General features: G+C 45.4%; 2 protein-coding genes across 3 annotated transcripts in view; one reads left to right on the top strand and one right to left on the bottom strand.

Annotated features, from left to right (window-relative positions):
- Positions 1-17,212: 17,212 nt before the first annotated feature.
- On the bottom strand, positions 17,213-36,590 carry ACTR5 (actin related protein 5). Of its 2 annotated transcripts, XR_012831630.1 has the most exons (10): positions 36,207-36,590; positions 35,100-35,329; positions 34,061-34,230; positions 33,002-33,219; positions 32,481-32,663; positions 29,760-29,882; positions 29,071-29,210; positions 27,994-28,126; positions 25,982-26,547; positions 17,213-17,225 (listed from the first exon to the last, which is right to left on the bottom strand). XR_012831630.1 is itself a non-coding variant. In XM_075721159.1 (9 exons), exons 1-9 carry the CDS (start codon positions 36,588-36,590, stop codon positions 26,290-26,292), a joined length of 1,839 nt encoding a protein of 612 aa, XP_075577274.1. In that variant the 3' UTR covers positions 25,910-26,289. The 2 variants fall into 2 exon arrangements, 1 of the variants encoding a protein (XP_075577274.1); XM_075721159.1 differs by lacking the exon at positions 17,213-17,225 and having other exon boundaries at positions 25,910-26,547.
- Positions 36,591-57,760: 21,170 nt separating this feature from the next.
- ARHGAP40 (Rho GTPase activating protein 40) overlaps positions 57,761-71,128 on the top strand; it is a 26,907-nt gene continuing 13,539 nt past the window's right edge. Inside the window, exons 1-2 of the mRNA XM_075721229.1 lie at positions 57,761-57,867; positions 67,176-67,378. Coding sequence (XP_075577344.1) covers positions 57,761-57,867; positions 67,176-67,378 — 310 coding nt within the window. The remainder of the gene's footprint in view (positions 57,868-67,175; positions 67,379-71,128) is intronic.

Raw genomic sequence — 71,128 nt, 5'->3', positions numbered from 1 at the left:
CAAAACGAAGACACGGTATCTCAGTGTTTCATCACATCCACCATAGATATCTGGAGTTCAATACTTCAAACCCTGTTTTTCTTATGAAATAGTCACTTATGTTTTCCAGTCAGAAGGAAAATAAGCACTTTTTTTTTTTAAAAAAACCTCATGAGAGTTCTCAGGACATGAAGCAAAACCCATAAAAATAATGTAGTAAGAGTATTTTCAATATCATCCACAGTTTTTGGTCCAACCCATAGTGTAGAGATTAAACAAGGAAGGGAAAAACATACATGAAAGTATTCTTCACATTGAGAATTCAATACATTACGTCTTTCACAATGAACACGATCTCCCGCCAGATTCAGTTCCAGCCAGAAAAAACCTTTCTGCTTTCTGCCATAACAGTGCTTGGCCCTTCCATCTGTGAAAAAGCACTTAAGGGTAATGGCAGGGCTCGGGACACCCGGGTCAGGGAAGGCTGGGTCAAGGTGAAAGCTAGGGCAGCCCAGGCAGCCGCTTCTCCCGAGGTTCCCTGAGCATTTGTTAGGGAACACAGGAGGGCTCAAATCGAGAGGTTCCTCCCCCTCCTCCCCAGTTCGTGAGCCCTGTGCTTTCCTTGACCATTTGCGAGAGGCCACTTTCTCTGCTACTCCACTGTAGCTTCAAGCATACTGCTCCTCCCTGAGCAGCTATTGCAGCGCAGCAAAGATGTGTTTCACAATAAGTAAGCAAAGATATAAACATGAACTTGTTGGGTTGTCAACCGAAAGCATCTCTCCCACCACTGACACCTCGGCCTCTGGAGCGGGAGAAGGGGCTGAAGTTCGCCCGGTCTGCCAGTATCTGAAGGAGACTCTCTCCGAGAAAGACCTTCATCTCACACGGAAACCAGCACCCGCAAGCCTGATGCCATTTCAGGAATTACGGTTGCTTGTATTTATGCTACCTCCAGCCTATTTCTCCCCCACCCGACTCATGCCAAAAGGGAGAGGATTTCTAAACGCAATAAGCAAAACCCATCCATGAGCAAACGCAAGAAATTCGCATCTTCGGCGCCTTGCGTTTTGCGTGATGACCCACGGTACAAACGTGTACTTAAACGCTAACGCAAACCGCTCACCGGAGTAAAAACTGCCTTAAAGGGGTAATTACGTCCTCATCAGTAGATGCGTCCCGGATAAGGCTAGCCAAATTTACTGCGGGGTCAGCCGGGCGCCCGATGCCGCCCGGGGAAGGCAGCGGACCGCGCTATTTCGGCGACTCCCGCCAGCCCGCTCTGGGACCGCACAGGGCTGGAGTTCCCGAAACTCCGCGGCGCGCCCGCAGCCGCCGCCCCGCCCGCGCCGGGGACCCCGCTCGGCGGCCCCGGCCGCGCCCCGCGGGGGGAGCGGGGGAGCGCGGGCAGCGCCCGCACCGCCCGCGGCGCACGGGGAGCGCGGAGCCCGGCGCGCAGCCCGCAGCATCGCGCCCGCAGCGTCGCGCCCGGCCGCTGCCCCGCCGGCCCGGCCCGGCCCCGCCGCCGCTCCCCGCGCCCCCGCACTCACCGCGGCAGCTCCGCACGGCGCAGCGGGCCCGGCCGCCGCGCTCCCGCCGCCCGGGCAGGCGAGCAGCGGGCAGGCAGCGGGCAGGCGGCGGGCAGGCGGCAAGCGGGCAGCGGACAAGGCAGCGGCGCCGCGCAGCCCCGGCCCCCGCCCGCCTCCGGCTCCGGCTGCGGCCGCAGCTCCGCCCCGAGGTGGAGCCGCGGAAGGGGCGCGGCCGCGGAGGGGGCGCGGAGCCGGCGCGCCGCAGCCCGCCCCTCCGCCCGCCCCGGCAGGTGGAAGGCGCGGAGCGGAGCGGAGCAGCATCCCCGGGGGTGTTGCGAGAGCGGCTGGTGCGGAGCGGCCTCCCGGCCGCGGTGCGGGGACGGCCTTTGCAAAACGAGGGCTTGGCCGCATTTGGGCGGGCGGGGCTGTTCGTGTCGCTGGGGGGGGGTAATTAAAATAGGTAAATAAATATTAGGGAAAAAGGTGTTCAAGTTTTGGTGGAAGGTCGCAGCCACGCCTCGGCCTTCCTGAGGCTGTCGAGCGCGGCTGTAGACAAGATTTGCCCGGGCTTCTGGCCGGGCGCAAGGTGCGGGCTGCTGCTGCCTGCGCTGGGCTTGGAAGGTCTCGGAGGATATCCGGGTTCCAAACCGTTTTGCCCTTTTTTCGGTGTAAATAGCCGAGCCCAGCAGCAGGTTCCTGTTTGCCACAGAGCGAGTCGATGCCAGGGACGGGATCCCAGAGCATTTTTTAGGAGAAACTAAAAGCCGCCCCCAGCGCAATGGAACATTCAGGCTTTTAAAGCACAGTGACTGATGCCGAAAACAAACGCCATTCCTGAAGTATGCCTCATGCCCATTTTATAGACAGACAAAGAGAGGCAGATAAGAGTCTTTGCCAGGAGTCAAAGCCAGTCACCAGAGCTGGGAGAGAAGCCAAGAAGCCTCCTGGGCCAGGGAGCAGCACCCGGGAGCCCGCACTCACCCTTCTACGGGCTGGGAGCGGAGCAGAGAGGATTCCTCACGCTGCTGTCAGATATTGTGTCTGGGAACGGTTGCCTTTTCCCCAGGTGAAACAGGTTTCGGAAGGTTTGGAGCATTAATCACCATCGGCCCTATTTCTCCTTGGGAAAGGGCCTCCGCCCAGACCTAACAGATCAACGGGGAGACAGCTCTGACCATCGGGCTGTGGGGTTTCATTAAAACGTTCTAGCTCAACAAACGCCTTTTGGTTTGAAATGCAACTCGCTCCTCTGAACAGGACGTGTGGGTAAGTGTTTATGGGCAATAAACCAGGATCTTTGCAATTGTGCATGAGTGTGAGAGAGCATCCAGAGTGTGAAAGTCCGATTAAGGTGAGAGTTTGATGAGTGTCTGGGAGCTCTGTCCAGAATTCATATATTGCTGCTGCAACATGGCAGAACCATGTTTTAAGAGTCACCAAGTGACACATGGAGACTTGCCTTAACTGTACAAACTTGTCTTATTGCTGCATTTGTGCATGCAAAAATCTGGAAAACAAAGCTGATGAGAAGAAAGTACAGCCAGCTCCTCCTCACTGGATCTGCAGAGGTGTGGGTGCAGGATGGGAAGAATGGGGAAAATTTTAGCCAAGTTAAAGGCTGGTTACGGATCTGGGACTAGACTTAGATCCTCACCAGCCAGAGACCTTGGCAGCCCTGGGCTGCACAGGGTGGAGGAAGCTTTCCAAAGCGCAAGTCTGGCAGCTGGAGCCTTAGCCCAGGGCGCTGGAGAGCCCAGCAACTTTGGACCAGTCTCTGACATCCATAATTCAGTTGTCTGTTTATTTAAAATGTGTTGTAAGCACAGCTGCTTTCTGAGGCACATATGGTAATGATGGGGGGAGTCACATAAATAAACTGGCTCCGTGCCAGACCAGTGAGTCAGCATAGAGCTGAAATGCATCTTAATAGTTAGAGGATTGGGGGAAGGAAAAAAAAAAAAAAAAAACCAAAACCACACAAAACAAAAACAAACAGATTTTCTGTTCAAATTTGGGTATGAGCATTGTGACTGGGAAGATAAGGATGGCTACCACATCAGCAGGCTCTTGCAGTGCCCAGAGCCCAGGAATGGAGAAGGTGGAGATCTTCAGGGCAGAGGGAGGGGTGAGCACATCAGAGAGAGCCTGCAGGCATCTGCATCATCCTCATTTTTGCTGGCAAATCAAAGCTCGTGCTTCAGTTGCCAATACAAACATTTGGAGCTAGAATAGAAATACAATTTGTTTGTTTTCTAATACAGTTAAAATTCACTGCATCAAACTTTCTTTTTTTTGGGGGGGGGTACAAATTAAAAATATTACAAAGATCTAGGTTAAGAAAAAAAGATATTTCAAAAGTAAAGTTTCATAAAAAGCACTACTAAAACATCCAGCATGGTCAAAGACCCAGATCCTAGCACCTCCTTCTTCATCCAGTTTCACAGGGTTTGGTCCCTCAAATTCCTTTCTTTAGCAAGTCCACTATTTCCAGGAAAGATTTCGCCCAGGTCTAAGAACAGGATTTTCCCTCTTGTGCTTTTATAATACATAAGTTACTCAACGGTCACACTAGATGCTGGCAACCAATTGAGTCTTCTGGATTAAAAAATATGTAGAAAGCTGCAGTGATTGAAGGACACCGAGCAGACCCCATAACTTGGATGCACAGAAGGAGCTGCCAGTCTTAGGCTGCACTGGGAGTTTGAAAATGTAGAAGTGAGGGGACAGTAAAAATCACATCCTTGTTCTGCAGGCGTACAGAGCACGTGTGCTTGTGATTGCTGCTTCATCGTACGCTCGCATGGTGACAGCTTGTCAAGACAGAAACCAGCCGAGCGTAGGTAGGCTGCAGCAGGAGCCAAGTGCCTTAGGAGGAGCTGTGCCAACAGCCCCACGCGCGAGCTGAAGGTGCTGCCCCATTTTTCCCCTCTCTTCTCTTCAATTTACACTTCCATCTCTGTAGTTTTAGTTCCCTGGAAAAGTTTTATTTTCATGATCTTTCAAGGTCTCCTGATGTATTTTATTCCAGCTAAGAGTTGCTGTCACTAAGAAGCAAGGCTGATGGCAAGCAAGTAGACCATGTCCATACTTAAACCTACTGCAAACCAGCACAAGCGTCTGCAAAGCAGAGGAGCAACCTGCTCTCCAGTGTCTGCATGGCAGACCACCGCTGGGCAATACTCATGGGCAACATCTGTCAGCACAGTAAGCTCTGGGGAGAAGGAACAAGCTGTGAGACAAGAAATGAAGGCAGAAGTTGGTCATGGTCAGTGAATATTGGCTGCTTCGAGCACTGGGGCCTGCCCAGTGCAGAAGGTAAAGCCAGCTGGGCAGGGCAGCCACAGAAAGCACTGGGAGAGTGTGGGAGATGAGAGTGGGAGAGACGGAGATGGGGAAACAGAAGGAAATTGGCAATCTTGCTGTCTTGGCGGTGAGGGCAAGAGGTTTTGAGCAGAGATAGCGGGAGGAAGTCAGTGGTACAGCACAAGGGGAATCGTGGGGTGATGGTAGGGGAGGAGCGATTCAGCTGTGGGGTGTGGGTTGTCTACAAGGAAGCAATGAGGCACAAGAACAGGAAACGATGCTCAAACCAGGGGGTTGCCAATGGTGAAACCCTATCTTAGAGAAAGGTAGACAAGCAAAAACACTGACATTAGTTATTCTCTGTAAAAAACGAACAACAAGCAACAGATTCAAGGGCTTGGAAACTGCTGAAGTCATGGGAAGGCTCTCAAATGTCTTACAGAAGGGCACATGGAATAACCAGGGGCTGACTGAAAAAAGAAAAAGAAAGGAAGTCAGCCAGCAAGAGAAGAGAGGACACGAGAGGACACCCAGGGAAGGCTGAAAGTGGCAGTAGAAATGTGGGACTAATAAAGAGATAGAGGGGCAGATCTGGGATATTCATGCTGATTTCAGTAAAAGGCCATGAGAGGAAATCAAAGATTAGATGAAGAATAAACCAGAAGGCAAAAAGAGAGGCTGCACAGATCTGGCTCTAAGGTGGTACAGCAGAAAGACCAAGTGCGGTATCAAGAGAAGTCAGAAGTAACTCATCTTTCATACTTGAGGATCAAATCAGTGAAAAAACAGCTTTGCAAAGGCTGGCAGGAGAGGCATCAAACTTGGGGACCATTACTCCATCCGCACTAGGAAAGCCTACACCAAACTGGACATAAGTCAGTAACCTGGCACAGTGACTTCCCAGCAGTCCGACAAGTTATCCAAGTGCATCCTCACTGCCACAGAAAAATTAAGACTTGGGATGGCACCAATGGCAGTTTGTACCTTGTAAATATACCAAAAGAAGAAAACACGTTAATTGATTAACTCCCAGTATTTGTACAACTCATCCTTATCAAAGGCTGGCACTCATTTCTCCTCTTTTCTGTAGGCACAAAGGCCAGCTCTCCACGAGCAAAGCGGTCAGTACCAGCTCCAGGAGCAGCACCGTCCCAAAGCAATGCTGCAGTTTTAGCATCCAGAACTTTCCCAGAAGGGTCATTTGCAAACACAAAAGCCAGGAGCAGGTTTGGAGAGTAAACCTCTCCAAACGCATAAAAAGCCAGGACCAGGTTGACCTATGGAAGATTTCATGCCTTGACAGGAAAGAAATATTACAGACTGGTGGGCAAAGATCCATGGCTTGCAAGGTTATGAGTTAAAATCCCTGCGGTTAGGAGCTGGCCGCCTGCCCAGTGCCAAGTGTGAAATTGTGTTCCCGTTATTAACAGCATGCTCCTCCTCATCCTCCGCCTTTGGCTGAAGGAATGGGCACCTCTCACCCCACCTTATCACTGATGCCCGTACTGAGAGCTTTCATTAGAGGCACTTCCAGTGCCCTCGCCCGTAGGGTCACCTGAATGCTTGGCATGAAATCCTATGGGAGCTTGCTTTGGCAGGGGGGAGTGTTAGAGGGAAGGGGAGGTTTGCTTTGGTGGTGGTTTCCTCCTCCCAACTCCGCACAGATGCTGCGGCGACAAGCCAGAATACACTACAGCGGAGCAGAGCCCACCAGAGCAGCAGCAGACCTTCAGTAACAGTGGCTTTAATCTCACAATTAATCCCTACATCTTTTCTAGTGCTTAAAGTCCCCTGCTGTGGCCTCCCTCCTGCTGCAGCAGAGCAGGGAAACGTGTGGGGTAGGTGCCATCTCCAGCAGTTTCTGGGGAAGACAACCTGGACAGCACAACATTTGTTTCTGCCTATGGTTTGGGTGCTAAAAACCTTTTACGTTATCATAGCTCTGCATCTTGTTTCTTTCCTCCAATCCTCAGACTGCAGTTAATGCCTGTTACTTACCTTCTTCACAGTAGGTTGGAAAGATTAATTAGAAAGATTGTCTTAAGGTGCATCTGGCTGGAAATTTGGAAGATCAGAAATAAGCTGGTTTAACCCAGTATCTCTGTGCCTGGGAGAAACTTTGAGGGGGAAAGATGTTTTAAGGGCTAGGTACAACTTACAGTCAAGACGTAAAAGCATGGCACACTCCTGGTACTGCACAAACTCCTTGGACTAACATATTAGCAATAGATGCTCTCTTAGGGAGTTTAAAAGTGACAGCTACTCATGAGGGGAACCTCAAAAAACACCCTCCAAAAGGACTTTGAATCAGAAGCAAGACCTTCTGGCTACCTGAAAACAGGCATTTCTGGGCAGCTCTAGGGCCTGTGCTAAAGGCTTTTAGAAGGAAGAGGTCACATGAGGCAAAGCAAGATGCTCCTAAGACATCTCAGCGATGGACTTTACTGAAGGATGGTTTAGATTTTAGATAATACAATGCTATTTTATTTGCAGCCATGTCCACTCCCTTCCCTTGAACGATATAAGCCATCACTCCTGATATTTCTCCTTGAATTTCTCAGTTTCTGGCCTTGAAGAAGTCATCCAGCCTATAATTAACTAGTGGAACAGGGGTGATCCTTCACCTATATTTTACAAAGCTGATAGAAATTTGGAAAATAATTGCAATGCTCCCATTCTCCAGCCTGCGGGCACACCTAGAGAAAGCAGAGCCTTGCACAGAAACGCAGTGCGGAGCCATGCTAGCAAGTCTGGTACACCAGCAAAATGGTGTCTACGCCTTCCTAAAAAACACCTGCAGCACTACACATTTCTCCGACCTCTGGCTTCTTTCATCCATTAAAAGTAGTAAACGCACAGACATAGTCCAGACCCGAAGATACAGATCACAGGAACATAACAACATTATTAAGTCTGGTGATAAATACAGAGAGCAACACTGATTTTGAAAGCAAACATCAATTTTGCAGAGGATTGTGGTGGTTAGAGGAAAGGTCAGAGCACTACCAGAGGAGAAACGTGACATTTTCTACCCAACTATCACATACTGGTCCCATTAAAGGGCCTTCCACCTTCTATTGGACACCTCTTGATTGGCAATTAACTCAAATATCTCCTGTGCACTGCACCTGAAACTCATCAGGGCTTTGTCATCATCTGTAAGCTTTCTCCCCAGTTTAGGCAAATATTGTACGATAACCTGATTTACACTAAGTACACAGAACATTTAGCCATAAAATCCTCTGTGGCATTCAGGTATTTGACAAGCTGAAGTGTTTAAGGGTGTGCCTAGCATTTTTGTTTAGATACACAACTGTTTAATGTATTTTTGAATCCAATCTCAAAGAGAAACTTGTCCTCAGAGCCCTTTGGAACAGAGATACTGCAGACAGGTTTCCCGAGTCATAACCAGGCACTCATACCATGTAACCCTTGAGATGAACCAGCCATGCTACGTCTTGAAGCCAGCTCAGTCCCCCAGTTCTGCTGCCTGAGGAGCTTCATCTTCTGCTTTCCAGAAGAGTTTGTTCATGGGGAGTTTCTCTCCATCCATTCCCATGGCTCTGGTGCTTTCACTCACGTCCTGCTCCTCTCCTGAGAGCAACCACACATTGTTGGTTTCCTGGACCAGCACCCCAAAGAGCAGCCCACGAATGGCCAGCATTACCCCCCTTGACTCCAAGCAAGTCCTTATGTCAGCATACCAGAGAGCTGTACCTGGCTGGTCTGACTGCAGAGATGCTCCAAGTTCACCAGGTCTTGACCATCTGTGAAGCGAAAGAGCACAAGGGGACTTTTAATGCTGGAGCTGCTGCTCAGAGCCCTGGGCAGCACACACGCCCGCCCCGTCAGGAAACAGAGATCCTGACAGCTCATGCATCTTTAATGATGCTGCTCAGCAGAGTACACATTTGATAGCTGAAGGCATAAAAGCCTCACCGGGAGCAGGAGTGTTAGAAGCCTTTGTCCATCTTTCAGGGCCAGATCTAGTTTCTACTAGATGAAAATCCCCCCTTTCATTTTAGCAGGGCTGGACTCAGGGCCTGAGCAGCTACATGCAAGGAAAGCTACAGCTTGGACATACAGCTGTGAGAGTCAGGGACTGGGTTATTGGCATTTAAACACAGACATTCCATGTTTAGGGTTTTCTCCTCCACAAGGAGGGTGGCTTTCCCGGTCAGGTGCCCTTATAGCAGTGCTGCTGTGCAGAGAGAAGAGATTGTTGTGGCAGCACTCAGATAACCATGGCTATGTTCTCGGCGGTATCAGAGCCCGGCCCGTCACACACGTCCAGTGTTTCCAAATGAGGATACAATGCCTTTGCTCTTTAAATCCATAAATGAACATTTAAATAATCAGCAATTAACAACAGTGAGAACTAAACAACACCGCCAGACACATCAGGAGGCGCCAGAAGTGTAGCCCTTTATCGAAGTAACTTGACATTAGAAATACAGACTCAAGGTCAAGGTATCTAGCCTTAATTGTGTATTCAGTATTACACAACTCACACAGCACTGGAAGTAACACCGGGATTTCTTTTTGCCCCCCCTGCCCCGAGGCTATTGAGACCTGGTTTAATAATGTATCAGGACAACCTCACAGAGCAGGAGAACAAACCCTGTGCATAAACAGTTATGGGAACACACAAGTCACTCCTGCCACGAACTTGGATTTTATTTTGCAGCATCCCTGACTTTTCCCACTTCTACTGAGCTTTTGGCAAAGCAGATGAATGTTTTCTCCTTTCTTAGTGCATTCAGCAGTCAGCCCAGGCATGGCTCTGCATCTATTGCAGGTCAAGATTTTTTCTAATTGCTTTCATATGTATTCCAGTTAACTAGCTTTGTTGGTGTTATAGATTAAATTTTCCACCAAGATCCTAATGAATAAACAAAAATCAAGATGACAGCTGTAACAAAAGTGCTGATGACAATGTACACTGTGCTACAGTATTTACAATGGGAAAAATTGTTTCTAATCAATATTAATTGGAAGTTCCCTGCTCTGAGAGCTCGAGTGCTTATTAAGTGTCTGGTTCCCAGTTGTACCAGCTAGTCTGAAAACAGACATTACTCTCCTACAGAGTTCATCTTTCTAATATGTTTTGACACAAGGATGAACTTACAGGAAAAATAAATACTAAGGAAAAAAAAAAGGAACAAAGAGCAAGATGATGGCTGTTTCACAGATGAGTTTTGATCACATACTCTGCCATTTCCTGAGAAATAAAACGGTTACTTCCTAGTTCCAATTAGAAGATTTGCTGTCTGATCAGGCAGACCAGAGGGCTTCGTTTCAAAGTTTTTACTGACATCCCATGTCCCCTCTTCCCTGCAGGGCACTCCTGCTGCTTGTTTAACAATAACAGTTTAACCGTGCAGTTATTCAGCTGCTATAAAGGTGACTGTATGGATGAAAACTCTTACCACTGGGGATGAAGTTATCAAAACTGAGCCTTTGCCACTTACATTACATAAACATCTGCAACCTGTTTCAGTCTTAAAGTGTTAGAGGTGTTGACTCATTAACAAGGACATAAAAACAGAGAGCTACCACACTGCTCGAGTTCCCAGGAAAACAGAAGTGTAGAAGGGAAGATGGCATTGTAGAAATATAAAAGGACATTGGGTAAAGTTATTACAAAGCACATGATACACTTCTAAATTTTGATAGCTGCTTAGCATTTAATTTCTCTGTTTTTAATTCCACCCACAGGTGAAGGAATTAAGCCCTGATTTTTTAAATAAGTCCTCTCTTAAATACTCAGTGCAGAATCCCAGCAGAGTTAATGGTGTAATGACTCGGTGCTGGTTACCAGAACTTGAATTGGGGACTTGCAAAATTTGTAATGCTTAATCTGAGTAGTCTTAATTTCTTAAGGAGTTACAATATTTTCATACTCACAAGAGAAATACAATGCTGCAGATTCTCTGCTTACAGGTTAGGAAGAATTTGGGACTGCTGTCTCCCTGGCTGGCTTACAGCAGCCTGGAGTGTGGACAAGGTGTTCCTCGGTTTGGCAAGCTGCTTTGGCACCTGTGTTAAGCTATTCCCAAGGGGCACTTGCAGTGGTTAAAGTGAGAGAATTCTGGTCTGCCTTGTGCAGACAGACCTCTACATCCAGGTTTGCCAGCTTGGGATGAAAGCTCTCAAAAAACAGCCACTGAAGCCTTCAGGTGTGGTGGATTAGACTACCCAGCTCTTCCTCAGAAGCCCCTACTCAGCATTTCAGGATGCTAAATAACATATAACAAAATGCTATAGCTAAGCTTCTTTGGTAAGGTCTTAAATTTTCTTGGTGGTGGTGTTTTAGAGGCATACAGAGGGGGAGGCATCAGTGAAGTCACCTGAAATACAGATTTGTACCCAGTAAGTCTCACAGCTGTGGTGAGTATTCTCAGTAAAAATTATTTTCTTGGCTGTGCTTTAAATCACACTCCAAGAAATAATTGTGGTACCTGGACTACAGCCATCTGATGTTAAAATATCGGTACCTTGTATCAAGGAGATATTCCTATCCCTGACCATGAAGCAGTAAAAAAAAAAACCTCAATCTGAAATAAAGTAGGAAGAATTAAGGCTTCCAAAAGCAATGAATATTGGTTTAAGTCTGCTCCCACAGATATCAACAGAAGCCTGTCTCGTTATCAGACTGAGCACTTACAAATCCCCTAGTAATGCCCAGTCCTGAAATGTCAACTCTGCTGAGGCAAGGGGCAAAATCTTGCCTTTTGCTCTATGTGGTATCTTTTAAGTCCTCAGCCAGGTGCATGTGTATATATATATTTATATATATATAAACATACATATACCTACAGAGTGTAACAGAAGTTTCAGGTTTGACTTTCTTTAAAAAAAAAAAAAAGTCACAGTTTTCAGCTCTCATGAATGCACAGATACTGAGACTCAGTGTGCAAGCCAGGCTTTGGCACACCTCCCGGCTTGGCAGCATCATGCCCCAGTACATGGACAAAGCCCTGGAAGCCACCTTACAGAGCCCAGCCCAAAGCTGGGGAGATGTTACGGTGCTCCCCTGGGAGTGCAGGAACTGCAGCGTTGAGGTGCGCTCTTGTCAGTTAAAAGTTTTAGGGAGGGATATAGAAAAATCCCCTCCTGCTTCTTTTCACTAATTCAAGCAGGCAGCTCTTGTTTCATTTCTTAAGACAAAAACTGGAGTTAATGGGCTGCTATAAATGCCTTATTACTGGTAAGCTGATGCTTTCACTGTCTCTGCTCAACATAGGCACGTAGCAGTATTGGAAGAGCAAAGTTAGCATGGTTTCCTTTGGCTCTCACACATCTACAGCAAGTAGCACTATGGCCTGGGGACACCCAATTTAGAGATAGCCAAGAGCTCTTCAAATAACGTTGGACAGGCATGAGACATGCCCCTGCCTGGAGGGGCTGCAGGAACACAGCAGTGGATCAGCAGAAAGCCCAGATGAAGGCACGCGAGCCATGTGTACCTGCTTGGCCCCAGCCTTGCTCTGGGTCACAGCCTTAATTGTCCCTGACCATCTCAGCTCGGTGCTACAGGAAACCTCTGTTTGCTGTGAATTTAAAAATACCCAAAAAGACTCCTATTCAAGGCTCTAAGTGCTCTAGCATTGCACACAACATAATGAAGCCTCAGCAGCATCAACCCCTCAAGAATTCAGCCAACGCCCTTCCACCTCTTCTCTGCTGAGCAAATCATCCACTTCCCCTCCTTAAAGTCCAACCAATACCTTCCACAATGTGCCAAGAAGGTCACCAAATCAGACTTGCGTCATCAAAAACACCCATGATCAGTGTAGATCAATCCAGCATCCGGAACACAGAGCATCACTAGTGGAAAAAAAATAACTGGAATAGTTCATTTGTGTCCTTTAGTGTCCCCCTTCACATGAATTCATGCAAGATGGCAGTCCCCTCTCTTCAGCAGCAGTGGCCAGCACAGGCACTGCCAGGCTGTGGCTCAGTGAGTCCCCAGCAAAACTGGCAGGACCATAAAGGAAAGTGCTCGGGCTGCTGGCACATCTGACTAAACTTGTTCAACCTGAATACTCCGTTTCAGCCCAAGCCTTAACATACCCACACCACCGCTAACAGACAGGTCCCTGACCTCTAGCACCGCTTGGCACCGAGCCCATGAGAAACAGGCACTGGTTTCACCAGTGGATTCAGCAGCACCTGCCCAAGCTGTTGCAATAGAGATATGAATTCCCTACAGGGCCACCAGGCTTTTGTCCACACTGTGACAGACATGTCAAAGCACAAGAGGAGAAAGCAAAGCTACAGAGACTCTCTGGCTTTTTTTCTTTCCATTTTATTACCCTTAGCCACCCCCAGCATTCAGCCTGGTCACACACAGCTATGGCAACAGCGTGGGAGGGTTTCTGGGGGCGAAGGTCAACAGCCTCAGGAGCAAGAAAAGCAAAGCATCACACAGGAGAGTCCATATTACACATTATTTTCAGATGGCCGAGAGCTAGGGAAATAGTCAGTTGTTCTGATGCTGGTGAGATGCTTCCCCTCCCTTCTCTCAGAAGCTCCTCTCTGAGGAGCTACAATAGGAAACACTGTCTGGGAGTCACCATTAAGCCTTTTCTTAATTCAAGAGTTACAAGAACATTGGTTTAGGTCTATCCTCAGCTTGCTTTCTTGTTTTCTGTCTGGAAACATGTATCTTCTATCTAGAGTGACTCTCCTTCATGCAAGCAGAGGGAGTCTGCCACCATTGCAGGGTTTCTGTAAGCAGCTCTGCTCAGCAGGGGACAGAGGCCAGAGATACCTGCCCAGCAAAAGCACCATTTGAATCCCATCCTGAGCAGCCACCCATCTGCCATGGTTTAACCCCAGTCAGCAACTAAGCACCACACAGCTGCTTGCTCACCCTCCCCACCCCCAGTGGGATGGGGGAGAGAATGAGGAAAAAAGTAAAACCTATGGGTTGAGATAAAGGCAGTTTATTAGGTCAGCAGAGGAAGAGAAAGTAATAATAATAAAAGAATATCCAAAGCAAGTGATGCACAGTGCAATTGCTCACCACCCGCCGACCGATACCCAGACAGTTCCCGAGCAGCGATCGCTGCCCCCCAGCCAACTCCTCCCAGTTTCTGTACTGAGCCTGACACCATATGGTATGGAATAACCCTTGGGCAGGTTGGGGCAGCTGGCCTGGCTGTGCCCCCTCCCAGCTTCTTGTGCACCTGGCAGAGCATGGGAAGCTGAAAAGTCCTTGACTAGCATAAGCAGTACTTAGCAACAACTAAACCATCACTGTGTTATCAACATTCTTCTCCTACTAAATCCAAAACACAGCACTGTGCCAGCTACTAGGAAGAAAATTAACTCTAGCCCAGCTGAAACCAGGACACCATCCCACAAAGCTTAAGCCAAGCAGGGATTTCAGCCAGTAGTTTAACAAGAGTTAGAGCACCCCTTGTGAGCACCTGGGGTGGGTGTCACTAGGCTTATTCCAGTACAGAAGGAAAAACAACAAGTGACAAAGACAACCAGTACCTGTTTCAGATGAGGCAGCCTGTTTCCTACCTAACAGCAGCTATCAGCAAATGCAAATCAACAGAGCCAGAATTTCTGAAATTACATAGTTGAGAATAGAACCCCTGTGAGATATAAATCTGTGATTCTCAGCTCCACAACCCACATGCTCATTTTCCCTATGCTAAAACCCATCCCCCTGAGCTCACCACTTACCTACCCGCACCTCACCCACTAACTGACCCCACCACCAAGTACTCAAACCCACCAGATCAACCAAACACCCAACACAAGCACAACTGGGCAGAATCACTTTTATTCTGCAAGGATTAGAAATGCTCCAATCAAATGTGCCATGTAATTACTGCAGTAACGTTATAAAGCAAAGTGGAGGTGGCAAATAGCTTTTACTGCCTTTTTTAGTGGCAGGTGATTAGTTAAGTTGCAGGGTTTCTTTTTTTTTCTTCATCTTTCTCTCTTCTGTGAAAAATTCAATTTGCCTTAAGGCAGCATTGAGAGCTGATACTGACCTAATCCCTCAGCAGCCCAGACCTGACTTGCTGCAAATTTCCACCTCTGTCAAGAGCACAAAACCACATTCCTCTCCCCAACAATACAATGGCCCCTGGATCTACTTTCCTTCAGGCCCTGCTTAAAACCTGGGCTGCAAAACACATTATATAACCATGAATCAAAAGTCAAATCCATGTGAGCCAGCAGGTGAAAATGCTATAATGCATTTTGCTTGTTTGGCAAGCCCTAAAAAGCATCGTTAAGTATTTTCTATAGCTCTTTAAAGGCTTACAGGTTTTCCTTCTCCTCCCTTCCCTGCTAGGGTCTTAAATCCTTTCTGCTGAGCAAACATTAATTTTCTTTTGTCCTGATAGAGCTAAAATTGACATCTCTGTTTGTCACTCTTCCTCCCTTCCCAGTACACCTAATTGACCATTATTGCTAATAATGTTGGCAGAGATCTGGGAGGAATACTTAATACCAAAGTACTCCTGGGGAATCAGGTCAGGGAGCAACTGCACTTATTTCTTCTTTCAGCCCTGCAGAAACAGATAGCTTGAAGTACACTATCCTCCCCCTACATTCAGAAGTTTAAGCAAATAATTTGGAGGTCGTATTCTAGAGCGCAAGTTGTTTCAACACCCTCTTGATGACGCCCTGCTCAGCTATATTCTCCCGAGGGTCAAACGTGAGCGTAACAGCGGCCTTTTCCTCTGGGGAGGTGGACAAGTGGGTGTCAGCATGCAGCTACGTAGAAGGAAAAAGCACAAATGTATTTGCATTGCACCAAGAATTGGGGATGGTGGCCAAGAGCTCAGGAGCAAACCAGTGATGTGTGGACAAGGTTATGGCACATTTTATCAGGGGTATGGATGAAGCACGTTCCAGCTGCGTAACTCTACTCCTGCTGAAGTCATCAGCACTGAATTTCTACCAGGAGAAGATAAATGCTCCCACGCTTGAGGATGTGACAGCAGAGGATGTACTGTACAGAAGATAAAGGGATGGGGTTTCGTTGCTGGGATTGTGGACCTCGTGGGATTTAGCAGGGCGTTGCAGGGATGGGCAATGGTGCCAGCAGCACGGGTTGCTTCACCTGTGCGCAGGGCAGCTGACACGGAGGATGTCCCTGGTTTGTACAAGAGCAAATGTAAAGATGCACCAACGCACCTCCCCAGAGTATCCCCCATTTAGATGGCCACAGCGGTGTGCTTGATGCTGATGTACAGGTACTTGGAGGTGGGTGAAAATGTCTTTGTGCACTCAGGCCCCCACATTTCACAAGCCTTTGCTGAGATGGTGCACATGCACCAGCTGTGAGCCACTCTGAAAAGAACACACCGAGGGACTGGGCATGACAGCACCGTCATTTCTACTGCTCTACAAATTTTCTGCTTCCCAAAATGGCTAGTACATGTAGCTTAGGCAAAAAGGGGGAGAGGAGTGAAAAATGGAGCATGTCTTCTGGAGAGCCTAGGCAAACAAAGGCTTTTTATTCTGTGTTTTCCATGAAATGGTGCTGGGAGGAGGAAAAGGGACAACTCGGGAAGATCCCACTGCTCCCCCCACACCTCATCTGCAGCCAGGGAAGGAGGATGCTGCAGGCATTCTCTCTCCACATCTCAAGCAAGGCATTCTGCATTTTACATCCTGCTTCGATCCTATCTAACAGCTTAAACTTCTTTTTCCAGAAGCTAAATTATTTCAAAAATCCTTCCATTTAGTCATTTGAGGAAACTCTCTTTTCTCTGGAGAAATTATTCCATCTTTATGTTCAGTAAGGAAGAAATTAAACATGATCGTATTAATTATGGTTCCTCATTTAACATAAAACTATAATCAAATGGCTTATATGTCTAAACAGTTGCCGCAGCAGTATTAAGAAATTATGACATTAAAGGCTTACACTTTAGTTCAAAATGTTTAAATTATACATCTCAGAAGAAACTGATACCACATTTAGAGAGCTACAACCTCTTTATTTTTCAAGTAGAAACATGAAGCAGCAAAACACTTTCAAAATATAAATACTTATGCTTTAATTTCAAGAAAGTCCTTAGGATGCCTTTGAAACAAAACTAGATTTTTTTTCCCCCTAGATTTAAGCCACAGTGGCTTCTTTAAAAAGGAAAGGGCAGCCTGGTTGAGCATCTTCTGACAAAGCCCATGAAGCAAAAATATGCTGAGGACATGAAGTCTGCAAAGCTGGAGCAACAGAAATTGTCACTTCTGGCCGGACTTGACTCGCTGGGTTTCTACCAGCCTGGTGGGGACTTCTGGTGCCTGTGGCTCCAAAGAAGTCAGCCTCAGGTTTGAGGACTGATTTCCTGAGGCAGAAAACCCTGGAGCATTTCTGTCTGCATTTCAGGAAAAGACTTCCTTCAATTCAGGAGCTGGAGCTGCTCAAACACCCTTCTAGAAGGAAGAAAAATAGGAAATTGTCAGTATAGCTGCTCAGAACAAGGGGGGGGCAGGAGTAGTATCCTTTTGTGGGAAATACCAAATTGCTATTTTGGGTTCAAAGTCAGAACAGTGGGGTTTTGGGGGGTATTTTGTTTTGTTTTCCTAATATCCGCTTCTTGCAGAATAGGGACGTTCACATGTGAACCAGCTCCACTTCCCACATGGCCCTGCGTAGCTCAGTCCCTCTGCTGCCGGGCCAGGCAGAGGGTGTTGGAGAACACTTGAAAGTTAAAGTTCTCCTTGAAATGGTGACCACCTACTTAAACCTTCCCATAAAGCCTGGAGCTTGAGATAAAACCCCTCTCGATGAGCCAAATTGTAAGGGTGTACTTTGATACCTGATAAAATCAATTGTTCGTGACTGCTGGCTCCTGTGATTGAAATGATGACTGCTTGTAAAAACTGCCATCCATAGCTGGCTAAATTTGCAGCTAAAGACTCATTTCCAATCTCTCTGTAAGGCATACAGCACAACCAGTGCTTATACATATTTCAGATCCCAGCATGTAAAATAGCAGAGTAGGTTGAAGGTGATATTATATTATAAAGTGCATTTTGAGTTGGGTAAACATGCTCAAGGGGTTTATGGCTCCTGATAATTGTCATCTTTGCTGCCTGGGGAATCTGTTGTGTTGTGAAAAACAGTATTCATTGGGATTTTTAAAATGCACTCAAGAGAATGGGCTCAGGGGTAGTATAAATATGAATTATCCCCTCCATTTTTGCATTATTATAAAAATTGGTTTTGTTCAATACCCAGACAAATGGATCTGGGTAGCGAGGGGCAGAAACAAAGCCTCCTGTGAACAGGAACTATCGCAAAAGGTACGGACATGCAAGTTTTACAGCACGTTGGGAAGTCAAGCCCTCAGGAGCTGGGGAATCATCCCTTCCAGCTTCAACTCAGCCCTGGCCAGAGGGGTCGGTGGAGCGGCTGGCATACCCCCAGGACGCCACGGACAGGAGGCCTGAGCAAAGCTCCCCCAGATCACACGTGGAGCATCTCCCAGCTCTTCCAGGCATGAATCTGCAGCCTGAACCCAGTACAAAAGCTTTGCAACCTCCTCATTTTTCTCTTCCTAGAAAAACACGACAAATTCCCATAAATGCCAGGTTCTTTACATCTTCTCCACCTGCTGGCAGTGGGGCACCATCAGCTGTTCCTGCCTGAGCAAAAGCTACCGGCCATGTCTGCTGCTGCCACGGGACACTGCTGTGGCTGAGGAGGGCAGATGCTGGGCACAAGTCATCAACTTGGGGACAGCCTATAATAGCATGTGACTAATTTGTCTTCCCCAGGCGATGGAAAGGTCCATCGCTGCATGGTGCCACCACGGCAGGGCACCAGCCCTTCTTCCCGGGCTGGAGTGCGCCTGCGGGCAGCCGGGCTCAACTCTTCCTGTTCCCAGGCCAGAGGACACTCCTGGGGCTGAATATCAAAGACCTGCTGCGAACAATGTCAGCCGAAGTGCATAAACAAAACCTAAAGAGAGGTCACAGCAGTTCCCACAACAAGAAGTTACCAGTGGTTAACAAAGGATAAAAGCAAAAAACGGAGCCCCTGGCCCCTAGTTCCTTCCATCTGCACCACCCTTGAGCAGGAGGGTGTCCATCACTGGCGAAATCAAAGCTTTCCTCTCCATTGTTTCCTCAGCAGCGGCAACAGCCCGTGGCCCTCTGCCACCGTGGAGCTGGATGAAAGCAACCCGGGGCCCCCACGACAGGGCCGAGGCTCTTGGTGCCTTTGTAGCTGCCCCATGGAGTTGCAGCAAAGCTCCTCTCCCAAAGCAGGAGGCAGAGCCAGGCTCGCTGGCCGCATGCAGCGTCCTGCCCCGGCCCTTCACTGCTGGAGCGCGGCTTGAGGCTGTCCCAGCAGCTTCACTGCAGGCTCAGGAACATCCACAGTGCGGCTCTGGGCACAGCACAGTGCCTCCGAAGCAGACGTTCACAGGCCAGCCTGGTTATTGCTACTCCAAAATCCACATCCTTGCGGAGCTCTGTAGTTTGGATACCTTAACCTGTCCATTCCAACACGGCTAAGAGGGCAGAGTCCTGCAATGGTGATGGATCCCATGTCAAGACAGACTCCAGAAGCACTGCACTTGCATGCCTCCCTGGCTACGCAGTATTAACCAGCTGTCATTACTTACAATCTTCTTCCTGTTTCACACACATACCGCTACTGCTCCTATTCTTACACTCCTCCCTCAACATCTCCTGGAGGTCACTACTAGGACCAGGCTAGAAGAACCTTTGATCCAATACAGCTATATATTTATTAGAGGAAATTAATGACTAAGCCTGGAACAAAACTATTTTGACTTGACAACCTTTACGTTGCCTTTGCTGTATGGAGAGTTTGGCCAGATTGCAGCGACTAGTAGAACTTCAAATGCCAACAGCCCAGGAGTTGCACTGGTGTCCCTGCCTACCTGTGCAAGGATGTGAGTCTCCTCTGCTTCATCCAAAACACCAGGAGCTTGCTCCAACACGGCCTCCATCAATGGCAATACTTACAACAAGGCCCAAGCAGAAAGCAGCTATTGAACAAGGAACTAAAAACTCTGCCATTACCAGCAAAAGCGAGGTTTGCCATGCGGGGACTATCTTTCGGGGAGATTTGTATCCTAAATGACGCTCTTCATGAGAAATCCACTTAGTATTCCTCTAAAATTCCAGGAGGGTGAAATCCCCCACTCCTTCATCTCATTAAGGATGAAGGAATGCCAGGTATGTGGCAGGAATCTGGGGTGAGAGGAGGAGTGGGGTATATTTTAACCAAGCTGCATCGGGGTGGGGGGGGGGGGGGGAAATACAGTGATCTAAGGATCAGGGTTTGAAATGTATTTCCCAGTGCCAACCAGGAGCATCATGCTAATGCCAAACACATTGGACATAAAACTAAGTTTAAGGATGACAAAAAATCCCTAACCCTGCCGCATTCAGAAATCAGAGGTGCTTTTCCTAATACTAGGCAAGCTATGCAAGGTGTTATGCAAGAAGCTTACTTACTAATAGCTCAAACCCAGTGCTAGCAGATGACATCTACCTTGTGACAACCCTCCTGATGCGTGGTAAGAATCCATGGTGGAATCCCAGGGGCATGTAATTGTGGATACATCTAAGAAAAGAGGTTTGGACCTTTTTAAGGCGTTTTGCCTCTGGAGTGCTGATAGCATATTAGTTGACAGCTTCTAGATCAAGTGGATTTATCTAAGCACAGCAGATGAAACACTGTAAGGCAGCTCAAGGTGAGAAGGGTGACAGGGGAGGCCACCCCCGAGGAACAGGGGCCTGCGTGCCCCAGGGCACTTCTGGTCATTCTAGCAACTGCATAAATTATCTCTAAAATTGCATGGAGGAGCACCGTGGAAGTCCCTACTAGCCCTCAAAGCAGAGCAGGAAGACCAGACCAACAGGACTGTTTCTTATTTGGATGCGGTTCAGCTGCCATTAAAATGCAGAAACAAGCATCAGTGAGGCAGGCTAGTTTTTCTTATTTATTACCATTCTCCTTTGAAGAGCATGAGGACACCCTGAAGAACAACATCTCCACATCAAAATCTTTAGGGGAAAGATACAACTACCCAAAAACTGTTTGCACAGACTCAAACTCGTCTCCAAGCAAGCCTCAGACAAGGCAGCGAGTCCCCAGCCTCCCGTGCTCAGGGGACAGTTATCCCGCTGGGCATATGGAGCCATTTAGGAGCATGGAGGATAACCCAGGAAGAGGTGCAGAAACAGGGTGATAGAGAGCAGAGGAAGAAAATCGGCCTCAGCTGCAGCCAACAGCCTCACACCCCTCCTGAGCATCAGGGCACTCAGGAAAGTGCCTACGCAGCAGCCCCGTGTGCCACCTCCACGTGCCACCGTGGCGGCCATGAGGCTTCTGGGGCTGCAGGTTGCCATCACCTCTCAAAACTTCTCCCACCCAGAGGTCCACCATGCACCCCTGCCCTTCATCTAACGCAGGTGCCCAATGCACTGTGGTCTTCCTGCTATCCAGTACTTCACCGTCCACCATGTTCCCAAGTAGTCCAAACGTGAGGAGCTTAAATGCTTTCCAAAAGTTTCTCTCCTCTGGAATTCATTTGATGTGGGTTTGAATAAAGCCACACTTTTTCCTCACATGTTGTAAAGCTTATTTGTCCAGACAGACCTGCCAAGAGCAGTGCACCGAGCTTCCCCGGGGATGAACATCCTCTTGATGTTAACTGCCTGACTATGGCTACTGGAAGTGCAGACCTGGATGCCTTCACAGAATCTCACTGGCAACATAAAAGATGCCTTCCCCATCAGCACAGCACATTTATTTCCCAACAGATGAAGGGAGAAGCTGCTTCATACTTCACCTCAGTCCTGAAATAAATAAAAAGCTAAAAAAAATACCATCCTGCCTAGACCTAGAATTTTAAGAGCATAAAAGCTTCCAAGTCAGACAATAAATCCAGCTTGCTTCATATTCTGACAGTGGTCAATAGCAATTGCTTAAGAATAAAAGCATACCTGCATGGAGTGATTCTTAGCGTACTATATGCTTCTTCCAGCTTCAGGCAACGAGTGGTCTGAAGACCTTCCACTTAGCCCGTTGTGCATTAAGCACAGATGGACCTATTCTCCAGGATTTTATTTGACCTCCCCTCCTTCACCACAAACCCCTTTCCAGCCTTCCCACCACCCTTACTGTCTTCTACAGTAATTACACACTCTGTGAAACTCTGCTAGCACCGTTCTCAGGTTAGCTTTGCTGTTATAGATGCTGGGGCACACAACTGAGGTCAGAGCAAACACCCATGGCTTGTCGTGAGTAAATAGACACAAAAATGGATCCAGGTCTCCCGACTCTCAGTGCAGTAATCTCATCACAGTCTCTGCTGCATTAGGAAATGGAAACCAAGCCCACTGCTCAAAAAGAGGAAGAAAAGATCCCTGAGGATGTAAAAAACCCAATACAATTAAAAAAAAAAAAAAAACCCCAAACTTGAAACTGGTATTTTGACGCTCTAAGAGGTAGGGCTGGGCTCATGTGATGAACAAGGTGGGGAAAAGGTGGTTTTCAACTAAATATAGGAAACCGAGCAGCTGAGGAGGGAGCGTAAGGAGCCCGAAGAACTCTTGGCAAACGATGCCAGGGGTTTGAACCATTTAAAACTGAGAATTTTTGTTGAAGCTGATGCTCAGGGACTGGCTCGCCATCTGCACAAAGCAGTGGGAGCCAGCAATGGGAATCAGCACAGCTGCTCTGTGCCTGACATATCCAACCGGGGTGGAAATCCCACCATATGACTTTGGGGATAATGTTAAATCCATTACAGCACTCTCCCCTCCCCTGCCCATCCCACACAAGCTTCAAAACTTCTGGTTTATGACTGGCTGCTAGCAGATAATTGCAGGCTGTCTCTGGAGGGATAATCCTAAATTTTAAGTGACAGTTCATGGGCATCTTCTCTTTCTTCTGAAATGCTGTCTTACACAGCACATTAAGTATTTTGGAGATTAATAACTGGAGCAAAGACTTCTAATCTTGGTGTCCTAGCGGAGATTTAGCAAAGAACGGTTAGCGTTTGAAGTCGCTATGGCACAGGAAACGTAAGAAGCCTTGACGACCAAAAGCAAGGCTCGTATGCAGCTCAAACGGAAATCTGGGACATTAAACACATGATCTATGTTTAGTCTCCAGGGCTTCTCACTGACGTGGTGTTTCCACTCAGAGCAGGTCTTAGGGACCCTGCGAAAGGGGGAACCCAGTTTGAGCTCTCTTTTAGATTAAACAGACCGAGCTCACCACGCCTGTTAAATTGCAACTTGTACTTTTGTATTCTTTGACCTGAATTAGGTGATAACTGAATTACATAATAAGGTTACAGGCTGCTTTTAACTTAATATACTGAGGACCAACTGGGAACCACGTGACCACCTCTGAACTGGCAATTGCACTTTGTCAGCTTGCAGGACACCCGCCAGGATAAACACACTGCAGATCCTGAGGCTGCTTGCACAGCAGCTCACTCAACAGCAGCCCTACGATCGCTTGGCAAAGGCCTTCGCAGCATCAGTTCAAGTTTCCTGTCCACAGAATGATTTTTTTTCAGGAAACAGTTTTCTCATCATAACAATTCCTCCTACTGCTCCTCACACAACCAGAAGTCCCATTAAAAAGGAGCCAAGCAGGTGTCTTACTGGCCTGCTCCCCTCTCAGTGGCATAAGCCAACACACAGAAGAAACATCCCAAGCCCCTTCTAGGTTTGGTGAGCCCTGTGCCAATTACATGGAAAACAACCAAATTCTGCACAGGAGTATGAGAAAACCTTGCCACAAGTGTCACAATGGTGGAGCTCCACAAGAACTCCAACAACACTGCTGTCAAAAATAATGCCATGGAGTCTTCCTACCCTCAGCACCACGCACTCCTTCCATTTTTCTCCTGCCAGCACCAATGCTCACGTAGCACCACAGCAAACTGGATCGGGGAACTGAACTTGAACAGGTAAAATTAATCCCATTTTGCAACATTCACGCTTTTCATGGTGCTACTCCAAGCAGCTGAATGTCCACCAGCACATTCAGAACAGCCTGTGACTGTGATCACATTGTCCAAGTTCATTAGTTCCTCCAGCTATTGTGGAGATAAAGTAACAAATTAACAGCTAATAATTAGGAGATTATAAAATTATGCTTCCTTGAAGCTGTTTAAGCAGCTGATCTGGTACCTCTGTACAGAATTAGACAGCTCTGCTTGAAATTAATACAAGTGAAGTGGTTGGCACAATTTGGCCGAACATTTAAAATATAACCATCCACTACACATACCCTCTTAGGCCTTCATTCTGGAACAGTTTTATGCACAACACCCTCTTATCTATTTAACAACCAACACCAAGTATCGGAACAAATTTCTAGATCTTGAGTAGCCAATCTGCCATTATAGCTAAAGATGCGTCAGAAAGGGGTCAAGCAGCAATGGTACATCATCTACTCTACTCCAGGTCACTGATACAAACCAAGATCAGAAAAGACAGTTCGCTGGGGTGTAACTTTGCCATGTTTCAGCACAGCACGTTTTTCCACATTCTTTACCACCCACAGAATTGCCTTAATGGTCCTGAAAATTAGTACACCCCCAGGCAGCTAGGGATAGGATCCATAGTCCAAACTCAGGTCACCTGAAGCAGCAAGCTTCCTTCTCCTCCTCCACCCCCTGCCCAACAGCCTGTTAGGACCACGCCAAAGGCCCACCAAGACCCGTATCCCACCTGAGCGCAACCAGTGCTGGGTGCTGCAGGAGCCCTGTACCAGAGCAGGTCTGTAACAACACTTCCCTCATGCACTCGCCCAATACGCAACTGCAGAACCGCATACACACAGGTGAGACCTCCATGTTTGATAGCAGATTTTTCTGTTTTTAAATCGTAGATCTGGATAATACTTTTTGAATCCAGAAACGTGTGTATCACATCCTGCGGCAAAAAACTCCTCACTTCAACACCAACAAGCACCTTGTGTCCTTTGTTTTGAACCTGCCAGATGACAACTTATCTTGATGCTCTGTGGCCCTTGGGGACAGTAAGCCACCACCTCTTCACCTTCTTTATACCAGCTATGGTCTGGATATTTTCCCCATAGTCTTACCTTTCCCCGCCTAATGCTTTACAGCTCTTGCCAAACTGATGGAGTCTGTTTAGGTTTCGGTTCAGCATTTAGCATTGACCATTCTTTTGGGAAAGCAATAGCGAGGTGTTCCGTGCAAGAACTGAATCCCCAGTCCAATTTAAGCTAGAGCACACTGTGCAGTGGCACAGGGGCCTGGCTGCAAACCTGCATTTTTCAACAAGGTACAACCAATTAAATACATCCTTATTGCTGTACTCTTTAAAGAGGTCAAATCACTGAAACACGTAAGTTAGTGGTAAAGCAAAAAGGTTGCTTTATTGCTAAAACAACTTTTGGTAAAAAAGGAGTAATGGTTTTAAACTAAAGAATAGATTTAGACTAGACATAAGAAAGAAATTTTTTACAATGAGGGTGGTGAAGCACTGGAACAGGTTGCCTGGAGAGGTAGTGGAGGCCCCATCCCTAGAAACATTCCAGGTCAGGTTGGATGGGGCTCTGAGCAACCTGATCTGGTTAAAGCTGTCCCTGCTCACTGCAGGGGGGTTGGGCTGGGTGACCTCTAAAGGTCCCTTCCAACCCAAAGCATTCTATGATTCTATTCTATGATTATGATTCAGTCAAGAGCTGCCTTGCTCAGCCACCACTCTTGTAAAACCACTTAAGGACTGCACAAGATTTGGCAGTCCTTCTTGACTGCGCTTCATGGAGGGTTCTGTCTTTACAGCTGGACAGCGCTTTATGTGACCAGGTCTCCAGTTTCAACCAAGACATCAATATTACAACATAAACGAAGTCAGAAAGTACCTGAAATCCCACCGCTTACTCGGCAGTGGTTTAGCAGAAAGTGTGTAGCAGGAAGGAAATCAAACAAGAGGCGAGAGCAGGAGGCCTCAGGAGGAAAGGCACAGAGCAGCCCCTCCGACGCGTCCTGAGTGACACTCGCTGTGACGAGCGAGGGAGACGCCTGCTGGACTGACTCGCTTGATGCAAGCCCAGCTCCTGAATCATGCAACAAAAGCAGTACAAAACCAGCACATTTTAATTAAATAGAAAAAAAGCTGTAAAATATACACTCTCAAAAAACCCTGAGTCTTACTATGAAAGCTTATAAGATGGTATTTTTCTCTGGAATGCACTTCTGTTGTGTTCCTCCTTGCTGACGCATATTCCTGTGCTATGCATGAGCAGCACCAAGTGTTGCGAGTGCTATGACCATTCCAGCTGTCGCCCCGGCGTGGCTTGTCCTCCTCGTTCAAGTGACTGGATGAGATGCTTAGTGCTCTCTGAGCAGCCAGCAAGGCTAGGCTGAAGCCTGCACTCCATGCGCAGCTCATACTGCAACCCAGTAACTCTTCTTTTCTCTGCACTGTTATCTGCATCCGAAGGTCTGTGACAGGCACGGCGCTATGCCTGCTCACAAGGATTGCCTGTGCTGGATGTCAGCACTCTGCTAGGTGCTAATGCCTCTGCTGTCCGTGGGGCCTGCTTTGGAAGGCGAATGGGAACGTAGACATTTGAAGCACAGTGTTCCTTGAGGTATTCTCCCCCTTTTTCTTCATAGTCTTTTCTGGTTATCCAGCCTTCCTCACGGGTCATGTGTTCCACTGCCCAATCCCTAGCCCCATACCAGGCATCTAAAACAGGACTGGAAGCAAGGTGAACCTGGATGGAACGAAAATAGAACAACGTCAATTCAACACAGGAGAGAAAATCCCTTTTTTACCCTGATATATATATATCTCTACCCTGTACTATACAACACAAACCATTGAATTTCAGAAGTTTGAGCCGATTATTCAGTGCCTGTGGGGAAGAGTAGTGTTAGGAATGGGTTTGAAGTGTGTTTTCACCTTGAGATCAATTCTCCATGAGCCTGCTGTGTTTCTACAGATTGAGAAAGCACATGGGTGTATCACGTTCACAACCAACAGCCCTCGCAGCTGGAAGCCAATACTGCAAAACAAGTATCAAGTGCTCCAGCAAAACTTCCTCCCTGCTTGAAGTAGCAGGGAGGAATACTGCAGGCTAAGAAATCACTGTATGTAGGAAAGGAGCGCACGTACTCTTTCCACTGGTGTACGTCCATACTTCCATTTAAATAATTCCTATTACGGTAGCATGAACTGCTTTCCTGGTTCAGCTACGGGCTTGCTAGAGTAGACACTGCATAAATCCCATGTGCAATATCTGTGAAGTGACAGATTTCTGATAGGATCACACTACAGACTGCATTTTAATGGACAGAAGGAAGCTCTTACTCAGTTACAAGCAGCAACGTTAAAAGCAGAAGAAAACATGCTCATTTTCTTCCTATAGACAGAAGTTACACACTCAAAACTTAGCAAGCAATATCCTTCCTAAAACTACCAAGTATATGGCTGTAACTAAGCTTCTGTCAGTCACACCTGGCTCACAGCTACGTACAATAACTGTACAAAACAAGGGTTGTGGAATCACAAGACTATATTTGCACTGCTTTTTTTCCTCTCCCCAGTTTATGACCTGATTTTCTATTCAAGAAGTTAGTAGATTTGAGAAGACAAGCTGGTTTCAGAACAGCAAGGGAGTGTCTTGCAAGTCTCCTTACAAAATGCATGGCAAACTCTGGGACTCGCACAGCTTGTACTGTGCTTGCTACTTTTAGTAGCAAGGGATCACAGGTTTGTAAGATGCTCACTGAATCTCTTTCTGCTGTCCCAGTCAGTCATTACACATAACAAATTGAACATGCAACTTAGTTTTGAAGTCAGCACAGTTTTTCCCAGCAACTGCTCCTAGCAAAGGCTGCTTGCTCCAGATAGTAACTGTCCCAATCCTAAGAAATCAATCTGCGAATTTCTGCTTGTGCGTGCATGGTCCTTTAGCTGAAGCAGGTTTTCCTTTCCCAAGCCATGTACTCTACTCTCTCTAATGTTGTCAGAAAGAGCAGCAATATCTTTGCTTAACCTTCATTCTCTCAGATCAAAACAGATGTTTTCAGTGTCTTCTCATAAACCACTCCCCATTCCCATGCTCCAAGTACACCTGCTCCGTACCTCTCCTAACCCAAATTACTTTTCACCATTGATGAATGGACTATTCACGTAACCATCACGTCAATATATGTACCTGAAAAGACGACTGGAACGGCCTCATTTCGAGGAGCTCTTTCTGGACTCTGGCTTTCAGCCCAGGGTACATTGTATTTCCACCAGTGAGGAAAACATTCTGGACAAGAATAGCTTGTTGCTCCTTTGGATACCTACAAGGAACAAGAAACAACTTCAGCCTTTCTCAGGGACATCTCTCCTTGTGAGCTGAACAGCCATGGTGTGATACCTTGTCTTCAAGATATGGTGTGATACCTACTTCGAAAAACTTTCTTCACTTCCCTAGCATGAACACTTGTGTTCATTTGTTTTCTGGAAATTCAGGGGGTGGCAGAAGAAAATCCTTAAAGCACTCTGTGCACTGTACCACACAAATGAACAACTCAGTAGAGCTGGAATTCTTACATTTTAGAAAATGCAGTCTCGTATGTTCATACAGTTCAGGGGTGACATTTTGCTAATGCTAAGTTGTCTGGAAATAGTTGTCTAGCAAGCGTGCCTATATTGTAACTTAAAAATGTCACCCCTGATTTTGGTCTCACAAAACCAGAGACTGCCAGCGCACGGTTTCAAGGGATGGATATTTACAAGGGTTTGTTGTTTCCCTCTCTAACAAGTTGGACCAGGTGTCTCCAAAGTGGGGTGTGTGCAAGACAATCCACTGGGGTGCAGGAAAAAGATATTTTTTGAACCATTAATAAATAAATAAATAAAAATAGTGTTTATTTCACCTTTATCTCATCCTTTTTTAATTTCTATTTTTGTGTATGTTTTAAAATGTACATAATATACTAGTTCAGTAATACCTGTATGTAATTTATAAATAGAAATCTATTGGAGGTATGTGCTCAAAAATATTTTACTGAAGGGGTAATCAATCAAAAAAGTTTGGAGACCACCAACTTAAGACAAGCAGAGTTACACATGGTTTTCAGAACAGGCAGACATGTCTAACCTGCAATGCTCAAGCCCACCAAAAGGAACTATTCAAACATATTTTCCTCATATTATTGTTAAGTAAACAGTATTGCAAAAGCTGATATCAAAACAAGACTAACTTATTTGAAGTAAGTGCCAATTAGCTTTGTAAACTCACCTCTCAAGGACATATTGCATGGTTTCTGCTATACCAGCCTGGTCTTCTCCTATGAGGGAGGGCTGGAAGACAATCTCTGGAGCCCTGATTCTTTCAGTGCCAAGGAAAAGCTGGTGGTACTCTGCCAGGTTAAACACGGGCTTTAAAAAGATGAGATTGAAAAGTAGTGGGAAATTATGTTAAAGAATAGCAATATTCTAGAACAAGCAAAGTCTCCAAACAATTCTGTACAAAAACCAGATCGTAATGCTCTCACAGAGAAAGGGCCATGCTGTAAAAGGTTCCACAAGGCCAAGGAAGCTGGACTTTTCCTATACTTTATTCTGTTTGGTGCCATTCAATCCTAAGGCTCAACCTCACAAGTTGAAAGCTGTGTCCACTGGGATGTGATATTGGGCTACGGATCACACACAAAAAAACTCAAGCAGAACTTTTTTCCCTAATAACATGGCACTGCTACAACAGGTGCTGCCTGCAGAGTGAGCCAAGTGCGTATTTATGCCCACCCTCATCCTAGCCATCAGCTAAAATTGCAAGGACTTCTCCTCTCTTAATGCCCCGTTCAGATAGTTTAAGCATTTCTTCCAAGAGCAGGCAAACAATGTTTGCATTTGGAAAAATGTTAGCAGACCAGCTGGACAACCAGGAGGCAGCAACCTCTGCACGAGGTACAGATATAGCAATCAAACCTGCACTGCAGCAACAGGCTTCTCAACTTCAGGCTGTTCCTCAGCAAATAAAGGTTCAAACTCATTAATACTTTCCACATCCTCCAGTGACTGTTCACTGCCTAATGGATCCAAATCAGGAGTCTGGAAACAGAGAAGGTATATTAAGGTAGGTTAGCTCAGGTGTGCTAGGCACACATATGACTTCAATTCCGTTGATACATTTGGAAAACTCAACCCCAGTTCCCTCAAATCTCAACTCTTCAACATGCCTGAAACCAAATATGCTGTTCTACAGCACTGAAGACAAAGATCAAAATGGTGAACAACACAGAAAACAGGACTTAAGACAGACATTCACTCTAAGTATAACAATCAAACACTTTTAATAAATTTATCATGATGTCACCTCAGAAATTAAAAGCCTTAGTCAACAGGCTGACTCCCAGGATTCTAGCCAGCCATGTCCTAAATATAACAACATACTAAAACTTATTAAAATAGCTTTTTAAATTGGTTAAAACTTGGTGCACTCCCAGCACCTCTAACTACTCTATAATTACCATTAAATTCCCTGCCTTGCTTGTGTGGGACTGGAAAACAAATATTTGCTAGCTACAAAGCCACCACACAATTTTTGACAGTTTCAATCACCTAGCATTTGCACCCAGGATATACCAAAAGCCCTTGTATTTTACACAGATGTGAAGGTGCTCCCAAAGCCCCTTCCTAATGAAACCCATCACTCAAAATCCTAGAGTACTTCACTCTTGTGAAGTAGGAGCAGCTTTTTAATTATTGCCTTTATTTTTGTGTTACAAATGTTACCTTTGGGATTTTGTTGCTACAGATTTGTTTTGTTATTTTAAACTTGAAACATTTGTTGCAATGCCTAGCAAGCAATACCAGCATTAGCTAAAGCTAGATCATTTAAACATTCTGAAGTATCTAGCTTCGGTCCACTTAAAAACCAAGCAATTACTCAAACTGAAGTTTAAGCACTGTTCACTGTTAGAGCAAACAAATGGTAGTCACCTGAACTTATCTCCAACACTTCTACTTTTTTTAGATTAATTTCTTTTTATGTCTTAAACCTAGCAACAAAAAGAAACACACACCTCTGCTGAAGACTGGCACCAACCCTAGGACAACATAATTAGCTTGTTGTCTCCTTTACACAACCAGAGAGGGATGGCCTATCTTCACAAACAGTTTCGGTGATAATTGTAGGCTCTCTCACAAAGCATAGACCAAACAAAAAGGCTTGCCGATTCATTCCAAGGTCTGAGACTACATCTAGTAAAGAGGAGGAGCATGGAATCCAAAACAGACATGTTGGAACTTAGGCACAACCACTGGGCAGAATTACAAAGAGCTGACAGTCTTTCAATTATCTCTTTCTAGAACATTTTCTTTAGACAGAAGGCAGGAACTTTCTTTACCACAATGGTAAGCCCGTGATCTACCTCAATTTTATTCAAACACAGTCATTCTGATCCTTACACAAACCCTCCTGTTACAGATAAACAAAACATGACCAAGAAGATACCAGCTCACCTGCTAGTTTTGGCTACATCTCAAGTTCCATATAAGACACAAGAACAGTATCTGGCACCACTCTCCTCTATGCTTCAATTTTCTGCTTTTCTCTACCTTTTCCTGAGCAAAGACTGATATAACTAAAAAAGCTCTATCTTAATGTGACATGAAAAGCAATTTCAAGTAAATGCACAAACAGCCTTAGACCATCTCTTAGAAGCAGCTGCTATGTGCTGGGCCTGTATCAGTCTGGCAAAGCAGACAAATGAGCTTCTCATCTTCAAGACAACTCCAACAACCAAGTGTAGCAATTAATCTTTCATTTTTAAGTAAACAGAATGGAACATGCTGCTTAATTGCACCAAGAAAAGATAGCCAAAATGAAGGCAAAAGGTTAGCTACCATAGCTTCCCTTTCTCTGCACCTGAAAGGGAAGAACAGAAACGGGAACAAATACTGTTTTTAACAAAAAGCTTGATAGGTTCTTCTGTATCTTTAATACAAGGCTAGAGATATTTAAGGATGGTTATCTCAGAATTATAACCACTTAAATACTTAAACCTCCATGTCATTTAATTGTCAGATGCTGAAAAAAAAAATCTTTAACATATCAAGCCCGCTTATTTCACCAAAATTAATGCAAAAGCAGAGTTAGAGGTTGGTTTAAAGTAAGAACAAAATCATTATGTTAGCTGCTGCATTTACAACCCTCTAAGCAAGTCAGCCTTAAGTAAGGACAGTGGCTGCCAGGAGTTAGCACAAAGGGAAGCAGTAGTATCTTCAGTGGTACCTTCTCTGACCCACCAGGGCTATTTTCTTTTTCTCCAACTTCACAAAGATGTGCAAGAAACTTTTAAGGAAACTTACTGGTTTCATATAACTGTATACTTCAACTGCTGTCAGGAAGCCTAGAGATTATGCTTAGAATTATATGGAATCAAACTGTAAGGTATGTCACAGAGCACAGAGCAGAACAGCACAAGAAGGGTTACTGACTTCAGGCATACTCTATAAAATCAAAACTGTCACTTAGCTGCATAGGAAAGCTGGAAAAGAGAGAAGCAGTTACCAAATTAACAATGAGTTGCAATGCGTTAAAGGAAAAGCTTAGTTCATCAATGAAAGTCTGAAGGGGCACATTTTCAAGCACAGAAACGCAGTTCTTCGAGAGATACGAGGATTAACTTGGTGAAAACATTATACCTCTGGCTTGCTGTCCACAACATCTACTTCAATATTGACTTCTGCCTGTAGGATTTTCTGCTTTGCTTGTTCAACAGACAGACTCAATTTGTTGATGTAAGACTGAAGTTCTTCTGCAGAGTCCATGTTCAGCTCCACCAAAGCTTTGTGGAATTGATCCATTTGACCATCTTCTAAAAGTTCCTAGAGACAGATCAGAGTTAGCCATGATGAACAATACAGGGTAATGAACTATGTATCAGCTGTGCACATACAGACACTCTGCCTTCATTACTAGGTATTATGATGTGCACGCTTCGGCAGCATTCAAAATATTTCACAAAAGAAGTACTGTTCAGAACCTGGAAGCATCCTCTGCATCAACAATCTCTCCCTTTTATCTTGCAAGTAACCTTAAGCTCCTATCAGAAAACACACAACAGTCGTAGCTTCTTTACAGTGATGCATGACTTGCTGGTAAAGCTGCAAGGGCAGCCTGCCCTCCTGCCAAAAGATCACACAGAAAACTTTGTCTCGATTACCTGTACATATAGTAACCTGTCCAGCCTCTCTTGGTCAAGTTGCAGCTTTTCTTCTCGACGACGTGCATTGAGTTCTTGAAGTCGACGTAACTGCTGCTGCCGCCTCTCCTGCTTTTCCTCTGATGTCAGAGTGCTCCCCAGCAGTTTGTTAGAGAAAGGCAGCTGCATCTTGTGCACGTTGTTCTCATAGTACTCTGGGGACCGCCACTTCTGTAGCTCTGTTTTGAAAGCAAAATAACCGTATTGCCAGGCTGAAAACAACGATTCGTATGTTGTATGCATTCCATGTTAAGTTTAGACTTAGAAGAAAGAAGGCAACAACGGTCCAGCCTAGGATTCTGTCACCTCTGCAGCTGCCCCCATATTTAGCTGCCCCCTCAGAGCACTACCTTCCAATCACATACTCAGTGCACATGGTTCTTAGTGCTCTGATCTCCAGCATGCAGGAAACACAATGTACTAAGAAGTGGGAAGTGCACGCTAGTGTCTCTTCTCTCTTCCCAAGGTAAGGGAGAACTCTCACATATTTCTAAGGACTCCTGCGGGCTCTTTCAGAAGTGACAAGTTTAAGAAAACACTCTTCTTCAGCCACTACTTAAGACGACATTTACCATAGAAGTTTTAAAACTTCTTTAATTCACAAAAAGCCAATGAGAAGCATCCTCTGCAATTTTGGAAACCTTAAAGCAGATAAGAAACATGCCAGATGCAGAAATCATCCTAATCAATTTAATGTTTTGTTGGAAGTGTAGCGTAACTAATAAAATAAATTAATTTTAAATTATTTTCCTCTGAAATAATCCCAATTTTTATTCACAGAGAAATGTGAACTAATACAGATTTTTTTAAATTTAATTTTGTTTCTATCTTAATGTTAAATTCTAAACTGTTGTCAAGTATTTCCCATGAGGTACATTACCAGAAAGACAGCTATAAAGAAAGCAAAATAGTAGTAGAGTATTTCTGCCAGAATCCCAGCCAGCTTGAAAACAAGGGATATAGAGGACAAAACTAAGTTTGGATAAACACTATCTAGTGGTAAATTACAGCTGGTTTTACCTTCTATATAGTCCTCTGCAATGTAGCTATGCTCATGCAGTATTTCCTCCATGCGACTGAGAGTGATGGCAGCAAAATGACCTGGGTATTTCAGCTGAAGGAGACGTTGGAGATAAACAGCTGCTTGACACCCTCCAAGATTAATACGTTTGCAGTTTTTAGCATCCAACCTGAAAACTCAAAGAGACACAACTGAGATTGGAGAGATCCACAAGTTCAGCATAAAACAGACCTCCTACTTTCCCCGGGATTACTTAATTTCTGATATGGTCAAGTATACAGGTGAATATTCACAGACAAATATTTCAAGAGTCAGTTATCAGACAATCTAACATATCTGCTTTTCTCAGACAAAAGCACAATCAGTGCTTTGGCTTTTGCAAATAGTTTCTGAAAGACTCTGTTCAGCTTTAGAAAAAAAAACATTAAATAATTTTGGCTACAGCAAGGAAATGTTCTATTTTAAGAAGGGAAGTGATGGTTAGTGAAGCTAAAATTAGTCCCTTTAATCTTTGTAACATTTCACAGTTGGCCAGGTGTAACCCTTGAAAATTAGAAGCATCTGCCAGATATCATAAAGCCATTTCCCCCAGTAAGGATTAAAAAAAAAAAAAAAAAAAAAGAGTAGAGCAATGTAGCAGCATAATCAGAATTATAAAAGCCTCAAGAACTGCAGAAATCTCACAGAGCACTTTCTTTTGTCCCAAAGATGCTTTAAAACCCAACATACAGTTTTTAATGTCTGATCTTACTTGGGGCAGATACCCCCTTCTACTTGTGAAAGTTTGGATCTATGCATGACTAGTAACTAAAAATACAATACATACAAGGACAGCACTGCTTCATCCATTCAAAATTCAACAAAACTTAGCAAAACCTGCAGACCTAGTTTTTCTCTTCAGCATAAATTAAGACCTGATAAGAGCTTATACTACAGCAGTTGGAACACTGAATGCTAGAGGAACAGGTATTTGCAACACTGAGAAGTCAATGACTGACAAAGAAAGGCTGCATGGTACTCAAGACACCAAGAACTCACCTGCCTTCTAAGACTGGCAAAATGTGCGTACACTGATAACCTGAAGATATTACCAAACCACTGCTGGGCCAGTTCTGCCTTCTGTTGTGGTAAAAACTGTACAAGCTATCTACACCATAGGACACTTTTGGCACTTGATAACATTCAAAGAGGAGCTCTGACATCATTTGTCTTGAATACAGAGGGTTGCACACCGCTTCCGTCAAAACAATTGGATGATCAACACAACCCTGTAAGAGACAAGAGAAAAGAAAAATAATAAAGGTGTGAAGGGAAAAGCCAGCGATACTTATCTTTGCTTCTTCTTTTGAACATCAGCAAGAACTCCTCCAAAACAGCAACAAGAAAGCACTTTATGTGCAGGCTATTAATCACGTAAGTTAAATTATATCTAGTGCTTAAGGGGGTAAAAAAGAAGTCTTGTCCACAGCAGGGCTTCCAATGTTAATTGAACCAAAGAAGAATGGATTTTTAAAAGCATACACAAATTATTAAAAATCTAAGTAACCAAAATCTATGCAATGAGGAGGTGAAGTGCGAGTGAAAACTGGTGGAAATTTAGTTCAGCACTAGGCAAAGCTTTCAAACTAGTGTTGTCGTGCCGGCAAAAAGCTTCATGGTCTGAGGAGCAACCTTCAGCTCGGTTGGATATACAAAACAAGTAGTCAACAAGCACTACTACTAAGAGCTCTATACAAAACTAATAATGTGTAATGTCCTTCTCCAAAAACGATCCTGGATGCTGGTTGTTGGCCACAGCCAGACAAGATGCTGCAGCCCAAACCTCTCATCCTGCAGTTGTACCTTCCCACTATCATTTTACCACAAAACTATGAAGAACTTAAGAGAATGGCGGGGTTCAAAAGACATCCCTTGGGAGCACCTGGCCAGGGTTGCCACAGCAGGTTGCTTGGGGCCTGTCTGCGAGCAGGCGGACAACACCACGTCCCAGGACACCCAGGGGCGATGCTGGACCCCCCCATTCCCACTACGCCCCCAGGCACAACCGCTCCCTTCACCCAGGCGCCCCCAGGGCCGGGCCTGCTTTCACCGGCGGCTTCGGGGCCTCGCCCCGGCCGGCACCCCCCCGTCCCCGCCCGGCGGTACCTGCGAGGCGACGCCGAGGCGCTGGAAGACGTGGTCGAGGAGCAGCTCCTGCAGCTCCAGCTGGACGGGCACGTTGCGGTCGAAGGGCGAGCGGAGCAGCCAGCGCAGCGGCTCGGGGCTCCCCAGGTCGTTGCCCACCTGCGTCTCGGCGCCGGCCCCGCCGCGGGCCCCGCGGCTGCGCGCCGCCAGCGAGCGGAACCGCAGCAGGGGCTCGGCGGGGACGGCGGGGTCGGCGGAGGCCCAGCCCGCCCGCGTCTGGAAGGAGCCGTTGTCGATCACCAGCGGCACCGGCTGCGGCGTCCGCACGGCCGCGCTGGGCTCCAGCACCGGGTCGGGGGCCCACCGCGCGTCGCGGAAGGCGAACACCCGCGAGGCCGCCGCCATTTTGCGCCGCCCCCGGCTCCCTCCGGCCGGGAACGCGGGCACGGCCGCTCGTTCCGCGCCGCGGCGGGGCGGGGGGCAGCGGCCGTGGGCCGCGACCAGGCCGCGTGGTGGGGGGCCTGTGCCCCCCAACTTCCCCTTTCACGCAGGGACCCCCGCGCCCTCCGCCGTTCCGAGTTGAACTTGGACCCCGAGGCCTCCCCAGTGCCCGGGGTCCGCCTGGGGGTGAAAACCCGCGGCCCCGGCCTGCGCCCGGCCGCGCTGGCAGGCCGCGAACGCGGCGTGTGCTTCCTCGAGGCCTCGTCAGCATTCAGCCTGCGCGCCCCCCTCCCCAAAAAGGGGGCCAGCCGCGGCTGAGGCGCCCGCGCTTCTCCTCGGGCGTCTGGCGGATCCGTGCCCTGCGGGAGCCGTGCTGGCACGGCGGCGGAGGCAGGACGGGCCTGCCCGCCAGGCCGGCCGCTGGCTCGCTTGGGGAGCGGCCAGCACGGAGCCCGAGAGGGCCGGTGACGTGAGGAAGAGAAACACTTCGCCATTCCAAGTGAAGAGATCACAACTTCGGGATTCCGCTCTTTTCCGTCGCTCTTGTCACCACCTCTGCAGACAAACCACTAACAGCGTGATTTCCAGAAAGGCCACCAACCTGCAAGCCCCACCGCGTGAAACGGGCACCGCAAATACTCAACATCCTTGAAGCTCAGGTCATTAATGGCTTTTCTCACTTGTTTACCCAATGCGCAAAGTAGGGATAATAGCTTTCCTTTATCACACAGGGGTGTTATTAACATGAATTAATAAGAATTTGCAAAGTTCATTTAGATCTTGGGATTAAAAGGCTCATTTCAAGGGGCTGTTACTACATAAAAACAAACACATGCACACAAGCAGGAATGTTAAATGCATGCAATCATTCATAATGTGCACTTACATAGCTGCTCTCTTCTAAGGTCTACTGAGAGCTACACAAACAATTAATTTAGCTAAACAACCCTCTGTGAGGTAAGCGATAGATAATGGTTTTATTTTATTGTAGGAGAAACACACAGTGTGATGAATATCAAGTTACCAAAGTCACATATCTGTTCCTACTTTGATGACTACCAAACTCCTTTCTTATTAAACAATATGTTTACAGGCACATATCCTATGAAACATGCTAGCTTGCCTTTCTTGGAGGGAAGGGGGATAGAAAGGCAATTAAAATACAAAGGTTTATTTTCCTAATGGTTTAACTAATAGATGGAAACACAGAGAGTAGACTAAAAATAGAGTCCATGTTAATATGTGACATATGTGTGCTCCATGTCGAATAAGAGAGCCTGAGAGAAGAAATTTTTAGCTAGTCATCCTCTACACATCTCTGCAGAGTTGATTCTGTTTTATTGATTTATCAAAAGCAACCTTGGCTACCCAGTTTCAACGTGGCCGAAGTGCTTATCTCCCCTATATCTGAAGACATAAACATACCCTTAACTATTGTTGTAACATAAGCCTTGAAAGCTTCCTAACTTGTATTTATCCTTTAAATAGCAGCTGAAGGAAGGAGAATCAAATCAGATGTTTTCTCAGTTGTTCTTATCCTGTATCTAATCCTTATTACTCCCTCCCTGCATAGTACAGAGCTGTCCCTTTTGCTACCCATGCTGTCTTCTTGTGATTAACACAGTGATGCAATGAGAGTTATTAAAAGGTAGTTAGCAAAGCGGAGCAGGCAAGCTGTTCTAAACTTAGTGTAACTGAAGCAAGCAATGAAGTATCCTCTGGATCCTTTGGTGAATGAGCTGACCTTTCCTCTTCTTTTTTTCTGGTTTAGTTTGCCATTTGTAATGCTGTTGATCATAATGATTATCTGGCTACAGCTTCTACTTAATGAAGGTAAGTTCTGCAGTTGATCAGATAAAATGCTCCTGAATAAAGGCTTCATCTTTAAAGCACTCTGCTAGCTATTTTTAGAAGGAAACTAAAGGAGTTTTTAGTACTGCTGGTAGCATATGGACAACCAAACTCAAATTATTATGCTATTATTATTCTATTAAAAATGCTCATAAGAAGACAATCTGCTGCCATCTGTTCTTCCTTATCCTCTCCCTTTTTCTCAGAGATAGTTTAATTTAAGAAAGGCAAGTAATTTTGTAAATTTCTGTAAAAATTCCCCCAGAAAGCAAACCAAACCCTCTAATTTTGTACACTTTAAAACTCAGGCATTATAGTTGTCTTACACCTTTTTTTTTTTTTTTTTGGGGTGGGGGGTGGGGGGTGGTGTTACCAGGGCAGCTGTTAAGGATTCCTTTATCAATGCTGAGGCTGACAGAAAATTTTTGAAGGGAGCAGGATGTGCATTTTCATTTATTTGTGTGTTTTGCATCTCTTTCTGCTCCACCAGTGATTCTTATTTCTAACATGTCAGTAACTAATAACAGGTTTTGGTTTAGGCTAATAATAGGCTTGTTGATGTACTTAGGAGGATAAAGCCTTGCTAGTTTGCTCTAATCTGGGAGCATAAGCAATCCCAGTTGAGGAATCAATCATAAGTTCAAAAACAGCAATTCTGCCTTTGCAGAACAGCTGTAGGAAGGAAAGTAAGAATTTACTTCAGCAAGCTTTTACTTCTATTTCATGCCCTCTGTTCTTACGTAATAACGTGGTATCCAGTCCTATAATAGATCCCATAGGAATAGCGACAATGAGACAATACCCACAGACAGCAGAGGAACAGGAGGTGCTCACCACGGCAGAGGCTTGTACTCTCCCTCCTTTCCTGTCCCGCATGTGTGTGCATGCTGAATTTTTTACTTTCAGCTCCTATTTTGCAGGCTTAGCACACAGCTGATGCTCCTAACAGCGTCTGCTTCCTGCAGTAGTAAAGTATGTTCCCTCCACACACTCAGGTGCACTTTTGCAGACAACTGAGCATAGCAATTAAAAAGCACAGGTTGTAAGAGGTTGTGACAATTGTACAACTTACTCTGAGCAACGTAGGCATGGCTTACTGCTGATGGCTGAAGAGCAGAATAAAATATCAATTTTGTATAGGTAAAGGGTAGCTGTGCCACCTGCTTACACCTAGGTTGAGTGTCAGTTTTTTGCCTGGACAGAGTAACTCAAGAATATCTTGATGCCTTGGGTGAGATTTTCAGGTTATATCTACTGCATTTACCTTCACAATTTCTGGTCCTAAAGTGATTTATTAGCAGAAAGCCTCCAAGGATTTCTACAAATGCTCTAAATTCTATTTTAATTAATAAGACTAGACACATTACTAAATTTTTACATACTAGTGTGCTTACAGGATTAGAATATTAAAGTGTTTCTCAATCACTTTTAAGAGAAAAAAAATAAAACAGTGCTCTTTTTAATAGCTTCATAACTAATTCAGTCATATCCACTTATTTTGTGCTAGTTTATGGCAGGCACAAGTTGAAAGTGGCATGTTTCAGCTCCTCCTTAATATAGTTGCTGATTACGAGCTAATTGGTTAAAATCAAACACTTGTACAGGCCTCTTATTGCCTAGTTGGGTTTAGAAATCCCTTATTTCCGCTGAAAAAGATTCAGAAGAACCTCACCCAGCTTCTAGATGGAACATGTAAGGCTTACAGCTAGTGAGAAAAAGTCATATAAGGGTATTTCACATGTTCTTTTTAAATATCTTTCTAGCACAGATACCCAGTGCAGAAGAAATAAAGCAACAATCTTCTGATGAGCCTGATTCTGACTCTAAAGCTGAGGATGAACCAACGGAGGAAGAAAACCAGAAGCACATATCTAGTATAGAAACTCAAGAGGAGATACAATCTAGTGGATCTCTAGGAAAACTGAGCCCTAAGCCTGCTTATCTGAGTTCAAAACCAAAAAGCGAAAAGCAAAGTCTTCTTGCTGCAATCTCAGACAGTTGTTCTCAGAGCCAGAAGATAAGACCTTCCCATGGTGAGAAGAACAATCTCTGTAACATCGTGATGGTGAGTAGCATGACCAGGCTACCTCTTTGCATATCAACTGCTTTTGTGCCTCTGCTCTGATTTTTTTTTTTCACCTTTGCCTGACTCCCCAGCCTCTTGGGTAAGCGAAAGCTGCAAGGTTGGTTTCTGTTTGGTTAATGACTAACGTATTTTTTTCTGTCTTCCCTATTTGGAATGACTCCTGTTGTAGACAAGGTAAAGGTAACACAAAATAGTACAGAATAACTATTATATATGTGGATTGTATGTGTGTACATATATTTAAAGATATATATATATATACACATATTTAAAAAGTCCTTGATAATTGCATTTGAAACAGTGAAAATTGCTACCTATTCCTCTAAGAGGTTTAGCTCAACTTTATATAGAAACTCCTGGTATGTATGGCTGATATCATGTATTTTTAAAAGCTGCTTCAGATTTCTTACAGTGGAGTAGGTGACTAAAAATTAGACATATTTCGCTTGCTTGATAGGAGCTGAAGCCAGAAGTCTCTTTGCAAACACAGCAGTCCCAATCCTCTTAGGCTTTATATGAATCCCAAAATATATGTTTGAAGCAGTGGAAGACCTTAGTGTCTTGTGTGTGTGTCTTCTCTTTCCCTGTGCCTTGACTGTATGTTCCTTTGCAGAAGGGGCTGAGAAGGGAAAGCTGGTCTGTGCCTCCACTATCACTATTCACAGTCCTGTCTGCTCATTTACATTGCTTGGATTTTTGAATTGCAGCAACTGAGGTATTGACCCACACTTATTTCCACCAGCATTGCTGGAGCAGTAACCTTTATTATGCTGGAATAGCGAAGGACTGGTATAATCTTAAATTGCTGCAGTTGTTTGACTAGCACACCCTGAAGCTGAGCTTCAGCATGGAATTGGTGGTATCTCAAGTCAAAGTATTTTTGACCTCATTAACACCACCAAAGCAGTACCAAGTCAGTGTAGTGAGACTTTTTTCCTGTTGTTGTTCAAGTGAACATAAGTTCACATATACAAGTGAATAGAGCATTTTGAAGAACTGGGGTTTAAACTTGTCCCTTATAGGGCATAATACTCATGCTGAAGTGGGTGAGGGAGGGGAACAAGCACTCATGGTCTCACATCATTTATATCCTACTGAAAATTGAACCCTTTCTGAAAACATCATTGCCATGACAGCTCTCTTCCTCCTTTTCTTCACCAGCTGTTGTACACCATGCTTTCTTCTCTCACCTGGAACTTTGTCCGCCAGTTGCTCCGGATGTGTAATGTCCTGAGGATTCAACTGCTGCCATCCTCTCTGACTAACTACGTGGCTCAGCTGTTTGTTTTGCTGGGTGAAAAAGTTGTGAAAATCCTGGGCTCCCTGAGGCTGGAGAGCAGAGAGCTGTTAGCTTCAGTCTTGGGGAGGAGATATAAGTAAACTGGAACAGAGTGATGAAGCTCAGAGAACTGCCTCAGGGTGGAAATAAAGCAGGTAGTCCCACGACCATTACCAGCAATCCCGTTCACCATCAGTAAGAGTTACTACAGCATGGCAGAGGGAGGTTAAGTCTCTGAAAAGGAAACCTAGTCAAGACTAAGTTGACACACACTTGGGTCACAACAGCTACTTTCAGAGTGAACAGTATTGACTGGCTAGATATAAATAAATGGACCACAGCAGCCAGCCTCTTATCCAGTGCTTGGGTTTGTACTCTGTTGCCCTCCCACTTTAGAGAGGGGTGACTTGCCTTTTTTTTTTTTTTTTTTTTTTTTTTTAGTAAGGCCCAAACACTATACTGGCACCAGTCAGTGTAGTGTTTCACACTCTCTGTTCACCGCTACTAATCTTTGATTTCAGACAAATAAGATCAAGGCAATAGCTCTCAGTAGCGGTTCTTACTGGAGCTTAAATGCAGTACAGCCCAGTGATTATTTTACTTATACTGCAATTAGCACTTTTCTGATCTCCAACTTCTGGGTTCTCAAAGTAGGAAACAATTTTTCAATGCTCAGGTCTAACAAATGAAACAAGCCTACATCCGATTAATAAGAAATAATTAAGCCCTTAGCAGATGCTGAGCATGCGTTTCCTTCATTCCTGTCCAGGCTATGCCTTTTCAGCACAGCTGGCAGGCTGATACAAGGTGAGCTTAGAGCCCAGAGAGGCACTCACCCACAGGCTGGTGGGACCGCAAGGAGGTTGGCGGGGCTGGGATGAGCCATAATTTTGTGGCCTAAGGGTTTATCCAGTTGTCAGGCTATGAACAGAACAGCTGTTTGCTCCTGGTGTTGAGGTACACATTCAACAAACTTTTTTTAAAAAGGACCTGAATTATGAATGCACGTCTGGAAAAAGCACGTTGCCGCTTGCGAAAACGTTTGTGTCTGCTCCTGGTGTGAAGTTCCTGTGTCTCTCTGGAGTTTTGCATGAGTAGGCTGTGTCACAGACTGACCTGCACTAATTATGAAGCATGCCTTGCTTATGCTTACTTGTCTTACCCTACCTATCCCCTGAAGTCTTGCGTGTCCAAATATTTGTCCGGAAAAGTATACTCTTAAATAAAACTCGTTTGTCCACACCTGTATTTTCGTAGGCCCTTTATTTGGGGGGGGGGGGGGGGGGGGATATTTGCCGTTCTTCAGCTGTTTGCCGAGGAGATCTCCGCCTCTCCCTCCGCCGCAGAGTGACCCCGGGCTGGGGCGCTTCTCCCTGGGGCCGCCCCGCTTCTTCCCCCGCTGCCGGCGGGGCGGGGGCGGCAGGTGCGGGGGCGGCAGGTGCGGGGGCACCGCTTGCGGCCGCTGCTGCTGGCGGGGGCGGCGCGGGGCGAGCGCGGGCAGCGGCCCCGCCTCTCCGCAGCCGGCGCGGGGCCGGGCCTGGGGGCTGCCGGGCGGGGCGGCGGCCGTGCCCCGGGGCTGGCTCTCGCCTCCCGCCCGGGCAGCGGGACGCCTGGCCGCGCCGCCGAGCTCCGCGCCCGTCCCGGGGTGGCCGCCGGCCGGGGGAGCCCGAGCGGCCGCCTGGGCTCTGGGGCCGCTGCGAGCCCGGGAGCGGCGGCGGCGGCGGCGCTCGGCACGGCGGGGGCGGGCGGTACCGCGGGCGCGGGGCCAGGCGCTTCGGCTGCCCTCCCCTCCCCGCCCCTCCTGTCCTCTCCTCCCCTCTCCTCTCCTCCGGCTCGGCCGCCGTTGTCGGCAGCGCCCACCTGGCCAGGTAGGCTGGGGCGCGCCGTGCGCGGGGGCTCCGCTGCTGCCCGCGGCGCGGTAACGCTGCGGCTCTTGCTGCGGCTCCTGCAGGACGCGGCTGCCCGCCCCGCCGCGCAGCGGGGTGGCTGGTGCAGCTACGGCCCCCCGCGGCCATCGCAGAGCTGCCGTCCCCGAGCCAGCCAGAAGAGCGCTTTCGGGTAGTCTCAAGCTTTTTTCTCTTTTCCTTTTCCACCTGGTCTATGTGCGCTTAAAATCGTGTTGGCACGAAGGGCTTCATCTCGCAGCTGAATCGCTGGGGATGCCTCCTGTCTCTATGGGATTTCAGTCGTTTAGGCTACTTGAACGCGTTGGACTCTCTGTTAAGCTCAGTTCAATAACAAACCTTATTATCTTGAGGCAGTTGCCAAAATGCCACCATTTGAGTTAAAAACGTTTTACTGGGATCCTCACTGCAAAGAAATAGATGAACTGAGGTGAGTAGGTAAACTGTCTAAAGGTCTAGTAGAATGCTGTTGCACGGTGATGTTTCAAAGCCTGGTGGTACCAAAGTACGTGCTTTGGGTGGTTTTCAGTCTGTGTAAATACACTCAGAACAGCTTTAGCTCGGCTGGGCTGGCTGTCGCTTGCAATGTCACTGTAACAGCAGGGAGGCTGGTGCCAGCGTGCAAAACCTGCTTGAGAAACCTACTTTGAGGATTCCTGTGGAGTTCCCCACTACCACAGCTGTGCTGATGGCAGTAGTGGTTTATACCTGGTTTTGCTGCCTCTGAGCTACGAGAAATACTGCATGACTAAATATTTGGGTATTAAGAATAACACTTTTATGTGGGGATTTGGCTAAAAGTAGTGTGGAAAGGTAATTTTTACTCTGCTGTGGGTCCGTGCTTCTTGGAAGAGTTTGATGATGTGTGGACCTGATCTGGAGAATGGGCCCAGACCTACAGACAGGGGGACTTGGTTTGAACCCTGTAGACCTTGTGTTGCAGTCCACCTGGGTTAAAATCTTTCTTACCCTTAACCTAGCTGTAATGCATACCCCGGTGCCTATCTGTGCTGAGCGTTTGGAGTTCACAGTGTGAATGTAGCATGACCTCTCAGCTGCCTTGGTAGTCTGCAAGCACTTGAACAGCATCAGTGAATTTGTGCTTCAATTTCCCCTTTGCTGTTGTGTGCAAAAGCTGTTTTCTGGGCATCACCAAGAGTATTAGAGCTTGCAGGCTTGGATATTGTAGTAGAGCTCCTTCCAGTGTGATTGTTTGCAGTGATTGTAAATAGATTTTTTTCTTTTTTAATGAAGGCTTTTCTCTAGTTTTGTATTTAATTCACCTGTAAGGTCTCTTGTTTACCTGGGGCAAAGCATCATTTCTCACATGTACCCAGCAGCCTCCATCCCAGGGTGCTTCCATATTGTAGCAAGTATGTAGTTTTCTTAGCTGTATAAGTTTGATACCAAAAGCTGGGTTGAATGCTTTGGAGCACAGCATTAGTGGTAGTTTCTTTTTGGTGGTTTCTTTTGCTGGAGGTTAAGCCTCCTGGGAGACAGAAGCCTGCATTTCTATATACTAAACCGTATGTAGATGTTTTATGACCTTCTGCATATTCACCTAATCTCTCTTTTTCCCCCCCTTTTTTATTTATAAAGCATTTACATTGCAGGCATGTTACAGGGGTGGAGTTTGTTAAACATTAAGACTCCATTGGGAAGCATTGTATGTTGAAAAACATAGATACCAGTTTCTTTCTCCTCTGAGCTCAAAACTCTGGAACAAGTTGATAAAAGACCCAAACTCTAATCCAGTGCAAACTCAAGTAACCGACTGTGTTTTGATGGATTTCAGTGATAAACACATCTGAAAACAATATGTCAGAGCATTTCGGGATAAGGTCTTGCAGCATGTTGGGGCCCGTAACTTATAAGTGGGGCCTCTCTTGGTAACAGCTGGGCAAGCTGTGGCTGTTTACATCCTTCTCCTGGAGGAGTCATGGGATGATTTAACTTGGCCGACATCTGATTTTAGTAAAGAGGAATCGGGGTTCTTGGAGCCAGCTGCGTGTAGAAAAATAATGTTCAAGGTTTGGCTCACGGTCCCTTGTGCCCCAAGAGGGCGCAACGGCAGCAGCATAGCTCTTGGTTTAATCAAGACAAGTTTTCTGAGATGGTGTTTTTGATGCTGAAAGGAAAAACCCCTAACTGTTGTTTTCCAGTTCATAGCAACTTTGATTAGTTAGATGGAGAATTGTGTCACTTGTCAAAGCTTTATAAATTGAAACGGGTGAGGGTCCAGCTTGCCTGAAGGAAAAATATCACTCCCTGCAAGTGTAGGGGGGGTGTTGAAAGGGGGGCCCACGGAGGTTATGCCGTCTCAGTCCTTTACAAGACCCAACTGGCCAAAGCCCTCAGCATCCTGATCTGGCTTCTGTTTTGACCCTGCTTTAAGCAGGAGGCTGGATGAGGTGGTGACCTGAGGAGCCCTTTTGCATACACTTGTGATAGCGCGTGTAAACTGCTCTGGGGAACAGTGCCCTTCTCTGTCTGCGCGGAGCAAAGGAACCCCACTCCTTTAGTGCCTCGTTAAAAATCACTGTGTGACTTTTACCGGGTTCTTCTGCTTTGGCTGGGTGGGGAAGGAACTCAAGGTTACATGCTATACGCTTTTAGCCTTTTTATCCTTTAAAAGTTAGAGGCGGCAATGCACCACCATGGATACAGTATATTCTAACTTCGTATGTCTTTTAGGCTCCCAGTTCAGAAAAAAGTTTGCTTAATTTGGGATGTTATGGCCCATATGCTTCTATTCCAAGCAGTTTAAGTGCTTTCAGTTGGAGACATAAAAATGTCTTAGCTGTGACATGGTGTTTGAGCCTTCCTGCTGCAGATGTAAAATCCATATGGCAGTGAGCTTTAATTGAAACCTGCTGGAGTTATTTTTCTCCTGCAACATATTATATGAAATATTCTTTATGCAGATAGCTTGAAAGGATTACCCTTCAGTAGATATTTCTAATCAATTGGTGCTATTCCATTCTGTAATGCTGTTCCTTTCTAAGAAACATGATTTTGAGTTATATAAGGCACTTAAATTTGATATTGCACGTATCAAACATGGTCCATATGATTTATTCATTGTTTTATGCCATGGACTTTAGGTAGAAGTCATTCACTGCAGCATTGTTAATCGTGTGGGTAAGTCCCTCCAGGTGTGCTGTCTAGTGAAAAGCTTGTCTGAAATCAGAACCTGTTGCTTGAAACGCTAGGTCTCTAAATAGGTTTTAGATTCAGATGTTTACAGTACTTTCTGGTATTTGGTGCTGTTTGGTAAGACCGTTAGGTCAGTTTGCAGGGGAATGTGTTTTGTGATTGCGAAGAAGTTTGGAGAAAGAAATACAAAAGCTGATGTAGCTTACAGAATATTCCCCAAAGTAGATTACTCTAAGAGTCTGGAATGTGTTGGTGGGAGGCTTCCGTTTTAGTGAGATGTTGCTCTGTGCATGCAGGAGTCCTTCCCCTCCTAAATAATTGTTTCCATCTGCACAGCTTATTCCATTGGCCCCAGGGCTGCTAGTGCCTGGACTGTTGAGCTGTCTGCAAAATTGGGGTCTTGTAAAAATGAGGATCTTTCTCACTAAATCCTCTGTGCTAGCTATGTCTGAGGGCAACTTTGCTGTTGTCATACAGAAAAACAATAGGGCAACCCCCGCTGCGGGACCTTTTAAAATAAACAACGTTCTCATGTCCTTTTAAATTTTTAGAGGGGGAAGTTGTGGGACCCTCGAATCTTACTGCATAATGTCTGGCAAGCCTTTTAGTAATTCACTAGTTGTCTGAGAGTGTTTAGTTTTTATATAATATGATTTTTTTTCCCTCTATGATAACTTGCAATGTCCCTGAATGTACTTGAATTGAATACTGTGGCTTATGGTCTGCAAGATGTCCGTGTGAACATACACGCTTCCATCATATGGTGGAGCCTGAGCATAGGAAATGACACAATGCAACATATAGTTGAGACCTCAGCGTTCCAGTAAACAACTTGGCTGAGACCCAAGCACACTTCTAGTGCGTGAATTCCTGTTTGATTTTGCAGCACTAATGTACTTATCCCTTTGTCCTCTTTTGCCCTTTTATAGAAGGTTCTTTCTAGGATGATGGACTTTGATAACAGTGGAGGTTGGTACCGACACACTAGTGTTATGTGTATATTGGGCAGGGACTGCCAAGAAGGTGGTTAGGGCAGTGGCAAGAGCCTGCTTGACCATTATATGCTTACGGTTCAGCAGGAGCGTAGCAGGCAGCCTGTGCATTGATGAAGCAGTGACAGCAGGCTCCTGAGCAAGAGTTACCATTTTATGCTCCTCAGTTATCCCTGCCCGGGTCACCTAATGAAGCCCGTGAGAGACATCACTGTAACTAAGAAAGAGTGTAATGGCACAAATGCAGAGTACTCTTCGCTCGCTTCCCCCTGCACTCTTCTCTCTGAAGGGTCTCATTTCTGAATTAATTGAGGTCTTTTTCCTTAATCTTCAGTTCTCGGTGAACCTTCACTGGGCTTAGCCCGTGGTGGGCGTGGAGCGCGTACACACGAGGAAAGGAAGCCTGCCTGGTGCCTGGTGGGGGCTATTTTGTAGCACTGCTAGTCTCGGGCAGGAAGCGGGCTTTTGCGTGATGGCTCTGAAGCTTGTGCGTGAAGCTGTCTTCATCATGGCGGTTACCACTCAAGTGCTGCTGACAAACTTTTTCACCACTGCTGCGGCATTAACAGTTACGCTGGAGTCCTGGGAGCTCAGATTTCTCAGTGTCTCTATATGTACACAATTGCGCATGCTGCCAGTGCTTGAACCTCCTTTTCTCCTGCTTGATCGTACTGCTGACAACTCTAATCAAGTGACCAAGACTGGAGATGAAAGTGGTGATGCTTCTCTTGAGGGTGCCGCTTCAATTCTAGAGGAAAAACAGGACCGTGTATAAGCTCTTGAGTGGACAGGAGCCTGTAACTCTCGCAAGGTCCATAGCAGGTGGCCAGTATATAATGGAACTGGAAGGATATCCTCTTTAGGCAACAAATAAATACAGCTTTGCTGATGAAAGTTGTTTTTCTCAGTCAAGGTAAAGCTCAGACAATGTTAATGTCCAAAAACAGCAGGGCTAACACAGTGGAAGGAAATCCTTGCATGCCTCGTAGCGGAAGGTAGACATGAGGCTGCAATGTATACATCCCTGCAGCTGATCTGAGATACAGTTGTTTTGGTCAAATATTCCAGAATCCTGGACTCACTCCAGCTTGTGGATAAGAAGGGTAACAGTAGATAAAGGTAACAGCTGTATTTAGATGCAGTATTTCCTTTGATTAATGGGAGAGGAAGGATACCTCCTGGGAGCAGTCCTCCTAATGATATCCCTAATCCAAGAGTTTCAGAGTTCATTCACTTCACACTTCCTACACTCTCTTGGCCAGGGTAAAGCAGGCGTGAAGCTGCCGGTTGTTTGCAGGCCAGGAAGAGTTTGGTGCAAGCACAGAGCTGCCAGGTCAGTTGGGAGAATTCAAGGCTTTATTAAATGCCAGCATGCCTCGTGGAAAAAGCTTTTCAGAAAATGACTTTTTGCAAAGCTTATTCTGGCTAGAATGGTGTGTTAGCTAGACGAAAACCTAACTGGGGTGGGGGGCGGGCAGGCAAACCTATAAGTAGGACCAAGGAATTGCTTCTTTAAGGCTTTCCTGTGAACTCTGCTAGTGAGGTCTGCAGAGTTTTGTAGTGGATTAGCTCATTGACAACAAGGCAGATGGTGAAGAAAAACTAGTCTTTGTAAAGGTCAAGAAGCTGCCGCTTGGTTGTTCGCTGGGTATCTATGAACATCATTTAACCCTATACGAGTACTTTTTCTGACAATAGTACTGAGTCAAGTGTCGTGGTTCATTTGGACCTCTCAAAGTTACAGGAGGATGTACCCTGTGAATCCAACCTTATTACACAAGCTCACTAGGTAAAAATCAAACAAGGACTCAGTCCCCTCTCAATGGGCTGGTGTAACTTGTTTGTTCTCTAATTCATTACTTCATTAATTCACTAACTCGTGTGCTTAAGAGGAAGCCAGTTTCCTAGCTGATGGTGAGAATGCTCATCCGTTGTCTTCCGTCATGGTGCAAGTATCACAGCGGGAAGCCTGGGAGCCTCAGCAGTGTGGATGCTGATGGGTCAGTTTGAAAGCTTTTTGGGTAAGGTGATGTACTTACACCCTTCCATCATGGGAGTTTGGTTTCTACCATTCCTGTGGGTTGTTCCAGTTAATTCTGGAGAGTTTCAGTCTTGTCAGAAACTGCCCAGCAGTTGCTTTTCACAGCTGCAAGGACAGCAGGTCTTGTCTCCTCCTCTCCTTTGTACCTGTCGTACGTGCAGCTCTTGCTTTAGCCCAGCGGTGCTGCTCCCAGCATAGATCAGGCTGCGCTGTATCAGCGTGAGCTGTCTGTTGGGCCAAAACCTGAGCAGGAGTTGAGTCAGCAGCCATAGTCCAGTGACGCCTGTGTCAGAAAATGTCCATTGTACAAAACTTTGGTTGCTTAGACCAGCCTGGTTAAAACATACCATCCTGAATGTCAGTTTGGCTGTAAGAGTTCATCAGACTTACTAGAGTTGTGAGGTAAAATATAGTTGCTGTAGTTCATCTGCTCGTGTGTATGTCTTATAAATTTACTTTTATGAAATCTTTGGGTTTCAACTCACCAGCAAGTCTGAATTGAATTTCTGCTTCTTTAGCTTGTTGGATTCAACAGTGTTTATTCAGCGGATGATCTACGTGATCTCTTCTTTTTGCCTTTGCAATAACACCGTGTTACCTGAACTTGCGCACCAGGTGTAGACTGAAGAATAGAAATTTGTCTTGCAATATCACTTGACGTTGATACCTGAGACTTCATATGTCTGATCTCCTCTTTGGCCCTGTAGTTAGAGCAGTGGATTTTTATACAAAAGCAAACAGCATGTGGGGATTTATAGGTGCTACTCTAGTCTCTGACTGACCTTTGAGATGATCTTGCACCACTAACTTTACCTGCCCTGTGTAGTTCTTCCTTTAAATCCTGCACTATGAAGTTTGGAAATGTCAGTAGCAAGCTCTTCCATTCCGATCATTGGCCCCTAAGTCCTAGATCATGCCTGCAATCTTCCGATTCTGGTTTTCATGCAGACTCATGGTAATTAAATTTTGTCATGAATATTTTGGAAAAACAAGCCCTCTCCTAATGAGTTAACAAATTCTCAACTACTAATAGCTCTGTAAGAGCCGTGAGCTGTATTGTGCAAGCAGATTCAGCATCTCAACCAGTTTTGTTCCAGCTGTTGCATCGTTTATAGATGAAACTAGTACAAACAAGCTCTGTGTGGTGACTTCAGAGCAGGGTGCCAGCATAGCAAAAATAGTGACAGCTGACTTTTTTTTAACTTCTAAGTCTTTAAGGTAGCAGCCCAGTTCTGTTCCTGTCCCAGCTCTCTTCTAGAGACCAAACGAAGAGAATGCCCATAAATACAGATTATTAGCTGGGGCTAAACCACGAAAGGGCCACTTGTAATCTGTCCGCACACAGGGAAGTTTGGATTCCTCCTGATGGACCTGTTACTGCTAAAGACATGACAAAGTAGAACAGAAGCCTATTAGGATAAATGATGGCACTTCTGTGTACAAGCACAACTGTTGCTTATGAGTGGAATAATTGGCACTTACTATTGCCTGACTGCTAAACAAGAACTTCTGCTACTAGGCTGTATTAAATTTTCTTTTTACTTTGGAAATAATTGATTGAGCAATCGGGATCTGTAAAAATGCTACTCCCTTTGAGAGGGCAGTATCATTCTGTTCCCCTGCTCGGAGGCTGATGGATGTCCTACCCACAAGTGAGCACAGTGGCATTTCATTCCCAAGTAAATGCCCGATATCCACGTGTGTAGGAACAATGTGTGGGGACCTGTTTGATAAGTATTTTTCTCTGGGTCTTGAATTTGGAGTATTTAGGCAAGTGGGTTTATTTTTATCATAATCATTCAACAAGACAAGCTTCAATAGCACAGAGGGGGTTCCGGCCTAATCTCTGAAGTAGTTTCAGCTAGTCTGACCCAATATAAAAACTTCCGGGGAGACTTTTAAAACTATAAGATACTAAAATCTATTAAAAAAGCCAAAACCCTGAACAAGACATTGCTTTGAAAACTGTGCGTGTACTTAGTCCACACTCTGGTTTTTAGGTGTTTCACTTTTAATCTCAATAAATAGCTTAGTTGTGTAGCCATGATCAGGTCACTCCTACTTTTCTCCTCCTCTTGTCTTACCATCCTTGCTAAAACTCTAGCTTATCTGAGTCAAGCTATCAGTAGCTATTGTTTAGCTGTCTCATAACCTTGGTAGCTCTGAACCATTTGCTTCTACCCTGATAGTGGGGCCATGCCACGTGCATGACTTCTGTTCTTTCAAGAGTGGATGTTTGGCATTCTTTGGGCAGTAACTCCTATGGGATGCCAGAAGACACACTGAGTCATGGTGAGTTCAGCCCATGGAGCCCATCCCGCTGCTTGTGATTATGGTGCAGGAAATAAACAAGATGACAACCTAATCTGCCACATCTTTGGGCTGAGAACTGGGGCAGCAGAGTAAGATAGGCCATTTCTGACACTCTACTTGTAGCTCTGTTGCCCCATCCATTTCCCGGAAGGGAACAGAAAATTCAACTCGCAAAAATCAAAATGAGGTTTATGAAATGGACTGGGATGCGAGCTGGGGAATTTGAGCTCTTGTGTATTATTTTTCTGTGAAAATTCAGGAGGTGCAGAGCACTCCGTGAAGGTGGTGCTGGGGGCAAGCTCTGCAGCGTGGACTCCAGTCCTGTGTGAGCTCAACTGGCACAGCTGGGCTGGCATGAGATGGTGGTTACTCATCGCAGCCGGCGAGGGAACTGACTGCGCATCCTTTGTCCCATCTGCCTCTCTTCTATCACCCCTTAGAAATGATGTGTAGCACTTTGTCAGCTGGTTGCAGTGATAATAGGTCTCTGTGTTTAAAGGAAGTGAATGAGCAGCTTGGTGGTTATTAATCTGGTGCCTGTCACTTCTTTCTACCTTGAGTGTCCAGCAAGAAAGAGATGTTTTTTGCAAAGCACAGCACCCAGTAGATGTCAGGCATGTGTTTGGATAGGGAGGTAAACAAGGTCATCCTCAGAAACCCGCTAAGACTTCTAATTTTATACAGTCTGAAAATGCCCAGGAGGCAGAAACATGTTCAATTTAAATTAGTAACTTAAGTCTTGGTTATTCATCAGAATAAGTGTTTTTGTGTATTAGAATAGCTGCTGTGTCTTAGCACTTCCTCCTATTGTTACAGCCCTTCCTGGAGCAGTGGAAATGTTTTGGGTGGTTTAAATTACATTTACAGTAGTTATTAGGTTTAAGCAACTTCACAGTTCACTTATCTAAATATACATCTGTGTCTAAAGACCATATGATTTTTTTTCTTCCTTCATTTGCCCAAGCTGTGACATTATCAAACAGTTTGGGCAGCTGGAGGCAGTCATGTACCCAACCACTGGCCTGTGTCTAGTGGAGATCTCTGCTCAGAGCTGCTGTTTCGGATGGTAACGTGATGAAGTGGCTCTGGCTTTGACTGCCAGCCTGCTAGTCCCACTCTGCTACAGTATCGCATCCCACCAGATACCAGGGGTTCCTCCTTTGCCCAGTGTTTTTTTCTTTTTTTCTTAAATGTGAGATTAATAGTCATCTGCGTACAACCTCACTTTAGGAAGCAACTGTTGTTGCTGTTTGTCCACTGCCTGAAGTCCTAATCCTCTGTTTGCTACAGCTCCTGGATTGCAGTAAAGAGATTATGTGCTCTGACACACAGCTTGTGGCTGCAGGCGGGTTGGGTTTCACTGTAAGCAGGGTCTGACCCTTCATCGTTGGGTCTGAGCCACCCTCAGTGTGGGTGGGGCGGGGAGGGTCGAGGAGATGATGCTGGGCAGTTGGGGAAGGCGATGCTTTACCACTTGCACTGGGTTGATACCCCAGCTCCCATGGGCATGCATGTATCTCTCCCAGTAGGATGAAAAATTAGGTCTTGTCTCATGAAGTGAAGTCACAAGCAGAAGCACTTCGTGGGTTTGAGTGTTGCTGTGGCTGTTTGTTGGCAGCTGGTGGGCTGAGATGCCCGTCTGATCTCTCAGCTCAGAGCAGAGCCAGCCGGTGGTGTGGGGCTGGCTGCTGGGAGCCGGAGCCTGTTACCCAGATGTGATTGCAACTTAGCGCTTCGCCTCAGGCCACAGCCTGGGTGCTGCCTCCCTGGCAGACTGGGAACAAGCTGGGACTTGGATAATCTCACCGCCTCGGTGACTCCAGAAACTGTAATAATCTCTTAATCTTAATGGGTCCACGTGACGGATAGGTAACACTACTCAAGACTTTTCTTGATATGTGACGGGTTGGAGGGAGGATAAATTATTTTCAGGCTTTCCTAATATTATGTCCTCTGTAAAAATAAACCTGCTGGAGAAAAAAGAATTGCGTTTAGGGATTTCAGCTACATTCAGGTTTTTCCACTCTACTTCACATTGCAGTGTCTTTCATTTGATTTTCATGCTAACAAATTACTTTGGAGATGCTTGAAAAATGTAATGCTGCCATAAGATCTTGCAATGCAGCTGGTGAACGTTGTGTTCAAGCAGACCTGAAGGCACTGATGCTGACCTCTGTCCAGCAGTGTTCAGAGGCAGGTCTCCAAGGCTCGTGGGGTCCCTGCGGTCTGGCAGAGGATTCCTGTAGTCTTTAGGTCTCCAGCCTGCACATGCTTTGCCCAGCTGAAATTCCCATTTATCCAAAAGCATGTTTTGCTCCCTCCTTTTTAGTCCTGAAAAAATGAGGTTTACTGAGCAAGCTAGGTCGTGTCAGTTTGGCAGGACATGTAGATACCTTCAGAAATAACACATGCACTAAAGCTGTGATGGTGACAGCACTGGGTCTGTACCAGTGATTCATTTGAACTAATTGGCTGCCAAGAGCATTGGTATGTCTCTCTATCTCCATATTTGAGTAAGATTCAGCTCCTGTGATCCAGGTGATCTCGTCCTAGTGAGCTTGGCTCATCTCTAGTGATGCCAGGAAGACTGTCCTGGTGCATGAAACATGCTGGAGAGCTCGAAACTAGAGTTGGAATATTTATCCTGATTCACTCTGTCTGAAAATGCAGACTCAGCTGGCCTCGTGTCCTATTCCTCCACCTCTCTTCTCACAACCTAGGAAATAAACTTGCTGATTATTTCTCTCATATGCCATGAATAACCAAAGTCCAGACAGGAGTGAAGATGTGAAAGACTGTAGGTGTAGTGTAGCTGTTATTATCCACAGAGATCTTAAACTTTCAGTCATGCTTGTGTACTGCTTTATATGAGTAATTAAAGCTGAATGTACTATTAAAGAATTCTGGTTTTGTTCTGGATACTTTAAATTCACCTCAGTTGTGCAACAAGCCCGGCTGAATTATTACTGCTGTTTTAGAAACCTGTGACGATGAAGCTTACTCGTACGAGTGACCAGCAGCCTGTTTGCCTGAAAATCTGCCAGTCAAGAAGGACAAGCAGCTGGCTAAAGCTATTAAAAGAACTGTAATGAGAAGGAACGTAGCTGAAGGATAAAAGAAATGTAGTTGTGGGTTGTTATGCCCATCTACTTGCAGTACTGGCAGCTTAGATGTGCTTTTGTGTACAGGAGAAGGAATGGCCTGAAACCCAACCACTTGGTTCAGGGCATGGTGTGCTTGGTGGGAAGCCTTTTGGAAAGGCTGGGTGCTGCCTGGGGAGAAATAATGTTTTCCTGAGTTTGCAAAAACAGCAAAGCTTAGAGCAGCCACATCTACTCTCATAGATGTTTTTGCTGTCATCCCTCCTCGCTCTCCCCTCCCATGTCTCAAACCCTGGGCAGTTTGTGTGGTCACATATGATGGCGTAGGCTTCTGTCCAATGTAGCTTTGCAGCAACCATTGCTCATGTACCTGAATAAAAGCATCAGATTTACTTCTTGCACGTTGGTAAGCTAGTGTTGCATCCATTTTTTAATAATATGCTGCCTATGTATGATTCGGTGCTGTTGTAAAAGCTGTGGCTCATGGATGGGCTTTTGTTATAACTGAATTTCACAAGCTGAGATTCTTCTAGACTGGTACATTCTGCAGTTTATCTTGGTTCGGTGCTGATGGAGGTGAAGCTACATGGATAACCTGAGTTTTGAATTTGATCCCTTATGATTCTTATTAGGACCACTTGTACTGAATAAGCTAAATAAGCAATATAATACACAATGTATATGCAAGGCCTGTGGGTCTGTCGGGAACAGGAGCGAGCCAGGGGAAGCCAGCTCTAACTCCAGCTGTACACAGGAGCTTTCCCACAGGCGCCTTCGGTTACCTAGAGAAAGCCCCACCTTCAGAACGGTGGTTTCTTCTCACTGGAAGGCTGTCATCTTGGTTTGCTTCACATGACTTAAGTGTCTAAAATTTGGGGGGAGAAATAAAATTTTGCAAGAATTTGGGGTAAGTAGAAAAGGTGGGGTGTGGGGGAGAATCCCACTAATATTTTTGCATGCTTAGTGTGGGGAGCTGTAAGAGTCCCGGACCAAATTACCCTCCCTCCACATCCCGGGGGGACTGAAGCAGTGCTGGGGTATAGCCGAAGGCTGCGGGCTGGGGTTGTGCCTAAACCATGGCAAATTGGTGTCATTTGACGTAGCGCAGAGGGTGTTAATCGGGGATCCCTCTTGGATGCAGCCAGGGCTCTGCCTACGGGTGGGCTTGGGACAGTCTGGGCTAATCCCGCTCTACAAAGGGTGCAAAGGGGGATCTTGGCAGCAGTTTGGGCAGTTGGGCAGCGTTCCTTCCGCAACAAATCAGCTGCGTGTTCGCAAGGTGGGGTGAAAGCGGCTGGACTAAAGGAGTGGCTGGAAAAATAGCTGTATTCATGGGTAAGGAACAAAACTGAGACAGCCTCTGTATGCTTTTATGAGGGATTATCTCCAAAATAGCTGCTGCCGCCCTTTAAGCCATTGCAGGCAAGGCAAGCTGAGCCATAGATCCATCGTACTGGGAATATTGGAAACAAGGAGCAGGGTTATTACCTGTGCTGGAGAAGTTTTGCGTGTCTTCGTTGAGGAAACTTTAAATAAATTACTTGGTTTTCCCCTTAATTTCAGCATTATGAATAGTAAATGTTAGAGGAAAGGGAAGTTACATAAACACTCTGAAAGGAGGGTCAGTGGAGAAAATAACAAGGAAAGAACAAAACCTCTTAGGATGGCAGGGAGACAGAAATTTGATGGTTTAACCCTTCGCTCACTCGTGTGTTGCTTGTTGATGAGATTTTAAAGAAGGATCTGGATCTTGCAAAATATTCTCTGTGGGTGTTTCGGGTTTACGCTGCTCTTTCAACACCAGTGTCTTACACACAGCTGGGATTTACTCACTGTTCAACTATAGCAGGAAATGCTGAATTTGCTCTTTTAATAAGCGCTCAGGTTTTTTGCTGCCCCCCCGAGTCCCCAGGCAGATAGTTCGTGCTTTTCTTCATGTTCTCTTACTTCAGAGAAGTACAGTTTTGAGGAGCAAATATGCTGTTTGACTCCTCCTTCCCAGTGCTGCTTGTGGGAGTTACTTTTTCACGAAGCTGAGGCTTGAGTTAATGTTTAGCAAGCCTTCGCTTCAGCCCAGGCTTGGAAATAACTCCTTGCTGTTTTCTGGTTACTCTGAGGGCTGGATGCTGGCTGAGGGCTGTGTCCTTCAGCCTGCGTCCCAGGCGTGGGCGGCTCAGCCTCGGGCACTGCTGCCTTGAAGGCGCAGGTAGAATTACTGTGACTTCTGTCCCGTCTGCCCGGGCGGGTGGATGCAGGGAGGGAGGAGACGATGCTCACGGACACCCAGTCGGCACCTCGTGGGTGACAGGGAGCGACTTTTCGTTATCAGCGGCGAGGCTCAGTAGCCGCTCCTCAACTCAATGGCAGAGAGGCACAGATGGACCGACTGCCGCTCTCCTCCCCACCCGGGCATGGATAAGCGTGGCACGCGCAGCTCCGGGGTCACCAGAAGTGGGATCCCCAGGCCCTGGGTGGTGTTGGCGCCTGCCCAGCCGGCCAGCTGCACCCAGCTCGGCAGGTACGGAGCGCGGTCGTGGGGTGCGGCTGTATGGCGTGGGCACTGCTCTCCTTCCTTCTGAGCGCAGGATGTAGAGGTAGGGCAATACCTGGGGTAGGATAGGTGGAAACAAGGTACATTTCCAGACGTGAGAAAGCTATAATATGCTGTCTAAAACTGTGCTTTGACTGCCTTGATCATGAAATGAAACCTATTAAGACTCCTTTTTTTTTTTTTTTTTTTTTTTTTTTAAATTAACTCTGTAATTGGGATCAATGCAGCAAGCTGTGGAAATGGGACCTGGAGGGTACATGCATGGCTGGGGGGGCTAAAATGCAGACTGCGTGTTTGCTTGTGATTCAGTGGTAACACTGCCCTGGCAGCCCATGGGGTTTGAGGGCTGTTCAGTGATCTGTGGAACCGTATGAAGGTAAGAACCGCGTATTTATAAATACTGCGCAAAGCACACATACTAAAGGATACAGCTGAAAATTGAACTACTTTGCTTGGCCAACACTGTACTGTTTGTGTGCTTAAACGACTTAAAACTTCATCTAATGTGTATTTGCATCAGCTTAGGAGTTGCACCAACTTTCAGAACATCTCCCTGGTGCAGTAATGAAACCTGTTGGTTTTGTGTGAATGTGCTCACAATGATTTTATTTCTAACCATAGCTCACATTTTCATGTTTCTGTCTGACTTCTCACTTTTCCTAGTCTGCTTTGACCTTGGTGTAGAAGCAAGAAAGGAAATCTTTTAAAGATCCCAGGCAAAATTTGAGATTAAATTAGTAATAATCTTAAGGGGAATGGCACAGGAACAATATAGTAAATTACTTTAAAATTACCCATGTGTAAGAGAACTAAACTAGCACCTTGAATATTGCAGGGTTTCTTTGATAAAAATCAAAATATTCAGTAACAACTTACGGTTTTTGCCAAACAAGTTAGTTGAGTTCCAGTGTCTTTACTGGTGCCAGAACACCTCTGTGGTCAGGTCTGAAGAGGTGCTACAGCAGGAACCCCAAATTTGCTCACTAACTTTGACGAAAACACTCAACTCCTAGCAAGTGGCAGTTCACATCTGTTCGTTTGGGACTCACCGGCAGGTGAAACGTGTCCCATATGTGTATGTGTAACTAAGCCTCTCTGCTAGGATTGACCGAAAACACACCTATACAATAAGGCGATGATACGCCAAACCATCCTGGTTTTCTAATTAATTGACATTAATGAGTGTTTATTTTTGTAGCAGTAACTGGCATACTCATTGATTCCCCTTAAGACACCTACCAGCTTACCCGGCGGTGGTGGTGGTGTGCCTCCAAAGCACTTCTGAGAAAAAGCCATTGCTGAGCCCGCTCTCCCTGCCTCGTGCTCCTCCTCTTGGTGGTGTAAAGCTTGTGGTACGTGGCGTGGCTGGGGTCCGTGGCCCGTGGCCCTGGGCTTGCAGGCAGCGCTCCAGTTATTAGGTGTTATAGATCTCAACCAAGGGGAGGCTTTTCATGGCAAGGTAATAGCCAAGCACTTTGTCTTATGTGTAATAACTCTTACCTGACAAATCCAAGCAAGGAGCTTGTGACTGTCCTTCCCATCTTCCTGCATCCCGAAACAGCTCATGCATGAAGCATAGCTAGATTCCGGCGCATCGCTCAACCCCTCTTTACTGTGTGCTGGTCAGCAGGTTACTCTTGTGACCTCTGCCAAGTCTCTGGCCTGTTCACATACATCTCAGCAACAACTTGTAGTCATTCTCTGCTGTGATGTAAGTACAGCTGGTAGGATGGGCTACAAGAAGAAATAAGAATGAGTTCTATCATACTGATTTACTCTAAGTTCAACATTAAAGAAGTTGTAGGACAAATATTTAGCATGTGTGAATCTGCTTTTGTAAAAAGCCTTTGCGTTAATGAACAATCACACAAAAAAATAAGTTCACAGCCTTTTTATAAAGGATTCACACACACTAGCAGTCCTTCGTCTGAAAGCCATGTGGTGCCTCACCCCCTTTGTCCCTAAGCTGGGCAGCTGATGCGTGTAGAGGTTGAGCATCTTGCCTGAAGTCACAGTGGTGATGGAAATAAAGTAAGGGTGTCTCGTCTGACGCAACGGTAGCGTGTTTTGAGGATGCGTTCAGTAACTGGGAGGTATTGACTCATTCTGGCCTCGGCAAGATCCCTGGCAGCGTGTGCTAGAGGGCTGTGCCAGCCAAGCCACTGACAGGCAGCGAGTCCGTGCCAGCCGCTTCGTGGGAATCCCGTGCACAGGCTCTGCCTTGTGGCAGCCAGAAGGAACCCAGGGCAGCTTCTGTACTGAGGACAGGGTCACGGGTGAGAACAAGGATGCAGGAGCTCCTGTCTGTAGCCAGGGCCGCTGGTCTGTGGGTTTTGCAGCCCCGTGCTGACTGGTCTGTGGGTTTTGGCATCCTGGTGTCATGCCGATAGGTGGAACTTGAATGGCGGACTGGATCTTTGTGGCTGCTGGACAGACAAAGCTGCTTGTGTGTTTAGAGGAATGTGGATTCAGTGGAGTGTGTGAAGATGGAAATAGGGATGAGAATGCCACCTTTTAATTAACAATTCTCGTATAATCATCTGGTAGACCAGGCTTATCAATTCACAATTGCGTTAAAGATCACAGTACTCCTAAAGCTTTGTTTTGGCCAGGTACCCCTTTCTCGCGGCCGGATTTCCGTGTCAATGAAAGGCCTTTCCTGTTTGGCTTGCTCTGCTAACGCAGGGAAAGTGAACAACGGGCTCGTCTGCGGTGACCTTGCAGTGAAACAAAAAAACACGTACAGAGAGCATGGCTTATGTCTTCTGAGGCCAAAACAAACTCTAGTGTGATGGGACAGACACCCAGGTAATAGACTAAACTAAACATCGCTTTGAATATTTTTAATTTGGCTGTATCTGCATAGGCTTATCAATCCAGTGCTTGTTCTGCTTCGAGTTTCGGTCTGAGACACCTCCAGGCAGACCTGTAATTACAGGCAAATTTTGCTATTCCTTAGTTGCTTGTTTAGACCCTTACTAGACAGAGTGGAGACAAATCTACTCCCGATGAAGGCCTGAGACACGGATGTTGAGATGGAGTTTCTTTGGCCTTAAATACTTTGACAGAAACACTTTAAAACTCCCAGTGCTGTGGTGGAGGTAACCTCTGGAGTTCAGGTCCATCACAGAAAGCGATGGAGGTGCTAAGCTAAAGCTTTTGTTACGCACAAGCATCGGGATTCAGGTTTTTCACTCCATGTAGCACTGGGCAAAGGATCACTGTTTTGTCTTTCTGGTGTCACTAAGGATGCCAGGACAGGAGTTGGGGAGTGCCTTGTTGTTGCTGGGGTGAGGGAAAGCTGGATCTGGTATGACATACTCTACGCATGCAGAGCATCTGGCATGTCCTCTTTATCACTTGCAGAACAGGCTTCTTCAAAACAACCTTAAATGACGCTGCTCCCCAAGCTGCTTGCATAATGGAAGATCTTGATGAACTGATTGCTGTGTTACTGAAAACAAGCTGTAATCTTATTAGCAAATGTAGTAGTGACATCGGAGCTATTCTTGCTGGTGCTATAGAGACAGACCTTCAAGTCTGCCATCCCACAGGGGCGCAGCTCTTGATAAAATGCCCTAATGCCAGCATGAGTGGTGGTTGGCAGCAGTGCTATGTAAAATAGCCTGGGCTAGAGGCACTGTGACTTCTTGTAGAGGATGCTCTCAGTGAAACTACTAGGTATATGAGCAAATCCCCTATGGCTAGAGATATGCAAAGACGTATGTCAGCAGTGGGAGCCTGCTTCTAAGATTGCTTTAATTCTGCCTCTTTAGCTGCAATGGCTCGGTTAAGCCAGGGAAGGAGCATGGTAAGAGTGTATCAGGCAAGTTACTGTTCATCACTGCCACAGCAATTTGATAATTAGTCTGTCTTTACTTTTACAGTCTGGTCCAAGGAATTTGAACCAGATATGTGCTTTTCATTTTCTCCTAAGAGTGAACTTCAGTATTGCTCTTTTGCTGCTTGTTGTGGGGAGGAGGAAGGAATGAGTAGTCTGTGGTGTTTATACTTCTTCGTGTACAAAATTTGCAGGATTGTAGGAGTAACGAAGCCAGGCTTTAAGGATTTGCGATAAAGCTTGCTTTTGATTTAGAACTTCGGTAGAAAAGTTGTGGAGCTTGTGTCCGCAAGGCATCTCTTAGATAAATTTGCTATCTGTGTTAGGAATGGAGTTTTGTGTAATTCTGTGTGTCTGAATAAAATCGCTGATTATGGATATTTCATCTAAAATTCTGATAATAAGTGGATTGACTTCTTCTATACAAGGAGTTGTTCTTATTTTAACGTTGGTATCTTTGAAAGTCTGAGGTTTAAACTTGCAATAGTTTCGGTAAGTAAAATAATATCTATTTTATACAGATATAGCTATAGATATGTGACTTACTGCTTCAGGATTTTCTCCAGCTTGTCAAATACTTCTATCTGTTGTCTCTGGATGCTTTTACCCTATTACATGATTTTAAACAAGAAAACCTATCATGTTATGAACTGTGGTGGGCTGATCTTGAGGTGATTCTTTCTCTTCAGAATTACCTACAGGGTTCTTCACTTGGGTTTAAGCTGCTTGCTCAGGGTAGGAATTTGGAAGCAAAGTGGTGAGGTGCTTTTTCCTGCATGGACTTTTTTGTTTGTTTCTTTTAATCTTGTGCTTTTATACCCATCAATTGGTTTTGACCTTGAAGTAAATCGAAAGCTTCTAAGATGTGCGTGTGTTGTGACACCAGTGTATCTTTGTTCTCTGACTTAGTGTCTTTATCTGTAAAAATACTGCGACCAGTTGATAGAATAATTTCTCACTTTTTTTTTCCCTTTCAAAAGAGCTTGTGTTTCATGCTAGTGGTCTGAATTGCTATGATGCTGTGACTTGGTAAGCTGCTCCTAACTTGCTCTAGAGGTTAATTCAAACTCCTTCCATCCGTTTCTTTGTTTCATGTGTGCCTCTGTGTTTGCTCCAGATATTTGGAAATGTCTTTAAAAACTAGGTGGTTGTGTGTGGAAGGACTGCCTTGTATAGCTTAATTCTTCTGGTTTTGTTGCCTTTTTCTCATCTTAGTTTTTCTGGAAAGAGTATTAAAGGAATTCCATTTTCTTGGCTTACACTTGTCACCTCCTGTTTTGTTTGAAATCCTTGAGAAGAAACCTCTTTATTCATCTGCTAGAGAGGTATTTCAATGAGGGAAGGATGTTGAGCAAGCAGTGAAGTAGTCTAGGCAGCTACAGATCCTTTGAGGAGCTCTCTGACGGGAATGATTCAAACCTGGAATGAACAAATGCATAGCAACAGTGTTTATTTTATTTTGATATTCAAAAGGACCAAGAGTTGCATGAGTGTTTGCAGTATATTTGCCGTGTGTTGATGGTATCTAGGAACAGATCAAAAACTACTCTGAGACTTCATATTCTAGCCTAGGACCGGTGAGCCACCAACACTCAGCACTATACAGGCATGCAAATCTTGCTCAGGGCTGCCAGTGCTCTATGTGGAGAGGATTTATACAAGAAATAACAAGAAAATGAACCATATAAGGTCCATGCTGGTCTGATTTCTCATAAATCTGCTGTTAATATTGTTAAGTCAGGGTTAGACTGAAGGTGTTAGGGGAGTCAGCTGAATGAATCTCAAGCCCCATTAAAACTGGCTCTGCTCTTAAACAAGACAAGAAGGTTGCATTAGGATGGTCAGTCTTTCCTCACAGTCATTCCTTTATGTTTGTCCTTAACTAGATCTTTCTGCCTGTTTGCTTTTTGTTGGGTTAATTTTTAAAACTTTATCATCTTAAGCTTTTTGTTACGTTGACAGTGCAACTGAGTGAACTTGATTATTCCACCTACTCTTTGCCCAGTTGCAACTGAGCGATTAACATTCTAAGCCAACAATCTACACTTTCAATCTAAACTGTTGCTATGTTTATACGTCAGATTGCCCTCCGTTGACTTGGGAATGCAATGAGGAAGAACAATCTCTTATGTGCACTGAATCTAAAATTAACCTTCCACCTGGGTAGTTGGATTTGTAAAGCACTGTGCAGTGTGTTCAAGAAAAAAAGTATTTAGACCAGAAAATAAAACATTTTCTAAATTTAAAGGCCTGACTTTGCTTTGGTGTTGTCCTGTGAGACAGGAACAACAACTGAAGCTTAGGGCTTGGAGAGCTGGGCTTTGGATCCCGCTACTGCTGTGTAGAGCTGCTATGTTCCATTAGCATCTTGCACCTTGGTGAAATAGGGTTTAGTGCATCAGTCCACGAGGTTCTCGAGGAAAAAGTTAGGATGGCTTTTGGGCTGTTTCGTGCACAAGTAGTTCAAACATGGCGCTCCTAGTAGTAAGCATGTAGTGTGACTAGTGGTGGAGCTTTTTGGTGCAAGCACTACTAGATCATCTGTATTTCTAGCTATGGAAGGAAACAAAATAACTGTGGGTGGTACAGAAGCACAAGTCAGAGTGGGATAAGGGTACAGCTGTTCACTGTTGTCTGGCAAAACTATATCCTTGCGCCAGTAGTACTATGTTGCCTTGATATGGACTGAAGGTGCTGGTAGATCAAAAATAGCTGCTGGCAAGGCTGCAGCCTGAAATCTGGACTGTAAGGGTGCTGTGACCCTTCTTAGATGTACACCAGGAATCTGCCCTAATGCTTTAGATAAGTATTACTCCACTTGGTCATAGTATCTCCTGGACTAAAATTTGCATTCAGGATCTGGTACTGGGTAAGGCATGCAGAATGTCTAAGTCAATAGCCACCATTTTAAAAGAGCTGAAGATTGTATTTACGTTCACTTAAAATTTTGGGTTTTTTCCAAGCAGGCCTGTGGCAGGTGTGGGGAAGGGATTGTCATAGCTACATGTGACACATGGGCTTGCTACAGAGTGCATGTGCTGAGTGCAAGCTGCTGCTCAGGTCTAGGATAGGTTCTGCTGGATCTGCAAACCTGGATAGAAGTTCTGTTTTTGTGTGAATCATAGAATCATAGAATTGTTTAGGTTGGAAAACACCTTTAAGAATCTATGGACATTTCTGGGATGTTAGAAGAGCCAGCTCTAAACCAAGCTGAACATGAAAAAAAGGTAGTTTCTAGAGCTTCTTTGACCTATATTACCTAGATCCCACAGTAGTATAGGGCAGTAACTTAGGGCAAGAAGGGTAGTTGTGTGCCTGCTGAGTGTCTTTAGTAGAGCAATTAGGAGAGCTTGTAAGATGGTTCCTTAGCCTGTCTAGTGTTATGCATCGAGATGAGCGACTGCTATTCAGTGCAAATTCAGCTGCCACAATGTTTCTGGCACTGATATGGCCAAAACCAAGTCACTCAAGATAATCTAAAATCCTCCTTCTAGTTTCATGTTGCAAGTGATGATTTCTATTGACTGGTGTGTAATAGAATTCTAGTGAGATATCATGGCAAGGTATTAAACAGTCTTATTGATGCTAGCAAGGTGGCTTTGTTTAAATCTAACCCTCTTATGAGAAGGCTGTCAGCAAATGTGAGTAAATGGAGAGGAGTACTAAAGATGAAGAGTTAATGTGAGGGATGTGATCTGAATTTTTAACTCCTAATGGGTAAAGATATAAGTAAAATGTTGAAAGGGGAAATAATGATTTGGGATGGTAGCCGTAGTAGAACTGAGAGAGATGGACATGAACTATGAAAGTTAAATATATAATTTAAAAAAAAAAAAATCTTAGACTGACTATTTAATGCTGTACTAGGCTATGAAGTGGCATCTCAACTGGTGGCCTGTTATTTGGATATCCAGGAGTAGGGAAGGTGGGGGGGAAGAGAGGGGATGGGTGCTAAACAAGCAGATCACCTCTGCCCTTGTCAAGAGTTGGGCTGGGTGGTGTAATAGCTCTTTTCAATCTTTAACTTTTGTGTTCCTGTAAAACAAACAAGCAAAAACCTTCTTATTCTTGTTCTCAATGTTGTTGTTGCCTCCAGATGTTCCTGGAATTATGGTTATTGCTTTAGTTCTGACCTTTAGAAGAGAAGGGCTGCCTATGGGCATGTTAGAAAAAGGTATGAACATAATATGCATGCACATGTGTAAATATAAATGCAGAATATCCTACAACAGATGCATCATAGTTATTAGATCTTCAAATTTAGCCCTTTATGACTTGAAATGCTTCTTATAACAGAAGCAAGTTAGTGCCAGAACTGCAAATAATGGCTTTCCAGAATGAAAGGAACTAAAACTTTCCATTTATTTTGCAATCTATAACTTTCTAAGTGCTTCTAGAGTTAGGAGGCTAAACTGCATTTTGTGGGTGTCTTGTTGTCGTGGTTTTCAAGGTATAAGACTCAATCTGCTTTTTGGTCATGAAACTAGAAAGCGATTCTGATCTGTGTTTGGTGGTGGTGGCTGCTCACAGGAATTTTTCAAACCATCCAGAGTTAGCGTAGTGTGTGATCCCTTTAATTTTGTATTAATAAGTTGAACCATTGAGGTGTTTTCACAAGTAGGTTCCACTTATCCAAATTTTTTTTAAGTCTTTGAAGAAGATATACAGCAGGGTTTAAATGGCTTGTAAACCTTTGGAGAAAATTAAAATTCATTTTAGTTGAGGCATTATTTTATGAACTGATGAGAACCTCACAACTTTCTGCAGAGTTTGAAAGCTGTATGAGACCAGTCTGGGACTTCAGCCGCCCATGAATTAATCAGCAGGGTGGCAAGAAAATTCTGTATGCTTGGGTTTCCCAGGACACTTGTGCTGTTTCACAGCTGAAAAATCGAGCCTGGGCAGGAAAAGAGGGCCTCAAACATCCGAGTTGTTTATTGCACAAGCTGAAGTGCAAGAGACGGAGCTGTGCCGGTTTTTGCATACGGAGGACAAGCCTACTGGGTTCAGCCTGCTGTGGCTGGGAGCGGTTGGGCTTGCAGTGCATGCCAGATAATCAGAGCACATTTGCACCAAGCTTGAAACGTCTTGGTTGGTTGTAAATGTCGAGGGTATCTGTGCAAGTTTGCAGGGGAGTCTGGAAGCAAGTGTGGGAGTGGTAGGTGGTGTCTCGGAGGTGACTGGAAGGACAGCATCGGAAAACCTGTGTTGATACTGCGTCCTCTCACGTGTTTGGACAGCAGTTTTTCCCCTACTCTAGGGGCTGTGATACCAACCTTGTCTGTTATTGCTGAACACTAACCAAAGGAAGTCTAGCACTTACCTCTGTTTGACTTTTATTGCAGCCATTAATCAATGAAGACCGCTGTATTGTGAATGCGGTATCTGAATACATGTAGCTTAATCTCTCTCTCCTTATCTCTTCCTCTCTCAGTACCAGAAATTGCCCTTGCAAAATGAGCCAGCTTCCTCCGAAGAGTCCTTTGGCATCCCCGGTGTCAGAGGGCACGAATTCCAGGGTAGAGTCGTTGGACAACTTGTCAATGGACAGTTTTTGGCTGGAAGTAGAGAACATTAAACAGAGCACTGAAGCTGAGCAAGAGGAATGCAGCCTTGCAGATGTCAAAACGCAAGAGGGTAGGTTGCCAAAAATGTCGGGAGTGAGGGGAGGAAGATAAACACCTTAGAGAGAAAATTTGCTTACGCACCTGAATGATTTAGAAGCATGTTGGAATATGGTTCGAATATTACCAGTCAAATTAGAGAGATATAGATATATATTTAATTAGGTGGTGGATAATGCCCTGCAGAAGAGGAGTGCTGGCCTGGTCTGGTTTCAGCTTCTGAAACAAAGCTGACTTTAAAGGTCAGTCAGGAGTACATTCAAGGCTCCAGATTTTTCCAAACAGCCCCCCACTAAGTGTGGGGCTCTCACTCCCTGTGCAGGTGGCTGTATGGTAAACACGCTGTGATAGCTGGTGGTGTTTTGGAAGGCTTGTTTGTGTACGTGGTTCTGGGACTTCATCATAGTGGCTTTTATGAGCGCTGTGTTCGTGGAAGGCAGACTTTTCCCCTCTGGTTCACTATTCAAGAAACCGTAATAAACACCCAGAATGACTTGAGTCTGTCCACACAAGGCTTTCCTTATATACCTCCTTTTTTTTTTTTTTCCTATTTCTTTCTTTTGAAGACTGCTTCATGTGCATGGGGTGTTTCAAATGGGATTTCTGTAGCGCTGATGTTATCCAGTATTTTGGAATAATTGGAACCTGGACCAATTGTCTTTTGACATGGGAGGTAAAACATCCTGGGCTATTGGATGATGATAAATGGTGATAAGCACACAGCGATCCTGCAGATTGGGATCACATGCTTGCCTGGTCCATTTTGAAGAATGTGATTTAGTTGGCTGGGTGTCCTTTTGAATGGTCGGGTTTGCAGCCTGTACAGCCTGCAGCTGTTGTGCTGGCCTGATATTGAGAAGGATCCATGTAAGTAATGGGGAAATGTTTGAGTGAAAATTCCAGTGTGCTGCTGTGCTTGGGAAGGGTAAATAGCTATCTTGGGTGCATAGAGGGGTCTCTGGAGAGCAGGGTGGGAAGGTTATCATCCGTGTCTGCCATAGTAGGCAAGACACAGAAAGCATTAAGGTCTGCATAAAGTGTCCCTGCATAAAGGATGTAAGTTTGTTTTTTAGAACTGGAAGAGATGCAAAAATGACTCAGAAAATGAATGCGCCAGGAAGGAGACTGGAAAAGAGGCCATGCCATGAGATGAAAGGCTGTCTGGGGATATCCGAAACGCTGATATGCTAGAGGCAATTCAATTACTGTGTGTAAGCAGGGACACAAGGAAAAGTGTCTTTTAATGCTGTGTATTCATCTAGCAGGCAAGAGCTGACTGCTTAATTGGCCATTGAAGCCAGACAGACTTGAAATAATGCTCCAAGTAGTGAAGCCTTCCTGGCAGGCTGGGGAAAGAGGTGCGGCACGCTCAGCCTCCTGGTGCCTTCTGTAAAGGAGCTTAGTCAAATAAGTGTTGTGCTGGAAGCATAAGTAGCAAGGGGAAACTTCAGATGGTGTGGATGCCGGAAGCTGGACTTGGCTGGTGCCTTTTGGCTTTCATGTCTCTGCAATTTATGGTTGGAGCATCGCGAGGTGGCAATGCAGCACAGAGGCTTCAGGGCTCCTCGGAGCCAAATGCACCATCAGTCCTTGCGTAAAGCCGGAGAAGCTGCGCTTGGGCAGCAGCTAACAGCTCCGTCTGGAGATGGCGTGGCTCAACCTGACAAATAGCTGATCATAATCTCAGCAGAGGGACAACGTGGAGGCTCTGCGTAGATAAGGCACTGCAAAAACGCTGACCCAGTTGGAGAACGCCGGTCTCCTGTGTAAGGGGTGGTGTAATGGGAAGCTGCTTGTGACCTGGGGGTGGTGGGAGGCCAGCGTGTAACTTTGCAGAAGAACTGGGTCAGCAGAAAGGTGCTGATATGCTTGTGGCCTCGCTAACAGGTGAAGGGGTAGGAAGTAGCTTTTTCCTGAAATATGAGCAGCAATGTCCTTTCCTTGCTGTCTGCTGTTTATCCAGCTCTCTCCAAGGTCTGACTACACAGCAGACTGATAATGTATGCACTCTGTGTGTGCCACTAAAATATCTGCTAGAATCCTTGTAGCATGTAATCATGTAGGATGCTTAGCTGTCCTTCAGCTTTTTTTGAAACTAAATGCTTTATGAATGCTATTTTTGGCTAGCTTATATTTCAGGTAAGTTTCTGGAACTGGTGTTCTTTAGTTTTGCAAAGTTATTCCTAATTGGGCCCCCCTGAAATGTTGTTTGTCTAGAACTCACAAGTCAAATCTTAGCAGCTCTCCAGGCTTAAACCTGCGGTTCAGCTTCCGTGGACCTCTCAGCTCTGACCTGTTTCTCTCTGATTTCCCCCTTCTCCCTGTAAATAACCTATTTTGCTGGTTTCCTTTTGTGTTACTGGCAAACATAACTGGGCCAAAAATATTAAATAGCGGAATTAAAATCTGGTGCTTTGGCATCAGATGGGGCAGTAGGCTCACACGGATGTCCGATTTGGGGCCTGCTGTTTAATATTGTGTATTAGATTAGTTTCCTGTTATGACTGGAATTGGGTATTTTCAAAATTTGCAAGCAATACACTTAACTTCCTTTAGTTCCCAAAGACAAAATAAACCAGAAGTCTTTTGCGTGCTGTGCCGCTGTGAAACCACGGATGCAGGACAAATAGCTGTGCAGTGAGGAGTCGTGAACGGGACCATGAGTGCATGAGCAGCTGTAACCAAACGAGCAGTACTGGGGGGATGCTCTTACCTGTTAGCTTCTGTAGAACCAGACAGGGGGAATGACCAAAACTTAAGACCATGTAGAAAAGCTAGCCAATTTGCTGGAAGGTTCATTAAAGGAAATACTCCAAGTCCAGCTCTATTTATTGTGGTATGATACTGAAAAAGTTCTCTTTCATTACAGCACCTAACACCACAAAGAGCATGCTCTGAAGGCTGAAAAGAGTTTTAATGGAGTCGCAATATGTTTTTGCAAGCTGAGTGAACACAAAAGTTTCCCCAAAAAAATTATTTAATCTCTCAGGAAAACCTGCATGGCTTTTTTTATTATTGATGCAGCAATAACAAAACTTCGCCTGAGCAGCTGTGATAACTGAGGATATATCAGTTTGCATAGGAAAGGAAGAGTGGGAATGAGCTGTTCTGCTTCAGTCAGTTCAGTTGTGATTTTTCTTTTTCGCAGTATAACCTTTGGTAGAGCTTTGCTGGAGCTGCCTGCAGTGAATGAATATGGTTCGTAGAGTTGAGAAGATAAAGGCTTTGTGGTGTTCGCTGTATTGTAGTGGTAGCTGTTGAAGCCACCTGCTAAATTGCTTCTTTTATCCTTGGATTTTGAGTAGCTGCCTTGCTCAGGGCACTTTCTCACTTGCACAAAGGGTGCATCCCATAAGGAAAAAATTGTCTTCTGTGTTTGAAGTGCGACTTTATATATATTGAAGAAGGAAGCGGAATTGAGCTTGTTTGAGTAATGCTGCTGTACTGTCTCCAGGCGTCTCACAATTCATTCTGGAACCAGAATGGTCTTTAATTTTAGTGATGTTTTGAATAGGCACAGACATAAAGCGAATGCACAGAGTAAGAATAATGTTTTTGCTTTTGTTAAATGACTGTATGGATACCAATCCACTTAAAAAGGTAAAGAATAGTGGTGGTGCATACAAATAGTTCTGCAAGTACATTAAATAAAATACATTTGAATCTACCAGATCGGTGTCTGGATATTTAAAAAAACAAAAACAAAAACAAAAAAGTTGTTGATACATAGGCATGCATATAAAAATTAAAACCAATAGCCAAA

Source organism: Pelecanus crispus, chromosome 14, assembly GCF_030463565.1.
Source record: "Pelecanus crispus isolate bPelCri1 chromosome 14, bPelCri1.pri, whole genome shotgun sequence".
NCBI classification, from domain to species: domain Eukaryota; kingdom Metazoa; phylum Chordata; class Aves; order Pelecaniformes; family Pelecanidae; genus Pelecanus; species Pelecanus crispus.
The sequence above is the reverse complement of the archived record's forward strand: the minus strand, read 5'-3'. Positions and strand labels throughout refer to the sequence as shown.

Bases quoted from the DNA above. Each gene is read 5' to 3' on its own strand.
- ACTR5 (XM_075721159.1), bottom strand. From the start codon at position 36,590: ATGGCGGCGGCCTCGCGGGTGTTCGCCTTCCGCGACGCGCGGTGGGCC. The intron at 34,231-35,099 runs GTGAGTTCTTGG...TTGAGTTTTCAG, and splicing joins TTGCCAGTCTTAGAAGGCAG to GTTGGATGCTAAAAACTGCA. The intron at 28,127-29,070 runs GTGAGTTTACAA...TGTTCCTTGTAG, and splicing joins ATGCAATATGTCCTTGAGAG to GTATCCAAAGGAGCAACAAG.